Below are 72,089 nucleotides of genomic sequence, written 5' to 3' on the forward strand. Positions count from 1 at the left end.
GAGACAGGAGCGCTGAAGGAAAAAGGGAAGGGAAAAAAAAAAAAATCTTGGAGATCAATAGTGCTCTGGGAAATAAGGTAGAAAAGGTTATTTACTCTGCATTGATCTGTTGCTGCAGGAGTAAAGAGCTAGCCTGTTTTCTCAGACAAATCTTTTGTTAACCTTTTAGCTGAAACATACTCAGAAGGCAACAAGGGAAAGCACTAACAGGTGTAGATTATGGATCGAAGCAGGTCATGGTACCACTGTCGCTGCCTGGTGCCCATGTAACAACAACCTGAAGAAATTCAAACATCAATAGCGATAATAAGGGCAAATTTATCAGGAGTCGGCCTAGTCCTGCTGGAAGCCTGACTCTGTCCAATTGCCCAGATGAGGCTCAATTGATTCGAACATTTCTCCCCCTGCAACATATTATCAATACTGACATTGCAAATTTGTTTGCCTCTCTGCACCACGGTTATTCCACACCACAGCAACTCCAACTTGATTGCTTCCTAGCACAAGCTTTCTTAATGATTGAATGGGTGCAATTATAATAAAAACTGATTAATTAAAGTAATAATATCCCCTCATGTTGCCTTCTAAAAGCTCCGTGGTATTCCAAGTTTGCAAGAAAAGGCTCCATTAATAGCAGGTTCTATTTACAGATGTAGTATGTGACAACAAATATTTCATTAGTTATAATTGCAGCCTAGAAAAACAAGAACATAAAAGGGTAATGAAGAATCAGGGAAAGCAATCTCCAGATGCGATGCTTAAACCTTCTCCTCCTAATCATTTTGGGAAAAGCCAACCGGAATTTTTACTATTGTTCCATTGTTAGGATGTGTAATCCTTTATATCAGTATTTTGCTTTCATAAAGTTCTGAAACAGCTTTGGATTTCAAAATATGTTGTGTAGCCTTGTGGAGATTTTTTTTTCTCCAGAAAAGTTCATTATTCTGCTACAACAGATTATGCATTGAGATGGTTCTTCTCAATAGTGATACATTCGCCCCAAATCAATTTTAGCATCTATTAAGAGAGAAAAACTAGGTAAATATCTTCATTGGATGAATCAGATATTACTGGTTGCCAACACAGTTTCATTGGGCATAGGATAGAAACATAGAAACATAGATAGGTAGAGTTGCTGCCTCACAGCGCCAGAGATCCAGGTTCGATCCTGACTACGGGTGCTGTCAGTACGGAATTTATACGTTCTCCCCGCGACCTGGATGGGTATTCTCCGTGAGCTCCGGTTTCCTCCCGCACTCCAAAGACGTGCAGATTTGTAGGTTAATTGGCTTGGTGTAAATTGTGAATTGTCCCTAGTGTGTGTGGGATAGTGTTAATGTGCGGGGATTGCTGGTCGGTGCGGACTCGGTGGGCCGAAGGGCCTGTTTCCGCGCAGTATCTCTAAACTAAATTAAAGATAGGCACAAAAAGCTGGAGTAACTCAGCGGGTCAGACAGTATCTCTGGAGAACAGGAACGGAAACTAAATGTGAGCGTATTTGTAATCTTGAATAAATATTTTTTTCTGGGGCATTGGTTCGGTTGGAAATTATCCTGCCTGTTCCACTATGATCTGGACATTTGCTTCCAACATGAATGCCACTTTGACTTTTGCGTTGTTCATATCCAGTGACGTGGGGATGTCCACGTTTGCCCATCGCTGTGCTTCCGTTATGTAATCCGTAAGGGGAAGTGTGCTGGGGTTCCACAGAGTGGAGCCAGGATAACTATCATCCTTCAGCCCAGTGTTTTGCCACCAGACCTAGTTTCTATCTGGTAATGTTCCTGAGAAATACATATTTCAATATTGTGAAGAAGTTACATCATAGAGTCATAGAGTGATACAGCGTGGAAACCGGCCCTTTGGCCCAACTTGCCCACAATTGCTTAGTCAGTGTGTCAAACATCTTCTGGATTCTGCCTTCATTTAGGACATGCAAACACATGGAGGCAGTCATGAGTGTTCAGTAACATTGTGCAGTGATTTGCACAGAACCTACATGCATGTTCTCAGTTAACGAACACAGAGAACACTCAGAGAGTCACGGAGTCACACAGCAAGGAAACAGGCACTTCGGTCCTACTCATTCATAAGGTCATAAGTGATAGGAGCAGAATTAGGCCTTTCGGCCCATCAAGTCTACTCCGCCATTCAATCATGGCTGATCTATCTCTCCCTCCTAACCCCATTCACCTGCCTTCTCCCCATAACCCCTGACACCCGTACTAATCAAGAATCTATCCATCTCTGCCTTTAAAAAAACTCCTAGCGTTTGAGGCTCAATGAGGAGGCGCTGTGAACTGTTTTGTATGTGCTGTTATGTTTGCGTGCTACTGTATGTTTCATTTTTTTTTCCTTAGTACCTAATCAGATGTACAGCACTTTGGTCAACGTGGGTTGTTTTTAAATGTGCTATACAAATAAAATTGATTTGACTTGACTTGACTTAAAAATATCCATTGGTACCAGCCAGCCAAGCCATGATTCATGCCAGCTAAGATGCCCCATCTAAGCTAGTCCCATTTGCCCATGTTTGGGCAAATCCCTCTAAACTTTGCCTCTCCATGTACCTGTCTCATACTGAAGCATTCTTAACTGAGTAGTCATGACCGGCCTCAATGTTAGCTAGTCTAGTTTAGTTCATCATTGTCGCACGTACCGAGGTACAGTGAAAAGCTTTTATCCATGCTATCCACTCAGAGAAAAGAAAATATATGTTTACAATCAAGCTGTCCGCAGAGCACAGATAAAGGTTACAACATTTAGTGCAAGATAAAGTCTGATTAAAGATATGTAGGAAAGAACTGCAGATGCTGGTTTAAATCGAAGGTCGACACAAAATGCTGGAGTAACTCAGCAGGACAGGCAGCATCTCTGGAGAGAAGGAATGGGTGACGTTTCGGGTCGAGACCCTTCTTCAGATTAAAGATAGCTCAATGGTCTCCAATCAGGTAGATGAGAAGCCAGGACCGCACTTTAGCTGATGAGAGGACTTTAGACAATAGACAATAGACAATAGGTGCAGGAGTAGGCCATTCAGCCCTTCGAGCCAGCACCGCCATTCAATGCGATCATGGCAGCACGGAAACAGGCCCTTCGCCCACCGAGTCAGCGCCGACCAGCGATCCCCGCACACATGTACAACTCCTTGCATCTGCATCGTAGTTCTCAGCCAGATATTCAAAACCTTTTCTTTAGATAGTCCAAACCCTTCTTTAGACAGTTAGAGCTTGTTTCCCCAGGGTGTGGAAATGTTTAACAATAAGGTCCATCGCTATAAGGTGCGTAGGAGAAAGTTTAATGGAGATGTTTTAATTTAGTTTCGCTTATTATTGTCACATGTAGGTGGCACAGTGGCGGTTGAGTTGCTGCCTTACGGCGCCAGAGACCCGGGTTAGGTTCTGACCTCGGGCGCATTCTATGTGTGGAGTTTGCAAGTTCCTCCCATGACTGCGTGCGCTTACTCCAGGATCTCCGGCTTCCATCCACATCTCAGGATTGTAGGTTAATTGGCCTCTCTGGAATTGCCCCCAATGTGTGGGGAGTGGATGAGAAAGTGGGATAACACAGAACTAGTGTGACCGATGACTTGCACGGACTCGGTGGGCCGAAGGGCCTGTTTCCGTGCTGTATCTCCAAACTAAGCTAAACTAATCTAAAAGTTTCATTGGCCATCATTCGTTTAAAATTATCCACCATCTGCCTATTAAAAGTCCCCCTGTCCTGCCCCCCCCCCCCCCCCCCCCCGCTTTTCGAACTTTCTGACCCCCCCTTTAAAGAAGGTTCCCCACTCAAAATGTCATCTGTCCATGTTCTCCATAGATGCTGCCTGACCTGCTGAGTTACTCCAGCACTTTGTATCTTTATTTGCTTAAAATTGTTGTTTTGAAAAAAAAGAATGGCCTTCAATGAAAATATTTGTTTGTTTAATTGGTCTGGTTGGTCTTGCTCTCCCCTTGAGCTGCGGCCATCCTGACCTGCGTGGTAATATTGGCCCCCGGAAGATGCCTGGCATTTGTTCAGCCAACGTCCGAGGGAGAGACCTTGCATCGATCATCAATGGAGACAGGAAAATGGCACTGACCCGATGCACTGGGTGGGAGCACCTTATCTCTCCATATGCTGGGCCTTGTAAGTGGATAGTTCATGCCAACGCCCTGCCCTGTGCCAACACAAATGTGTTCACACATCCCGCTCACCAAAACGTGTCCTGATGTTTTCATCCGTCAAGTTAAGCGAAGTATTAACTTCCCCCTGCAGACCCCCACCGATTCAACACGACACCAACATATTTTCTGACTGCTTTGGAAAAATATTCGGTATCAGTTCATGACCGGGGGAACAGTGCGCCTGTTGTCCGAGCTGGCGGAGAGAGTGTTGCTTGAAAGGGGCATTATAATCTGCTGAATGTTTAACGGGATAGTGTGGCAGGAGTCGAGCAGAGGTGGGCATGTTGGCAAGATACAATGATCTCATTATGCCTGTTCCTCATGTCTGTCACTGCAGATTCTTAAACTGTGATTCAACCCTCAGTAGAATGATTCATTCTTTGGCAGAGTCCAGACTGCCGTGAGGTAGCCCAGCGGATATATTAATATATGTCTGTGCACTGCCAGCTAAACTTCACCAGTCAAGAATCGGGGCCTGGAGATTCTATCACGCAACACAGGTCTTTTTTAAATGGATACATTTGGAATGTTATCAAGAACTTTATTGCATGTAGTGGTAGCATTTTTCCTTGGGCCCTTATTTGTCACACAAGCACACACGCACACGCATGTTCACTGATATGGATCAGCATGCACAAAGGTCTGAAGAAAGGTCCCGACCCGAAACATCACCTATCCATGTTCTCCAGAGATACTGCCAGACCCGCTGAGTTCCTCCAGCATTTTGTGTCTAACTTTGGTATAAGCCAACATCTGCATTTCATTTTTATTACATTAAGCTGCCTGACCCGCTGAGTTATTCCAGCACTTTTTTGACTTTTTTTTGTATTAACTGGCATCTGCAGTTCTTTGCTTCTACACTAAAGTCAACGAAACTAAAACGATTTAATTTAAGGTAGACACAAAATGCTGGAGTAACTCTGCGGGTCAGGCAGCACCTCGGGAGAGAAGGAATGGGTGGCGTTTCGGGTCGAGAGCCTTCTTCAGACTGATCGCTATTAAATTAAAGATTTAATTATTGGCACGTGTACCGAGATACAGTGAAAATCTTTTGTTTGCATGCTATCCAGGAGAAAAGAGGCGGGTCAGGCGGCATCGCTGGAGAGAAGGAATGGCCGACGTTTTGGGTCGAGACCCTTCTTGGCTATAGTTCATTGGCTATATTTAAGAGGGAGTTAGATGTGGCCCTTGTGGCTAAAGGGATCAGGGGGTATGGAGAGAAGGCAGGTACAGGATACTGAGTTGGATGATCAGCCATGATCATATTGAATGGCGGTGCAGGCTCGAAGGGCCGAATGGCCTACTCCTGCACCTATTTTCTATGTTTCTATGTTTCTATGTATCTCTGAAGAATATGGATAGGTGACAATTTGAATTTCTTCTTCTGAAGAAAGTTCCTGACCTGAAACATCCTCTGTCCATTTTTCTAGAGATATTGCCTGGCCTGCTGAGTTACTCCAGCACTTTGTGTCTTCTTTTGGTAAACCAGCTCCTGCAGTTCCTTGTATCCCAATTGAACTAAGCTGGGCGGCTTATAGTTTTGAAAAGTAAAAAGTATAGAGGCCACTAGCAGGGATGCAAGAGAGGATGTGTGGATGGTGAATCTGTGGAATTCTTTGCCACAGAAGGCTGTGGAGGCCAAGTCAATGGGTATATTTAAGGCAGAGATAGATAGATTCTTGATTAGTGCGGGTGTCAGAGGTTATGGGGAGAAGGCAGGAGAATAGAGTTAGGAGGGAGAGATAGATCATCCATGAATGAATGGTGGAGTAGACTTGATGGGCCAAATGGCTTAATTCTGCTCCAAACACCTCTGACCTTATGAGAGGTCAAACAGTACCTCTCTCATCTCACCAACAAAAAGCAACGTGCCAATATTATCTACCTTTTCACTTTTTGAAGATAGCAGAGAATAATATTCCTCTGTGGAGACAGGAACATTTCCTTTCAATTCACCACCATTAAATCTTTTCCAATGTCCCATTATTTTTTGATTGCTGGGTTTTGTTTAGTGAATTTATCCCAGGCTAGGTATACACTCTTTTTTAATTAATTAGTGGAAGGAGCAAAACTGAGAACCAGCTCCTTACGAACTACCACTAACACTATCCTACACACACCAGGGACAATTAAACAATTTTTACCAAGAAAGTTAATGTGCAAACCTGTACGTCTTTGGAGTGTGGGTGGAAACCGGAGCTCACGGAGAAAACGCACACAGGTCATAGGGAGAACGTACAAACTCCATGCAGACAGCTACCAGAGGAGGTAGTTGAGGCTGGGACTATCCCAACATTCAAGAAACAGTTAGACAGGTACATGGATAGGGCAGGTTTAGAGGGACAAGGGTAAAACGCGGGCAGGTGGGACTAGTGTAGCTGGGACATTGTTTAGTTTAGAGATACAGCGCGGAAATAGGCCCTTCGGCCCACCGAGTCCGCGCCGACCAGCGATCCCCGCACACTAACACTATCCTGCGCACACTAGGGACAATTTACAATCTTTACCAAAACCAATTAACCTACAAACCTGTACTTCTTTGGAGTGCGGGAGGAAACCGGAGCACCCAGAGGAAACCCACACAGGTCACGGGGTGAACGTGCAAACTCCTCACAGGCAGCACCCGTGGTCAGGATCGAACCCGGGTCTAAGGCGCTGTGAGGCAGCAACTCTACCGCTGCACCACCGTGCCACCATGACATTTAACTGGCGAATAAAAAGTTACTGGAATCTCTTGAATTGTTGGAGCACAGACAATCCACAAATGGGGATTGTTGGAGCAAGAAAATTAATAGTTTGCACATCTACCATCCTCCAGTTTAAAGTTTTTTTTAACTGCACAGATTCTTGTAAAATTATATATTTTGAGAAAAATTGTAGTATGGAGACCATAAGTGCAATGATTTATTTTGTGATTGATAATTACCCCTAAGGGCACTTTTCAAGAGAAAGGTTCACTTGATTAATTCAGAGGGACAACGTTCTGAATTTTTTAAACTTTAATTTTTTAACATTATCGCCACTGGAAATTAAGTATTCTGCAATTTTCAACCACAATGAAAGAGAATAATAAATCACGCAGATTATTGCTAACGAATTACAACAGAATGCAGAAGAAATGCACTGGATGTAATAAAACACATCCATAATATTGTTTAATAATTTGAGATTTTCATCTTACTTATATAACGTATTATGTTTCATGCATTTCTAAGATTGTTTTTGGACATAAGCTACATGGCGAACAAGGGGATCTACAACCTTTCTGTATATTTTTAACCCTCCTTTCTGCCACAGTAGTGCCGAACAATGAATTTTCTTCCAAAATCACCAACAAAATTATGTTTTGTTGGGCTGAAAATAGACAATTAGAATATTACACACGTGCTTGTTGTCCTCAACAGATTGGGCTGGTTCGGCCAACCTGCTAACAATGAAAATTAAAGGCAGAACAAACCTCCCCGGAATTCAAGACTGGTCTCCAATATATTTGCACTGTTAATGTTCGCTCAAACTGTGGCAGGTATTGCTTAACAATACCATTTTTGTCTTGTAGAGTGAAAATAAAATTGGGTGACATTGCGAGGCAGAATTTCTCTGGCTGCCGTCTGCCGAAATTCCTGGAGTGAGGAGCGTCGCAAAGCATTTTGTCAGTAGTAAATCATCTGTGATGAGCTGAGAGTATCTCTGAACTCTCCAGTGTGGTGTCAATTTAGTATTAAACGAATCTAGGGTCGTGAGATGGATTACTATAAAAATACTCCAGGGGGCAAGCATCGTGGCCCCTGGAAATGGGTGCAGAGACAATGGGAAACACAATTAATCCTGCATCTGTTGAGCTTAATGCTGCCTGCTCTGTATAATGGTTTCCGTGCGCGGCTAGCATCGCTTCTCCCCAGAGAGGAGAAGCAAGGAACTACAGATGCTGGTTTACAAATCAAGATAAAATGCGCTCGAGTAACTCAGCGGGTCAGGCAACATCTCTGGAGAACGTGGATAGGTGTCTGAAGAAGGGTCTCGACCTGATTCCTTTTCTCCAGTGATGCTCCTTGTCCCGTTGAGTAACTCCAGCATTTTGTGTCTTTCTTCGGTTTAAACCAGCATCTGCAGTTCCTTCCCACACATGAATGAATGAATGAATGAATGAATGAATGAATGAATGAATGAATGAATGAATGAATGAATGAATGAATGAATGAATGCCTCAGAAGGCAGTGGAGGCCAATTCTCTGAATGCATTCAAGAGAGAGCTAGATAGAGCTCTGAAGGATAGCGGAGTCAGGGGGCATGGGGAGAAGGCAGGAACGGGGTACTGATTGAGAATGATCAGCCATGATCACATTGAATGGCGGTGCTGGCTCGAAGGGCCGAATGGCCTCCTGCACCTATTGTCTATTGTCTATTGTTATGGGGAGAAGGCAGGAGAATGGGGTTAGGAGGGAGAGATGGATCAGCCATGATTGAATGGCGGAGGAGAGTTGATGGGCCGAATGGCCTAATTCTGCTCCTGTCTCGTATGAACTTATGAGTGGGAACCATGCACACAGGGGCTAGGTGCGAGGAATGGACAATTAGAGACACCATGATTGCTGCGGGTTTGACACTGGGCACGACCAGACTGTTAAAAATGTGCACTTACAGTTCAGGCTAAGAATTGGAAGCAAGTTGGTAACTGGCTCGAAGGGCTGAATGGCCTTCTCCTGCACCTATTGTCTATAGTCTATTGTCTATGAATGAATGAATGAATGAATGAATGAATGAATGAATGAGTTTATTGGCCAAGTATGTGCATATACAAGGAATGTGCCTTGGTGCTCCGCTCACAAATGACAACACAAACATACAGTTAACAATTAAGAATAAAGCATAACCACATCAAAACAATAAGGATACAACATTACGGTCTAAACATGTGGATGAAAATAAACCAGAGCAAAAAAGAGACTACAAACTTTTGTTATGGTAGTGTGGGTCGGGGATTGCTGGTCGCTGGACTTGGTGGGCCAAAGGAGCTGTTTCTGTGCTGTATCTCTAAAGGCGAAAGTAAAGTTTAAAGTCTAAAGGACTTTAGACACTTCTTCAGACTGAAGAAAAGTCCCAACATGAAACGCCAACTATCCTTGTTCCACAGAGATGTTGCTTCTTCTTACGTAGTCTCAGGGAGTCAAGGACAATTTCCCTTCCTTTCTAATTCCTGATACGGGGATCTGCAAACGCTGCCTCCGGTAGGAGAGGTTGCGTTGGAGGGGATGGGTGTGTGGTATGCTGTAGAAGGATGAGAGCAGATCTTATCGAAACGTATAAGATTATTAAGGGGTTGGACACGTTAGAGGCAGGAAACATGTTCCCAGTGTTGGGGGAGTCCAGAACCAGGGACCACAGTTTAAGAATGAGGGGTAGGCCAATTAGAACTGAGATGAGGAAAAACTTTTTCAGTCAGAGAGTTGTGAATCTGTGGAATTCTCTGCCTCAGAAGGCAGTGGAGGCCAATTCTCTGAATGCATTCAAGAGGGAGCTAGATAGAGCTCTTAAGGATAACGGAGTCAGGGGGTATGGGGAGAAGGCAAGAACGGGGTACTGATTGAGAATGATCAGCCATGATCACGGTGAATGGCGGCGCTGGCTCGAAGGGCCGAATGGCCTCCTCCTGCACCTATTGTCTATTGTCTATTTTCTATAAACTAAGCCGTGTTGTGACACTTCAAGACATTCATACTTTAATATTGCAAGATCTTCATGAAATATTCAGCACATGATGATTTGCGGAGTGGTGCATGTCCTGTATGCTCTGCATAAGTCCATCGAGCATACGAATGTACAGGACTCATGCCAGCAGCGGAATCAGGGGGTATGGGGAGAAGGCAGGAACGGGGTACTGATTGAGAATGATCAGCCATGATCACATTGAATGGCGGTGCTGGCTCGAAGGGCCGAATGGCCTCCTCCTGCACCTATTGTCTATTGTCTATCGCTGTTTGCGGTAGGGTTGCCAACTTCCTCACTCCCACATAAGGGACAAAGGGTGACGTCACCGCCCCGCGCCCCACGTGACCTCACCCAGCCAGCGACCACGTGCTCCCGCTCCACCAATGGCGGCCGCGCTAGGTATCGAAGGAGGGATTCACAGATGTGGCCAGTCCCTCTCTAATGTCTACCCTCAATTTTCCCACTAATCTGCGAAGACTAATACTCTCCGGACTTGTTAACTAGTCCATTCCAAGTGCAGTCTTTCAGCTCCTTTATCACTCTCCATTTTAATTGGCCCGGCATCTCAAACATCTCCCATGGTAATGGCAATTCCAATTCGCCTATTTAGTACCTCTCAACCTCCATGCATAGATTTCTGTCCTACTCCACAATGGTCCCCACCCATCCTTTACCATAATTTACTTTTTTATTCTATTTATATATCTTTATAAACATTTGGCTTTCCTTTTACCCTGGCTTGCAGTCTCCTGTCATTTCGTTCAACATATAGCCTGCTCCTGATGTATTTATATTTCTCACTACCGAGAAGGAAGTCCTCTCGTTCACTGAGTCCATGTTCTATATCAGAGCAAGCCTGTTAATTCCCTAATATTGAAGAGAGACACAAAATGCTGGAGTAACTCAGCAGGACAAGCAGCATCGGGTCGAGACCCTTCTCCAGTCTGATGAAGGGTCTTAACCTCAAACATCACCCATTCCTACTCTCCAGGGATTCTGCCTGTGCTGCTGAGTTACTCCAGCATTTTGTGTCTTTCTTTGGTTTAAACCAGCATCTGCAGTTCCTTCCGACACAATTCCCTGATAATTCTCCATTCCGCTACTTATTCCAGTTAGCCTGGTCTCTTTCACAAGCCCTTCTTTCAGAGCTCCAATTACCGACCCACACCAGGGGCAAGTTACAATGGGCAATTATCTATCAGATTTAGAGAAACAGCGTGAAAACAGGCCCTTCGGCCCACCAATTCCATGCAAAACCAATCACAGTCTGGTTTGGGAACAGCTCTGCCCAGGACAGGAAGGCCCTGCAGAGAGTAGTGCGTTCGGCAGAACGCACCATGGGAACTAATTCTTTTTTGTGCACAATCCGCAGGCATTGCCTCTTTCATTTCACTGCACATCGTGTATGTGTATGTGACAAATAAACGTGATTTGACTTGACTTGACCAACAATCACCCCGTAAACTAGTACTATCCCACACACTAAGGACAATTTTACAATTTACGGAAGCCAATTAACCTACCAACCTGTATGTCATTGGAGTGTGGGAGGAAACCGGAGCACCCGGAGAAAACCCACGCAATGTGGTGCAGCGATAGAGTTGCTGCCTTACAGTGCTCGCAACGACAGAGACCCGGGTTCGATCCTGACCACGGGTGCTTGTCTGTAGGGAGTTTGTACGTTCTCCCCGTGGCCTGCGTGGGTTTTCTCCGAGATCTTCAGTTTCCTCCTACATTCCCAAGTAGTACAGGTTTGTAGGTTAATTGGCTTGGTATAATTGTAAATTGTTCCTAGTGTGTGTAGGATAGTGTGTTAATGTGTGGGGATTGGTGGGCCGAAGGGCCTGTTTCTTCGCTGTATCTCTAAAACAAAAAACAAAACAAAAAACTAAATAAAAACCATTCATGCCAAACTTGATTCTTTGGAATGTGGCTTGAAACCAGAGTACCTGGAGGTAACCCGTGCGGTCACCAGGAGAGCGTACAAACTCCACACAGACAGCTGCCGATGTCGGGATCGAACCCGGTACTCGGGCGCTGCGAGGCAGCAGCTCTACCAGCTCTGGTAGCAGAAAGAAGAGGCTCAGACAAATGTGCTTAACATTCAGATACTCAGCATCCCACAGTGTCATTTTGAAGTCATTATTATTGCTTTAAACCAGGAATCAAAATGTGATTAACACCAGGAGACAGCGTTACTGGAAGTGAAACAGAGCACATTTCTTTGATCATCATCTTGTGCGAACCATTAATGTCACCTCAGCAAAGCAACTGGTTTTATATATATGTGTGTGCGTGTGTGTGTGTGTGTGTGTGTGTGTGTGTGCGTGTGCGTATGCATGTGCGTGTGTGCGGGTGTGCGTGTGCGTGCATGTGTGTGTGTGTTTATAACATATATATACACACACACACACACACATATGTGTGAAAATATATTGTGTACACACACATATATACATCTGATGACCTCCACGCACACTTATATAACATATGTGTGTTATGTATATAAACACACACACACATACGTGTGGGTGTATACACCCACACATATATGATAACATCACACACGCATACTTGTGTATAGATATTGTATACACGTACATGTTTATATATATGTGATAACCTTGTCACAGATGCACACACACATATGTGTGTATATATATATATTGTATACACACACACACACACACACACACACACACACACACACACACACATATATATATATATATAATATATATACATATAGAAATGCACTCCATCAAGAAGTCAAATTCATTTTCAAACTCCACTCTGCTGTGTCAAGTCAAAGTTTTTCAAACTGCTAAACCTCCATTCCTTTCAATGTGTTTTTTTTGCTAAACAGAAATATCATCTCACATTATGCGTGTGATGCACTGGGGAATGTGGCAGGGGCAGAATATTACAGGGATGTTTGTAATGCACAATTGAGTTGGAACCTGTAGAACAAAGCTTCACCAGAGGTTATTAACAGATAACATCTATGGAGAAAGATAACCTCAGTATGAACCCTGCACACTAAAACATTTCACCTCATGCTGAATATGTTTTTTTCATCGTCAATTGTCTATCTACAACGCTGTTAGTCAATAGATAGCGTACAAGACTGGTGACGTTTCACCACTGTTGAAGCAGATAGCATAAACTCAAGACACAAACAATTGTTTGCAGTTATGGATAGGCTCAGATAATGGTAGCAACACTGAATTACCCAATTCTAGGTAACTAACCAACAAACACACATTCTCTCCACTTTCTCCCCCCTATCTTCACTGTGCCTAGGGTTGCCAACTGTCCCGTATTAGCCAGGACATCCCGTATTTTGAACTAAATTGGTTTGTCCCGAACGGGACTGCCCTTGTCCCGTATTAGGCCCGCTGTAGACCTAGACACTGATAAGGCCCGGACAATGTAGGCCCGGGCACTGTAGGCCCGGACACTGTATGCCCGGACACTGTATGCCCGGACAATGTAGGCCCGGACGCTGTAGGCCCGGACGCTGTAGGCCTGGACGCTGTAGGCCTGGACACTGTAGGCCTGGACACTGTAGGCCCGGACACTGTATACCCGGACACTGTATGCCCGGACAATGTAGGCCCGGACGCTGTAGGCCCGGACGCTGTAGACCTGGACGCTGTAGGCCCGGACACTGTAGGCCCGGACAATGTAGGCCCGGACACTGTAGGCCCGGACACTGTAGCCCAGGAGCCGCTGTAGATCTGGACAGTGTAGGCCCGGGCACCACCTAACGGAGGTTGCATAGGAACCCACCTCCCAGTCCGGGTGGCCTCGATCGGTGGAGCGGGAGCACGTGGCCGCTGGCTGGGTGAGGTCATGTGGGGCGCGGGGCGGTGACGTCACCTTGTCCCTTATTTGGGAGTGAGATAGTTGGCAACCCCTAGGTGAACCTGAAGGGCAACCTTTTCACTGGGAGGTTGGTGAATGTGTGGAACAGGCTATCAGTGGAGGTAGTTGAGGCAAGTACCACTGCAACATTTAAAAGACACTTGGACAGGTACTTGGAAAGGAAAAGTTTAGAGCCACAGTGATAGGCCTGAATAGAGTGGATGTGGGAGGATGTTTCCACTAGTGGGAAAGTCTAGGACCAAAGGCCACAGCCTCAGGATAAAAGCACATACCTTTAGAAAGGAAATGAGGAGGAATTTCTTTAATCAGAGGGTGGTGAATCTGTGAAATTCATTGCCACAATTAATTCCACACTGTGGAGGCCAAGCCAGTGGATATTTTTAAAGCAGAGAATGACAGATTCGTAATTAGTAGGCGTGTCAGGGGTTACGGGGAAAAGGCAGGAGAATGGGGTTGTGAGGGAGAGATAGATCAGCCATGATTGAGTTGTGGAGTAGACTTGATGGGCCAAATGGCCTAAATCATCCTGCTCCTATAACTTATGAATTTATGAAAGGCTGGCAAATGGGACTGGCTTAGTCGAGGCATCTTGGTTGACATGGACAAGCCAGTTTCCATGCTGTATGACCTTATGAACCTGGTGGCAGAGGTTCAATATTATGGAACCGTCCAACCAACCAACCAAGCAAAGCAAAAGTAGATGAAACATCACGATGTCCAAATTCTTCCCCGGAGGTGGTAAAAAGCGTAACCCTTATTGATTTAATCCCACATTAACAACACACTATGGACAGACAAGAGTTAAGAGTTCCCTCGCAGAGCAATGACAATTGACATCTTGTACATTTGCAAAGATGTGTTTAAAGTAATTTAGGCTCATGCATTATTTATTGATCCCATTTAAATCTATTATGTTTAAAGAAGCTAAAAGTTTCATTAAATACGAGCTAATGGGGAGCTGCAGTAATGATGGTTGTGCTCTGATCATCCCAGTAAGTGTTTGCAGCCTTCAGAGGCTGGGAGTGGAGATGAACCGGAGGACTCACAGTGTGTTGGGGGCGGGGGGGGGGTGTCACGATCAACATATTTTGACAGTTGCCCGAAGGGTAGGAAGCAACATGCAGTGCGTTTGTGAGACGCACTCCGTATCTGTTAATGGAAAAAAAGAGTTGTTTAACTCGCATTACATCTGCGGCAGACGCAAACACACGCTCTGCGGCTCACATCACTTGTAATTAATTAACGCACACAGCACAGGTTACGCACATTCACCGTGGCGAAATTCCTCGACGGAAAGAAAATGGCAGGGATGCAAGTTTTTATTTTCGCTGCAATTAACAAGACCGCTAATCGAAACGCACTTGCGGAAATCACCCATTTCCACGATGTGCATTTCTGAAATTGATTTACAGATCATTAATTTACAAGGAAGGTATTTATTCACAAAATGCCGGAGTAACTCAGCAGGTCAGGCAGCATCTCAGGAGAGAAGGAATGGGTGACGTTTCGGGTCGAGACCCTTAGAAGGGTCAATTTACAAGGAAGGTATTTATTCACAAAATGCCGGAGTAATTCAGCAGGTCAGGCAGCATCTCAGGAGAGAAGGAATGGGTGACGTTTCGGGTCGAGACCCTTAGAAGGGTCTCGACCCGAAACGTCACCCATTCCTTCTCTCCTGAGATGCTGCCTGACCTGCTGAGTTACTCCAGGGTCTTGACCCGAAACGTCACCCATTCCTTCTCTCCTGAGATGCTGCCTGACCTGCTGAGTTACTCCAGCATTTTGTGAATAAATACCTTCGATTTGTACCAGCATCTGCAGTTATTTTCTTATATTAATTACAAGGAAGTATAGGACTTCTTATTTGTCTCAAAACTGGAATAATTTGGTTTTATGATATTTGAGTCGAAAATCTCCTCCCACTGTTGAACTAGATTTCACCTTGTGTTGGTATGGGCTTATTAATGTCACATGTACCGAGTTAATAGAAGCATAGAAAATAGGTGCAGGTGGAGGCCATTCGCCCCCTCGAGCCAGCACCGCCATTCAATGTGATCACGGCTGGTCATCCAGAATCAGTACCCCGTTCCTGCTTTCTCCCCATATCCCTTGATTCCGTTAGCCACGAGAGCCACATCCAACACTCTCTTGAAAACTTCTTCTGGAATACATGCTTCTGGACAGCGTTGAAACAGTGAAAGGTTTTTGTTTGCGTGCTACCCTGTCAAATCAAATACTCCTGCACATGAGGCCTGGACGTGGCGTGGATGGTTCCACTAGTGGGGCAGTCTAGGACCAGAGGTTGTAGCCTCAGAATTAAGGGACATTCCTTTAGGAAACAGGAAGAATTTCTTTAGTCAGAGGGCGTTGAATCTGTGGAATCCGTTGCCGCAGAAGGCTGTGGAGGCCAAGTCAATGGATAGTTTTATTTGTCAGAGTTGATAGGGAGAAAGCATGAGAATGGGGTTAAGAAAGAAAGATAGATCAGCCCCGATTGAATGGCGGTGTAGACTTGATGGGCTGAATGGCCTAATTCTGCTCCAATACATGAACACGATCAAGCCAAAGGCATGTACAACAGGTAGAGCAAAGAAAAAATATAGAGTGCTGAATATAGTTTTCAGCATTGTAGCGTAACAGAGAAAAAGCCGAATGTTCGCAATGAAGTAGGTTGGAAGATCAGGACTATACTCTAACTTATGGAAGGACCGTTCAGAAGGACTGTTCAGAAGTCTGATAACAAAGGGGAATAAGCTATTCCTGAGTTTTCTGGTAAGTGCTTTCAATCTATTGTATCTTCTGCCTAACAAGAAGGGTCTCAACCCGAAACGTCACCCATTCCATCTTTTTGTGTCCACCAGTTTCAACCAGCATCTGCAGTTTCTTCCTACACAGAGTGGAGAGAAAATGGAATGGCCTGGTTGAAAATGGTCCCTAACTATGTTGGCTGCTTTCCCGAGGCAACGCGAAGTATAGCTGGAGTCGATGGTGGGGTGTGTGGCCTGTGTGATGGACTGGGCTATATCCACAACTCTGCGATCTCTTGTGGTCTTGGGTAGAGTTGTTCCCAAACCAATCTGTGGTGAAGGATTATGAGGAAAGAGATGTTAACTATTTGTAAAAAGGAATTCATACAGGGCTGAGATGCAAGGGTATTGGGAAAACTCTCCAGAACACCTATATACGAAGGATCAAAGATTGCCCCATGTTAGAAACATAGAAAATAGGTGCAGGAGTAGGCCATCCGGCCATTCAATATGAGCATGGCTGATCATCCCAAATCAGTACCCCATTCCTGCTTTCTCCCCATATCCCTTGAATCCGTTAGCCCTAAGAGCTATATCTAACTTCTTGTTTCCTGTTCCAAGTTCTTATTTCTTCTTCCTTTTAAAAAAAAAAATCTATCTATTGAGCGGCACGGTGGCGCAGCAGTAGAGTTGCTGCCTTACAGCGAATGCTGCGCCGGAGACCCGGGTTCGATCCTGACTACGGGTGCTGTCTGTACGGAGTTTGTACTTTCTCCCCGTGACCTGCGTGGATTTTCTCTGAGATCTTCAGTTTCCTCCCACACTCCAAAGACGTGCAGGTTTGTAGGTTAATTGGCTTGGTAAATGTAAATATTGAACCCTAGTGGGTGTAGGATAGTGTTAATGTGCGGGGATCGCTGGGCGGCACGGACCCGGTGAGCCGAAGGGCCTGTTTCCACGCTGTATCTCCAAAACTAAACTAAACTAAACTAAACTAAACTAATCTCGGGGGAACACCTGTGTGTGGATTCTAAGTGAGGACTTACACTGATAATGGTCATTTGGCTTTTGGCGAGAGAAAGCATTGAGTGATTTGGGACTAACCCCTGATAACACCTCCACAGGAGGGAGGTGGGGGTGGCGAGCAGGAGAAAATTGATGGTGAAAAATTGGCACGGGAGAGAAGAGATTAAAAACTGGACCCAATATGCAGTAAATAGCCGGAAAAAAATTGCATGAGTGGACTTCTCGGATCATGTGACCCCACAGGAAATTTCTGAGATGGATTTGTCTCACTTCCTGTCACTGTCTGTCCCCTCAAAGACTGCCAAGGACTCAGACAATCTACTTTTGTAAATAGAACTGTGCTTTATATTTCTCTATTAACTCTAGCTGGCCATATCAATAATGCAGGAAACGCATCTGTCCAGCAAGATGAGATTATTTTTCTGATTTCGGCTGACAGATATGGTAATAGTTTGGCAAACAATCTACTCCTTCTACAATGACCGCAGATTACAGCTGTTTTTAAATCTCTGCAGCTCATGAAAGCCCATGATTGATTAGACTCTCGGAGACAGAAACGTACAGCCTTCACATTTCATGGACACTTAACCCTTTCTGCGTTTTTTTTAGGTTTAGTTTACAGTTTAGTTTATAGAGAGAACAGAGCGCGGAATCAGGCCCTTCGGCCCATCGAGTCCGTGCCGACCCGCGATCGCCCCGCGCACTGACCCCATCTGCACAGACTCGGGACAATTTTTAATTCAAACCTGTGGAGTCTTTGGAGCGCGGGAGGAAACCGGAGAGCATGGTGAAAACCTACGCGGGTCACGGGGAGAACGTGCAAACTCCGTGCAGACAGCACCCGTAGTCGGGATCGAACCGGGGTCTCTGGCGCTGCAAGCGCTGTAAGGCAGCAACTCTACCGCTGCGCCACCGTGATTTTTTCTTTTTGACACCTGTAATTCAGAAACATTTACTTGCTGTGATTTTTTTAATTTTAAATTTAAATTTTTTGTTTATTCCTCAATTTTAATTCTGATTTTTAATTTTCCCAATGAATCATCCTCTTTGGAAGAATTACACGGTGGAGTTAGATGTTAGAGACCAGGACCACCTGGCCAGACATGATCGGCAGAGGGTAAAGTGAGCTCACCGTCCTATTTGTGCCTCCTCCTCTATGGTCATGAGGCAACATTGCAAGGTTTCTACTTAGCGATTGGGGGCGGCACATCGGCGTAGTGGCTCTGTTGCTGTCCTACGGCACCTGAGATCCAGGTTCCATCCTGACAATGGCCGCTGTCTGTACGGAGTTTGTACGTTCTCCCTGTGACCACGTGCTGGAATTTTGAGCAAAAAAAACAAAGTGCCGGAGGAACTCAGCAGGTCAGGCAGCGTCTGTGGAGAGAATGGTCAGGCAACAGTCCGGGTCGAGTTAGAAGAAGAATCTCGACCCGAAACATGGTCCATTTCCTTAAAGAGATGCCACCTGACCTGCTGAGTTCATCCTGCAAAAGGGACTCAAAGCGCTGGAGTAACTCAGCGGGTCAGGCAGCATCTCTGGAGAACATGGATAGGTGACGTTTGGGGTCGGGAGACTTCTACAGACAGATCATTGTTCATAGTTACTCTGGCACTTTGTTTTTTTTCTGGGTGTTTTGCCAGGGGAAAAGATGATTTACCGAAGTGTGAAATATTTGTATCACCACTGTTATGAAAGATACTGAAGGCAAACCCTCTGATGGATGACACTGAAAATAAATCACCGGTACTCTTATCATCTGCTTCCTCCTTAGGTGAGGTCTCGATGTGGAAACTGTCCATTACAGGCAGCTGAAGACATTCTTTACAGTTGCCTCTCGTGGGAAGCGGATCTTGAGTGCCACACGATTATTTATATGCTTTCCAGCCTATCTCAAGTGCTGTGCCTAGAAAACCAGGATGTGATTTAGATTTAGAGATACAGCGCGGAAACAGGCCCTTCAGCCCATCGAGTCCGCACTGATCGGCGATCATTATCCCACGCATACTAGGGACAATTTACAATCTACAATGAACCTACAAACCTGCATGTCTTTGGACTGTGGAAGAAAACTGGAGCACCTGGAGAAAACCCACGCAGGTCACTAGGGAGAACGTACAAACTCCGTACAGACAGCACCCATGGCCAGGATCAAACCCGGGCTTCCAGATGCTTCATTTTTGTGTCCCTATAGCAAGCTGAGACTTGAACGGGACACTGAAAGGACACTATAAATGCAAGCTTCTCCTCACTGTAATTACTCTGTCTAAAATCATGAGAGGAATAGATGTGGGTAGATGCACACAGTCTTTTGCCCAGAGTAGGGGAATCGAGGAGCAGAGGACCTAGGTTCAAGGTGAAGGGGGAAAGATTTAATAGGAATCCGAGGGGTAACTTTTTCACACAAAGGATGGTGGGTGGATGGAACAAGCTGCCAGAGGAGGTAGTTGAGGCTGAGTATCCCAGCGTTTAAGAAACAGTTAGACAGGTACATGGATAGGACAGGTTTGGAGGGATATGGACCATAGGCAGGCAGGTGGGACTGGTGTAGCTGGGGCATTGTTGGGCTGAAGGGCCTATTTCAACACTGTATCACTCGATGACTCTCTGACTCCATAAATAACATAATTATTAGAATGAAATATGATGCCTGCTTTGAACCAAATCCAAACACCAACAAATTTTTTTTTTTTGCTTGTGTACATGAACAGGGATGTAATGTTGAGGCTCATTAAGGCGCTGCTAAAGCCGCATTTGGAATATTGTGTACAATTTTGGGCCCCATATCTGAGGAAGGATGTGCTGGCTCTGGAGAGGGTCCAGAGGAGGTTTACAAGAATGATCCCAGGAATGAGTGGGTTAACCTATGATGAGCGATTGTCGGCACTGGGCCTGTACTCGCTGGAGTCTAGAAGAATGAGGGGGGGACCTCATTGAAACATACAGAATAGTGAAAGGCCTGGATAGAGTGGATGTGGAGCGGATGTTTCCACTAGTGGGAAAGTCCAGGACCAGAGGTCATAGCCTCAGAATTAAAGGATGTTCATTTAGGAAGGAGATGAGGAGAAATTTATTTTGTCAGAGGGTGGTGAATCTGTGGAATTATTTGCCACAGAAGGCTGAGGAGGCCACAAGTCAGTGGATATTTTTAAGGCAGAGATAGATAGATTCTTGATTAGTATGGGTGTCAGAGGTTATGTGGAGAAGGCAGGAGAATGGGGAGAGGAGGTAGAGATAGATCAGCCATGATTGAATGGTGGAGTAGACTTGATGGGCCGAATGGCCTAATTCTACTCCTATTCTTTATGACCTTATGACCTTATGACCAGTTGATTTACTACTGCACTTTGTATTTATCTGTGGTATAAACCAGAATCTCCAGATCTTTGTTTCTACGAGTCAGTTCTTAAGTTGTTTAGTCCCTCATTCTTCACAAGTTCGCATCTCTTCCAAAAAGAAAGTGCACAATTTCATATTGTAGTTTATTAAAAAATCTGTTTTGTTTATCATGTTTGATTGTGAATTCTGTTGTTGCAAAATTGCCACAGATTTAATTTGTTTAGCTCACTAGAAAATAAATGTGTTTGTTTAGCCATCCTAATTAAATAATTAGTCTTTTCTGTTAAATAATCAATTAATTTACTTACAACACACTTGGCATAAAAGCACATGGGACTTGTACATCGGCTGCCCAGGGTTTTCCCCACCATTTACAGTTACTTTGTCATCTGGAGTACAAATATCAATATAGATTAATCTCTTCCAAATACTGTCTAATAAATGATACGGTACTACCTTGTTAATGTGATACATTTTCAGAAGTAAGACTGGCTAGAAATTCATCACTGACTGTTACTGCTAAGTGCGTTAAAAAAAGCAGCTTCAAAAATTCAGTTCCGATTAAGTAAATGGAATGAATCCCTCAAACGAAACATAACTTGCTGAGATGGTAAAATGCGCTCAGTTCTACGGACGTTGGGCTGAGTGTGAGGCACTGTGTGTTTATATGGGGAGTCCGTTCAGTAAGTTCCAGAGAGCTTGACATCTAATGTGACCAAGAGTATTTAAACCATCGAGCCTCCTTTAACGTCGATATCTGAAGCCCTTGCCCAGTGTTATTATCACAGCAGGTTCTGACAGTCTCCAAACATATTGAGCTGCGAAATGGAGTATTAATTTAGGTGCATTTATCCATCCTAATAATCCCTGGTAGCGAGCAGCCATTTGATAAAATTGCGTAGAAATTAAATTCTAAACACAGGCTGGTTTGGCCCAGGGAGCCAATGTCCTTTAACATCACTAATTGTTCTAATTCCATATTCCGTTTCTTTCCACATGCCTTTATCCCCTTTCTCTTTAAAACCATCCATTTAACTGATTCTTTAATGTGGACACTGTGCCACTTCATTCATTTGCTCTGTAAAGCATTCCACCCACAAAGCTCCCTCTGACCTCCCTCAGATGTCATTTTACAATCACTGTCTATCTTCCTTGCATCGCTGTTTCATAATTTCAAACACTTTTCTTTATTGCATTTCAAACGCTGCGATGAAAGCAGCCTCTTTGAACCTGTCTTTGCATCGCACGGTCTATATGTTGTAGCTCTTCTCTCTGTACTTGCAAGAAGCCTCCACTCCAACGAAAGGTCTCGACCCGAAACGTCACCCATTCCTTCTCTCCCGAGATGCTGCCTGAGCCGCTGAGTTACTCCGGCATTGTGTGTCTAGCTAGTATTGTCGAGTTACTCCAGCATTGTGGAGTTACTCCAGCATTATGTGTCTAGCATCTGCAGTATGTGTCTAGCATCTGCATTTTAACCAGCATCTGCAGTTTGTTTTCCTACACATCGGTCACGTTAGTTCCGTGTTATCCAACTTTCACACCCACTCCCTACACCCCCCCCCCCCATCATAGAAAAACCATCCTCTCTTCCATTGGCTCCATCTACACCTCACGCTGCCTCGGCAAGGCCAGCAGCATCATCAAGGACCAGTCGCACCCCGGCCACTCCCTCTTCTCCCCTCTCCCAACAGGCAAATGTATAGAAGTGTGAAAACGCACACCTCCAGATTCAGGGACAGATTCTTCCCAGCTGTTATCAGACAACTGAACCATCCTACCACAACCAGAAAGCAGTCTTGAACTAATATCTACCTTATTGGTGACCCTCGGACTATCCTTGATCGGACTTTGCTGGCTTTACTCCTTTATCATGTATCTGTACACTGTAAATGGCTCGATTGTAATCATGTGCTGTCTTTCCGCTGACTGGGTAGCAGGCAACAAAAGTTTTTCACTGTACCTCGGTACACGTGACAATAAACTAAACTGAACTTCTTCAATTACAGCTTTACTAATTCACAATTGCTGCCACAGCTTAACTTCTACAATCTGTAATCCATTCTACTAAAACACAGTGTTAATTAGCTTTTCTTAATGGCTGTAACCACAAGAGATTCTGTATTTAATGTCTTATCAGCCTGAATCCCCCAAATTTTCTGCCCTTTTGTGCGACCCAACTCCTATCTCAAATGTACGTTGAGTGTTTGGAGTGAAGGACGTCTAAAACCTTTTGATTATTGTGCAGTATTCAGGGTGATTACAGTTCACCCATCGTGGGATGCAGCAGGTTGAAGTTAAAGAACAAGAAACATGCAGCAGCCAACATTTGTGCTATTGCATAAAACTCTGCTCTTCCTTCATATCCGTAGTTACCATTAACCTGAAAATGAAGGGATGAATGAATAAGTCTATTGGCCAAGTATGTGCATATACAAGGAATGTGCCTTGGTGCTCCGCTCACAAATGACAACACAAACATACAGTTAACAATTAAGAATAAAGCATAACCACATAGACAATAGACAATAGACAATAGGTGCAGGAGTAGGCCATTCGGCCCTTCGAGCCAGCACCGCCATTCAATGTGATCATGGCTGATCATTCTCAATCAGTACCCCGTTCCTGCCTTCTCCCGATACCCCCTGACTCCGCTATCCTTAAGAGCTCTATCTAGCTCTCTCTTGAATGCATTCAGAGAATTGGCCTCCACTGCCTTCTGAGGCAGAGAATTCCACAGATTCACAACTCTCTGACTGAAAAAGTTTTTCCTCATCTTCGTTCTAAATGGCCTACCCCTTATTCTTAAACTGTGGCCCCTGGTTCTGGACTCCCCCAACATTGGGAACATGTTTCCTGCCTCTAACGTGTCCAACCCCTTAATAATCTTATATGTTTCGATAAGATCCCCTCTCACCCTTCTAAATTCCAGTGTATACAAGCCTAGTCGCTCCAGTCTTTCAACATACGACAGTCCCGCCATTCCGGGAATTAACCTAGTAAACCTACGCTGCACGCCCTCAATAGCAAGAATATCCTTCCTCAAATTTGGAGACCAAAACTGCACACAGTACTCCAGGTGCGGTCTCACTAGGGCCCTGTACAACTGACTAAACACATGAGGTACATAAGGTCTGATCTCACGCGTGCTGCTATAATGTATAAAATGGGTAATCTACAAAGATTAAAAGATCTATATAGAATTATTCTCCCAATGAAAACACAAAGAGAGGGTGGCGTAGTGGCGTGGCGATAGAGCTGCTACCTTACAGTGCCCGATCCTGACAACTGGTGCTGTCGGGACGGAATTTGTATGTTCTCCCTGTGACCTGCGTGGGGTTTCTCCGAGACCTTCGGCTTCCTCCCACACGCCAAAGATGCACAGGGGTTGTAAGTTAATTGGCTTGGTATAAATGTAAGTTGTCCCTGGTGTGTGTAGATAGTGCGCGGGGATCGCTGGTCGGTGCGGACTCGGTTGGCTGGAGAGCCTGGTTCTGCACTGTATCTCTGAACTGAAATTTTAAAAATGTGTCTTTAAGGACACTTCCAAAGTTAAGCCAAAATTAATGTTCCGGCTTTGTTGAATTTCTCGCCATCGTAAGTACTTTTACAAAAAATTAATCCAAGACTAATATGTAAACAGAGTGAGATTGCATTCTCACACTCTATAGTTAGCATGCGGATAATATAAAGTTAGATATTTTACCCAGACAGGCTGTGCTTATTTTCACAACTAAACATCTCTCCATCTGTTCTCAGGCAACTGAACCATCCGACCATAACCAGAGAGCAGTGTTGAACTGCCATCTACCTCATTGGTGACCCTCGGACTATCCTTGATCGGACTTTGCTGGCTTTACCTTGCACGAAACGTTATTCCCTTATCATGTATACACCGATCAGCCAAATCATTATGACCACTGACAGGTAAAGTGAATAACATTGATTATCTTGTTACAATGGCACCTGTCAAGGGGTGGGATATATTAGGCAGCAAGTGAACAGTCAGTTCTTGATGTTGATGTGTTGGATGCAGGAGAAATGGGCAGGACCTGAGCGACTTTGACAAGGGCCAAATTGTTATGGCCAGACGACTGGGTCAGAGCATCTCTGAAACGGCAAGGCTTGTGGGGTGCTCCCGGTCAGCAGTGGTGAGTACCTACCGACAGTGGTCCGAGGAGGGACAAACCACAAACCGGCGACAGACAGGGTGTTGGGCGCCCAAGGTTCATCGATGCGCGAGGGCAACGAAGACTATCCCGTCTGGTCCAAACCGACAGAAGGTCGACTGTGGCACATTTTAATGGTGGTCACGGGAGGAATGTGTCACAATACACAGTGCATCGCACCCTGCTGCGTATGGGGCTGCACACGGAGGACCAACAGCAGATTAGGCAGGTGGTCATAATGTTTTGGCTCATCGGGTCAAAATGTTTTGGCTGATCGGTGTATCTCTACACTGTAAATGGCTCGATTGTAATCGTGGATTGTCTTTCCGCGGAAAAAGCTTTTCCATTGTACCTCGGTACACGTGACAATAAACTAAACTGAACTTCAAAAAGAATAGTTGCCAAACCAAGGAGTAAACAGTAATCAATGTTTCTCAAACACATTGTGTATGTACCGAAGCAGAGGCTATCAGGTGTGATGGTTTCTCAGCCGAGACTGAGCTCAAAATAAAGAAATGTAGCAATCACTCAAGGTGTTTTGATCAAACATTGACCCCTCTACAACTAAAGTGCAGGATATTTATCAGGTTGTGTGTTCTGTAAAATAAAATTCCCAAGGAATAACAGCATACTGGTTCAAATCCAGCTTTTCTATTTCAGAATCAAAAAGAGATTTTATGCCAGATGAATGAGCTCTCGAGGCAAAGAACTCCCTGCAAAACTAATCTGCTCTGAATTAGGCGACTTCAGTCAGCAAAGGCTTGTGGTGAGCTGTCCGTCTCAGTGCTGTCGAGGCTAAAGTAACACAAAACCAGCCGTGCCCAAAGAATGGGTCGATTGGGCTTATATTCACTGCAATTTAGAAGGAAGAGAGGGGATCTTGTAGAAACATATAAAATTCTTAAGGTATTGGACAGACTAGATGCAGGAAAAATGTTCCCCATGTTGGGGGAGTCCAGATCCAGGGGTCACAGTTTAAGAATAAGGGGTAGGCCTTTTTGGACTGAGATGGGGATAAAGATTTTCACGCAGAGAGTTTTGACTCTGTGGAATTCCCTGCCACAGAAGGCAGTGGAGGCCAATTCGCTGGATGTTTTCAAGAGAGAGTTAGATGTAGCTCTTAGGGCTCACGGAATCAAGGGATATGAGGAGAAAGCAGGAACGGGGTACTGATTTTGGATGATCAGCCATGATCATATTGAATGGTGGTGCTGGCTCAAAGGGCCGAATGGCCTACTCCTGCACCTATTTACTATGTTTCTATGCCTCCTGCTTTTGATCAGTAGACAATGACAGCTGGTGAAATTCAGATGCATCTTGCTTTCAAATCCAGTTGGCTGGTATCAATGGGAGTATGCTGGGCCAAATCAGGTTGGAAAGGTCCATCGGTACAACTCCCAACTGGAAGGACTTCCCCTTTAGTTGGCACATCTAACAGGCTCCACTCTGGTCAATCGTTATGCAGTGAAGACTATTTCTCCAGCTCCCAGCCACCCTTATCCTTAAAGGAGCAAAAATAACGACTTAAAAATGGAATGAAATAAAATATTTTGACTAATAACTGGTTTGAAAAATAATACACAGGGTGCCAAGACCACCACCTCCATCTCTGTGTTCTACTGTGAATGGCAGCTATTGAAGAGATGTGGAAGACAGCAACACAGCACAGAAATGAGCCCTTCGGCCCATCGCATCTGTGCCGAGCTTTGCCCAAATACATTAGGAAACATAGGGAATAGGTGCAGGAGTAGGCCATTCAGCCCTTCGAGCCGGCACCGCCATTCAATATGATCATGGTTGATCATCCAAAATCAGTACCCTGTTCTGGCTTTCTCCCCATATCCCTTGATTCCGTTAGTCCTCAGAGCTAAATCTAACTGTCTTGAAAACATCCAGTGAATCGGCCTCCACTGACTCTGGGTGAAAAAGATTTTTCTCATCTCAGTCCTAAATGACCAACCCCTTATTCTTAAACTGTGATCCCCTGGTTCTGGACTCCCCGAATATGGGGAACATTTTTGCTGCATCTAGCCTGTCCAATTCCTTAAGAATTTTATATGTTTCTATAAGATCCCCTCTCATCCTAATCCCATTTGGAGGCAGAGAGTCGTCCAGCACGGAAACAGGCCCTTCGGCCCAGCTTTCCCATGCTGACCAAGATGCCCCATCCAAGCTAGTCCCACTAGTCCCGCGGTCTAGGCTTAAGCTCAGGGGTGACCGCGCTTTTGCGGTTGCAGCTCCTAGACTGTGGAACAGCATCCCTCTCCCCATCAGAACTGCCCCCTCCATCGACTCCTTTAAGTCCAGGCTCAAAACCTATTTCTACTCCCTAGCGTTTGAGGCTCATTGAGGCGGCGCTGTGAACTGTTTGCGTGCTACTGTATGTTTGTTTTTGTTTTTCCTTAGTACCTAATCAGATGTACAGCACTTTGGTCAACGTGGGTTGTTTTTAAATGTGCTATATAAATAAAATTGACTTGACTTGACTTGTCCGCGTTTGGCTCATATCCCTCTAATCTGTTCTAATCCATAAATACTCAACAATACTTAGGAGATATTTATTTTGACTCACTTGAAGACCAACTGTTCAGGTGTGTTAATAAGCAAGGGCATCTTTTCTGATTGACCAACTTTCTGCAGCTGATATCAAATCTGAAGCAAGTTACCTCTCTCTGGAGATCGCACTTTACCCTTTATATTATGAAGCCGCTGTTCCAGTTAGAGACTGAACCAAACAGGTTGAAACAGGCTGACTTGGGACCGCTGCTAATGCAAAGAAGGACATAAAGTTCTGGAGTAACTCAGCAGGTCAGTCAGCATCTCTGGAGATCATGGATAGGTGCAGGAACACAATAGATAATAGGCAATAGATTATAGACAATAGACAATAGACAATAGACAATAGGTGCAGGAGTAGGCCATTCAGCCCTTCGAGCCAGCACCGCCATTCAATGCGATCATGGCTGATCACTCTCAATCAGTACCCCGTTCCTGCCTTCTCCCCATACCCCCTCACTCCGCTATCCTTAAGAGCACTATCCAGCTCTCTCTTGAAAGCATCCAACGAACTGGCCTCCACTGCCTTCTGAGGCAGAGAATTCCACACCTTCACCACTCTCTGACTGAAAAGGTTCTTCCTCATCTTCGTTCTAAATGGCCTACCCCTTATTCTTAAACTGTGGCCCCTTGTTCTGGACTCCCCCAACATTGGGAACATGTTTCCTGCCTCTAATGTGTCCAATCCCCTAATTATCTTATATGTTTCAATAAGATCCCCCCTCATCCTTCTAAATTCCAGTGTATACAAGCCTAGACAATAGATGCAGGAGCAGGCCATTTGGCCTTTCGAGCCAGCACCTCCATTCAATGTGACTTTTCTCCGTGTTCCCCAGAGATGCTGCCAGGCTTGTTGAATTACTCCGGCACTTCATGTCCTTTTGTGTATCAGCCAGCATCTGCAGTTCCTTGCTTCTGCTAATTTGAACGACATAATTTAAGCACCAAGTAACAAAAGAAAGACATCCTTCATTCCACACAAACCAAATTCAACGATGTTTCAATTTCTGCTTTCCACCCATTTTCCATCCGGTCAGAAGTACAGTGGTGGAGTGGTTTCTTCACAGCGCCAGAGACTCGGGTTCCACCCTGTCCTCGGGTGCTGTCTGTGCGTGGACTTTGCACGTTCTCCCCGTGACCGCGTGGGCTTCCTCCGGGTGCTCCGGTTTCCTCCCACATCCCAAAGGCGTGCAGGCTTGCAGGTTGATTGGCGCCCTGTAAATTGCCCCCAGTGTGCAGGGAGTGGATGAGAAAGTGGGAATAGCATGGAACGGGGTGGCGAGCGGATGGTCGGCGCGGACTTGGCGGGCCGCAGGCCCTGTTTCCATGCTGCATTTTAAAATAACTGAACAAAACTCAAATTAATCTCCACCGCGAAAAAAAGTGACAACATTGATCATGTAAAAGCAAGCTTCAATTTATGGCTAAAGCATTCATCTCTCCTTCTGACACCATTCACTTGAATGCCACAATGTTAACTGATGCACTGCGATCAATAGTGGAGGAGTTTTTTTTTTTTATTAAATCAAAAGCAAGTTTGCAGCTGGTGGGGTTAAGAAGTGAATAGCTGCCATTTAGAAATAATCTGCAATGTTTAGCTTTGATCTGGTCCGATTGAACCATCTAAATTTAAATTAGCTCCAATTTCTGGCCCGGAGTTTCAGACGTCCCTAATGTTCCATGAACCAACCGTAAGTGCTTGACCCCGAAATGAACTTCGTATTAATGTCAACAAACCCATAGCTGCCAACGTTGGCACATTACTTGCAGTGAGATTTTATAAGCACAAAGAAAAGAGATGAATTACAAGTCTACTGGAATATATAAAGATGCCTTTATTTTCAAAAAGTGGAACATGGAGAAGCAGCGAACCTGACTATTAAATTGCGAAACTTGGCAGGTTTGCAAAACTTATCAAGTTTTCAGATACTTTACTTTTCCTCAAGTCTCTTAATATACTCCTCGAGTTTTGTTATAAGGTACTTTCAGCACCTGACTGGACAGAATGTCTCCAAAGTCCATGTGCAAAATATCAGTGCACCATTAAAAATTTAACGGTTGCAGCGAAATAGATCACTTTTGGGTCAAGAGCGCATCGCAGCAATATCAATGAGCATTAGTAGATCTTTTACCATTAAGCTCCTGAGATGTCGAGATGGCTCCAACCGCCCGAAGGCTTATTTGCTGACAGTTCGGTTACTGATGAAGAAAGAAAATCAACAGTATTAGCTCCATAAAACAAAAATCAGAATTTATTACAGGTGAAACGCAGGCAGACGGACATTGCGTTCGGTTAGTATAGTTCAGTCTAGAGATGCCGCGCGGAAACAGGCCCCTCGGCCTACCGAGTCCGCGCCCACCAGCGATCCCCGTACACGAATACTATCCTACACACACTGGTAGGGATGCCAACTTCCTCACTCCCAAATACGGGATAAAGTGACGTCACCGCCCCGCGCCCCACGTGACCTCACCCAGCCAGCGGCCACGTGCTCCCGCTCGACCAATGGCGGCCGCCATTGGTGGAGCGGGAGCACGTGGCGGCTGGCTGGGTGAGGTCACTTGGGGCGCGAGGCGGTGATGTCACCCTTTGTCCCTTATTTGGGAGTGAGGAAGTTGGCGACCCTACTAGTACGTGACAAAGGCGGTCCCGTATGGGACAAACCAATTTAACCCAAAATACGGGATGTCCCGGCTAATACGTGACAGTTGGCAACCTTACACACTAGGGACAGTTTACAATCTTTACCAAAGCCAATCAACCCTACAGGAAATAGACACAAACTGCTGGAGTAACTCAGCGGTACAGGCAGCATCTCTAGATAGAAGGAATGGGTGACGTTTCAGCTCGAGATGGCCTCGACCCAAAACGTCACCCGTTCCTACTATCCAGGGATGCTGCCGGTCCGCTGAGTTACTCCAGCAGTTTGTGTCTATCTTCAATGTAAAGCAGCATCTGCAGTTCCTTCCTAACAACAGGGCGGCACGGTGGCGCAGCGTTAGAGTTGCTGCCTTACAACGAATGCAGCGCCGGAGACTCAGGTTCGATCCTGACCACGGGCGCCGTCTGTACGGAGTTTGTACGTTCTCCCCGAGACCTGCGTGGGTTTTCTCCGAGATCTTCGGTTTCCTCCCACACTCCAAAGACGTACAGGTATGTAGGTTAATTGACTGGGTAAATGTAAAAATTGTCCCTCGTGTGTGTAGGATAGTGTTAGTGTGCGGGGATCCTGTGCGGAGCGGACTCGGTGGGCCGAAGGGCCTGTTTCCACACTGTATCTCTAAATCTAAATCTAAATCTAAAAAATCAACTTACAAACCCGCACGTCTTCGGAGCGTAGGAGGAAACCGGAGCACCTGGAGAAAACCCACGCAGGTCACCGAAGCTCTGCCACCGTGCCATCCCTAAACCACAGCATTTCAGTAGCATCATGCCTTTTCGTTCAAGAGGCTCTCATTTTGTATCCTTATTGTTTTGATGTGGTTATGCTTTATTCTTAATCGTCAACTATATGTTTGTGTTGTCATTTGTGAGCGGAGCACCAAGGCACATTCCTTGTATGTGCACATACTTGGCCAATAAACTTATTCATTCATTCTTTTTTAAAAATTCTACATTCATTTAATAACTTGAATTTAAATTCGCTCGCGGTCATGGTGGGATTTGAACTCGGGTTTCTGCATCTGCAACACAGCACTGCGAATACTAATCCAACAGTTTAAACACTATGCTATTACCATCTTCAAAACTCTAAACACTTGGATCCCTAAAACATCATCGGCTAGGTTATGCATTCATACGCTTAACAACAAATTACCATTCATAAGATCTTAAGTGATAGGAGCAGAATTAGGCCATTCGGCCCTTCAAGTCTACTCCTCCATTCAATCGTGGCTGATCTATCTCTCCCTCCCAACCCCGTTCTCCTGCCTTCTCCCCATAACCTCTGACACCTGTACAACTGACAACTGTGACAAATTACCATTCACCTATAAAAACCGGCATGTTGAAACAAGGAACTGCAGATGCTGGTTTACATAAAAGGACACAAAGTGCTGGAGTAACTCAGCGAGTCAGGCAGTATCTCTGGAGAGCATGAATAGGTGACATTTTGTGTCAGGACCCTTCTTCAGACTCAAGAGTCAGAAGAAGGGTTCTGACCCAAAACGCTACCTATCCATGTTCTCCAGAGTTGCTGCCTGACCTGTTATAGCTAGGATGTTGCCTGGATTAGTTGGAGTTATCTACAAGGAGAGGTTGGACAGACTTGGAAAGAAAGTGCTGGAATAACTCAGCGGGTCAGGCAGCATCTCTGAAGAACATGGATAGGTCATGTTTCAGGTCGGGACTCATTTTCAGACTCTACCTCACCTATCCATGTTCTGCGAGAAAAATGCTGTCTGACTCGCTGAATTACTCCTGCACTTTGTGTCTTTTTTTGTAAATCAGCATCTAGGTTCCTTGTATCTCCATGGATTTTGTTTTTGGAGCGCTGGAGGTCAAGGGAAGACCTGATAGAAGTATATGAAGTTATGAGAGGCATGCATAGGGTAGATAGTCAGAATATTGTTCCTAGGGTGGTGTGCCAAGGAGCATAACTTTAAGGTGAGTGAGGCAGTTTAAAGGAGACTAGACCAAGTGGACCCGTTGGGCTCAAACCTCTCCTGCATTGGTGCAGCACCCTCTCCTCCCCCTCCCCCCTCCCCCCTCCCCTCAAGGGAAAGGTCGAGACCCTTCTTCAGACTGACTCTACTTTGCACTTTTTTAAATCTTAATTTTCACTGTAGCTGTTACATTTTAATATATTTTATTTTCTCTTTTGCACTACCTGGCTAGGAAAGGTTTAGAGGGATTTGGGCCAGATGCGGACAAATGGAACTAATTTAGATGGGGCATCTTGGTGGCCTTGGGTTGAAGGGCCAGTTTCTGTGCCTTATGACCATGACTTTAAGTTTAGTTTGGTTTAGAGATCCAGTGTGGGTCTTTGATGATATTCAAGTCAAGTCAAGTCAAGTCAATTTTATTTGTATAGCACATTTAAAAACAACCCACGTTGACCAAAGTGCTGTACATCTGATTAGGTTCCAATGGGGAAAAAAATGAAACATACAGTAGCACGCAAACAGTTCACAGCGCCTCCTTAATGAGCCTCAAACGCTATTGACTGCCTTCTTGAGGCAGCGTCTCCTATAGATCTCTTCGATGGTCGGGTTGTCAGTACCTGTGATGGACCAGGCAACGTCCACCATTCTCTGGAGTCTTCTTCGTTTCTGAGCTTTTCAGTTTCGTTTAGTTTGGTTTAGAGATACAGCGCGGAAACAGGCCCTTCGGCCCACCGTGTCCACACCGACCCACCGATTAACACTACCCTACACACAGTAGGGACAATTTACATTTGTACCAAGCCAATTAAGCTACAAATCTGTACGTCTTTGGAGAGTGGGAGAAAACCGAAGATCTAGGAGAAAACCCACGCTGGTCACGGGGAGAACGTACAAACTCCGCACAGGCAGCGCCCGTAGTCGGGATTAAACGCGGGTCTCTGGCGCTGTGAGGCGGTAACTCTACCGCTGCGCCACCGTGCCAACGTGCTGTGGAATCCTCACCCAGGCGATATTCCACTAGGCAATAGTTTGAGGACAATGTTGGGGCTATGGGCATTCATGATCACATACGCAGAGGTCAGAGCGGGAGGAAATGTCAGGATTGGAAATGTCAGAAAAGGGGCCAGAGCATCGTCACTGGATAATGAAGCAAAGTCCTTGCAGTGCAGCAGTCACCGAAGGTCAAACCTGATATTGTAACTGAAACGATACAGATGAGTCTATCAGGTCAAGGACTACAACTGTACCTGACTTGAAGAAACTGAATGTTCATTACAGTTCACTGCAGACATGAAAAATGCTTGGAGGTCTTATTTAAATTTTAAATGCGGAGATAATTGAATATCAAATGTATCTCTGCCTGCATGTATTTATACTCAGGACATGTTCTGCAGCTTTGAAAGTGTAAACGACGATGGCAGCACCTCACCATTCCACCCCTCCCTCCAGCCCTCAAACCCCTCAACATTCAGCGGTGCATTTGGGAAAAGCATTTCAACTGGCCCAGGGCTTGAATCCTGGTTTATACCGAAGGAGGTGATCTAAACAAGGGTGTTAATGCATGCGGTGAAATCCATTGGGTTTGGCCAAGGGAAACAGAAAGATGAGCACTTTATCGTGCTGAACCTTGTTGCTGCATTCACTGTCATTTCATTCATTCATACGTTCATAAGTTATAGGAGCGGAATTAGGCCATTCGGCCCATCAGATTTACTCCGCCATCCGATCATGGCTGATCTATCATTCCCCCCCAACCCCAGTCTCCTCCCTTCTCCCCGTAACCCCTGACACCCGGGCAAATCAAGAATCTGTCAACCTCCGACTTAAATATATCCAATGAGGTAACTCCCTCATCCTTCTAAGCTCCAGCGCGTACAGGCCCAGTGTCGTCAAACGCTCATCAAATGTTCACCCACTCATTCCTGGGAACATTCTCGAGGAATGGAAGACCCATTAGACATAGGAGCAGAATTTAGTCCATTTTACCAATTGAGTCTCCGATCTATTTTTCCCTCTCAATCCCATTCCCCTGCCTTCTCCCCATTAACTTTAACACCCTTACTAATTAAGAACCTATCAAAATACCCAATGTCTTAGCCTCCACAGCCGTCTGTGGTAAAGACTTTTACAGATTCACCACCCTCTGGCTGAAGAAATCCCTCCTCATCTGAATTCTAAAGTCACATCCGTTGGACTATTGAAGGACTGGATTCAGCAGCAATTGAAAAGGGAAAGATGGTATTGTGTGCCATTGGTGACATTTCAGACTGCTGTTAGTTAGCAAGGCATCAGTCAATCTTCTTTCTATGGAGCTGTTTTGTTGAAATCTTGCATATTTGGATGTGAGGATGAGATTGCGTGGGGTGGGATAGTTGTAGGGTTGCCAACTTCCTCGCTCCCAAATAAGGGACAAAGGGTGACGTCACCGCCCCGTGCCCCACGTGACCTCACCCAGCCTGCGGCCACGTGCTCCCGTTCCACCAATGGCGGCCTGCAAATTGACCCAATTCTCTGGTCCCACCTTAACCAAGCTGATGAAATGTCATATTTCAGAACTCAGAACATCGAACGCAGTTCAGCGCAAGAATTGGCCCTTCTGCCCACAATGTCCGAGCTGATCCTCATGCGTCTGTCGAAGGTTCTTAATTGCCCCTATCACATCTACCTCCACCACCACCTCGACAGCAGGTCCCAGTCACCCTCTAAACTTTGCCCCTCACACCTTAAAGCCTTGATTTCCAGTCTTTGTGTCGGAAGGAACTGCAGATGCTGGTTTACACCGAAGATAGACACAAAATGCTGGAGTAACTCAGCGGGACAGGCAGCATCTCTGGAGAGAATGCTCCAGAACATTCGGGCTGAGACCTTCCTTCAGAGTCTGAAGACCAGAAAAGTCACCCATTCCTTCTCTCCAGAGATGCTGCCTGTCCTGCTGAGTTACTCCAGGATTTTTGTGTCTATTTTTGACGTCTTGTTAATGTCTTTAACATTTTCACCCTGGGTAAAAGTTTCTGACTCAAAGTAAGACTGCCCATTGTCAATGGTCTCCACTGAATCACAACTTGTTCCTTTTTGATAATGTTACATCTATGACCAAACCATTGTCTCAAAGTGGGGGGGGGGGGGGGGGAGATTTATTTTTGGTGCAGGTTTTCATTTGTTTTCAAAATCAAATGTACTAAACCGATCAAGTCCCCAATGAAGGGAATCTCAAGATAGCGGCCAATCGTTTTGACATTGAAGAGCGAGGCAACACACCACCCTTAATGATGATATTAAAGTGCCCCTGTAATAGTTCTCATTAAAAATTAATTAAAATTAAATAAAACACCAATTAATGTTGAAATTATTTAATTAGAAGATGTTTATAAATAGAAAATAGTGCAGTGAGCAACAAAAACATCTAAATTATAAGCTGTTGTACTGCTCATTGGCAAAATTATGCTATTTTCAAATGCTCCCTGTAGCATTTGTTTTGTTTTCACTGGCACCGCACTATCCCCCCCCCCCCCCCCCCATCCAACCCCCACCCCCAACCCCACCCCAACCCCCACCCCCACCCCCACCCCCACCCCCACCCCACCCAAGTAGACTGCATGGGCAGCATCTAATGTTCACTTCGCATTTTCAATTATCACTCTCTGACTCTAACGCATTCATTTGTATTGAACCATTGTGAGCTTAGAGCAGTCCACTACATTCTGACACGTCCAATTGAGAAGGAATTAGATACCATAAGCCAGAAGGGCATCAAGAGTGTGCAGGAAGGAACTGCAGATGCTGGTTTAATTCGAAGGTAGACACAAAATGCTGGAGTAACTCAGCGGGACAGGCAGCGTCTCCGGAGAGAAGGAATGGGTGACGTTTCGGTCTCGACCCGAAACCTCACCCATTCTTTCTCTCCAGAGATGCTGCCTGACCCGCTGAGTTACTCCAGCATTTTGTGTCTACCAAGAGTGTCTTATTGGCACTTGTCCCAGATGGAGCTCTGAAATTCTTACTTGCAGCAGCACAACAGAATGTGTAAACGTAGTACTCTGTAAACAATATAATAAACGAGAAAAAAAATGAACAGAGGGGTGTGTCATAGAGTCATGGAGTCTTAGAGCGTTAAAAGAGGCCCTTTAGCCCAACTTGCCCACAACATGTCCCATCTACACTCGTCCCAACTGCCTGCATTTGGCCCATATCCCTCTGGAGAGGCTAGATGCGGGAAGATTGTTCCCGATGTTGGGGAAGTCCAGAACTAGGGGTCACAGCTTAAGGATAAGGGGGAAGTCTTTCAGGACCAAGATGAGAAAACATTTCTTCACACAGAGAGTGGTGAGTCTGTGGAATTCTCTTCCACAGAAGGTAGTTGAGGCCAGTTCATTGGCTATATTTAAGAGGGAATTAGATGTGGCCCTTGTGGCTAAAGGGATCAGGGGGTATGGAGAGAAGGCAGGTACAGGTTACTGAGGTGGATGATCAGCCATGATCATATTGAATGGCAGTGCAGGCTCGAAGGGCCGAATGACCTACTCCTGTACCTATTTTTTTATGTTTCTATGTAAACCAATTATTGCTGGAATTATTTAATTAGAAGATATTTAAATAGAAAATAGTGTAGTGAGCAAAAATAAAACATCTAAATTATAAGTCGTGGCACTGCTCATTGGCAAACGTATGTTATTTTCTATTGCCCCCTGCAGCATTTATTCCACTGGAACCACTCTCCTCTCCCCCCACCCCCTCCCCCTCCCCACCCCCCCCACCCCCCCTCCCCCGCCCCATGTAGACATGTAGACTACATGGGCAGCATCTAATGTTCACTTCGCATTTTGAATGGAAGAGAACAGGAAAAGGTTCTGACATTAGAAACTTGCATTTCAGGGAAATTAACTTTTGGAGTGGAAGATTTTGTGTTTTAATAAAACATGGGTATTCGAAGTCACGTCTGGTCTGAGAGGTCTTCAGAAGCACACACATACGACTTGTTAGCCGCTCTGGCCTAATTACTTTCATGAATAAATAAAATGCTGCCTTTTCACATTCCCAGGTCTCTTTTACGACCGGGCCGAATCCCTGCAAATGTCAGCTATAATCTAACAGAATCCATTTCTTCAACAACAAAAAAATCCGCCTTTGATAATACTACAAATAGTTAAAATAATCCCGCCTTATTTTGTGTGTTGATTCCACCCTAATTATCGCACTGCATTGGTGAAAGAGTTGTATTCTACTAATCCCGATATTTCAAATCATAAAACAGATGAGTGGTGTCAGCGTTTAAAATTAAGCAATGTGTAAAACAACAACCAGATTTGGAATTCAGTGCTGGAAAAATCTCAGTCATCAAATAATTTGAATGCAGCAAGTTAGGAATAAGAGACTTCGGCTTTATGTTTCTGCGTTCAAACTATTCAGTCTCTAAGTTATGCATTGAACAAAATGTATAGTCGACGCTGAAGAATTTGGTGCATTCAGTTGGAAATGCAAGCATTCCAAAATCATTAGAAGGATAGAGCAGCAAAATGGTTCTCTGTAAATACGATTGTCAGATAAGCAGAGAAGTGCGAAATTGTAGTCACAAAGCTATTTAGACCAAAGAAAACAGCCTTATTACTCTGCCACGTTTACTGTTTAGTCTGACATTAGAAAGTCAGGGCTGACATACATTTTTTATGGCTTCATAAAGTTGTCCTCTGACCAGGTCACTCTCCTCATAACTAGGGAGCAGTACACTTGAAAGACCCATTAATCACCGTTGAAAGGAGCTCCTTCAATATGCACAGTCTGGCAAGAATTGTTCAGTGCTAAATGCTAAGTTACTTGTTCTCCAATGCCAAATGACCCATTCATTTCTATTAGCATGGCTGCTGTGAAGGGCAATTCTACGTGCCACACATACACTGTCTTGTGAGGAGTATATTGGCACCAAGACAGCACACCACACAGGATCATTCATATTCATTTCCTTTCATGATGAACCAATGTCGGACCTTCAAACTGATGTCAGCCAAGAAGGATTTTTTATTTTTTTTTGTAGTTGTTATTGCTCCTCTCCGTGCCTCGCCGAGAACATTCAGTTTCGTCTGAATGTTGTAGTTTAGTTTAGTTTAGTTTAGAGATACAGCACAGGAGAAGGCCGTTCGGCCCATCGAGTCCCCGCCGACCATCGATCCCCGGTTTTCCAGCACACGCTACACACAAGGGACGTTTTAACGATTTTTATCGAAGCCAATTAACCAACGGACCTGCACGTCTTTGGAGCGTGGGAGGAAACCGGAGCGCCCGGGGGAAAATCCACGCAGGTCACGGGGAGAACGTACAAACTCCGTACAGACAGCACCCGCAGTCGGGATCGAACCCGGGTCACTGGCGCTGTAAGACCGCAACTCTACCGCTGCGCCACCCTGCCTCCCACGAGCTATGCACTTGATCAGTCTGAAATGTTAATAACTAAAAGATTGGTTGACAAGAGGGAAGAAATCTACACTTCTAACGCATGGGAAAATGGATCTGCATCGCCATGGATTTGTCTGCTATTGTTGGATATCATTCCACTGCTTCAAGTGTATGGGCTGCTCGCCTTCATTGGTCGGGGCATCGAGTGTAAGAGCCAGGAAGTCATGATCCGGTGACACATATGACCCGAAACGTCATCCCTTCCTTTTCTCCATCGGGCGGCACAGTGACACAGCATAGAGTTGCTGCCTTACAGCGCCAGGTTCGATCCTCACTGTGGGTGCTGTCTGCACAGAGTTTGTATGTTCCCCCTGTGCATGGAGCTCCAGTTTCCTCCCACACTCCAAAGACGTACCGGTTTGCAGGCTAATTGGCTTGGTATAATTGTAAAATTGTCCCTGGTGCGTGTTGGATAGTGTTAGTGTGTGGGGATCGCTGGTCGGTGCAGACTCAGTGTTTCTGCGGTGTATCTCTAAACTAAACTAAACTACAGATGCTGCATGACCCACTGAGTCACTCCAGCATTTTGTGTCTATCTTCGATGTAAACCAGCATCTGCAGTTCCTCCCTGGACACAATGTGGAACTGGGAGTTATATTGCATCTGTGCCATTGGCTGTGGTGGCAACAACCAGGCAGACATTTAACTAAGGGTGTTAATGAGCAAACAGTGCATTGGCATGTGTATTTACACTGCCGTGGGCTGTTCGATAACGAGTCTCTATTTTTGGAGTCTTAGCATTGTGTTGCGCGGAAACAGGTCCTTCGGCCCAAACTGTCCATGAAATGGAACTCAGTGGGTCAAGCAGCATCTGTGGAGGGAATGGAGGCAACTGATCCATCTGATCACCAAATAGAGATCACCCCTGACCCAACATCTACCTCATTGGAGTGCTAGAACTATCTTTAACTGGACTTTACCTTGCACTAAACGTTATTCCCTTTATTCTATATCTGTACACCACGGGCAGCTTGATTGTAATCATGTATGGTATTTTCGGTAACTGGATAAAACGCGACAAAAAAGCTTTTCATTGTACCTCCGTACACGTGACAATAATAAGCTAAACTAAACTCAATGCTTTTTCTTCAGTCTGAAGAAGGATCCTGACCTGAAATGTTGCCTGCCCATTCCCTCTACAGATGCTGCCTGGCCCGTTGAGTTCCTCCAGCACATTGATTTTTGATCGCATGGAAAATGTTGAGGTTTTTGCAGATACTGAGAAAAAATGTGCACTCAGAAAAATATAAATGGACTGAGTGCAGAAAACATATCATTGCACCAAACAGTAAACGTGGGTCAACTTACATGGGAAAGGACAGGCTGGGACAGCTTGGGCGAGATTAGAAGAATGTTTACAGCGGTGAGTTTTCAAAGCCGCATCCTGACACATTGTTGGAAAGGTCCGTTGGTACGCTTCAAGGCAGCTTGCACTGTCCGGAATAGGGTTCAATGCCTTCATTTGAATTGAACCATTGTAAGCTCAGAGCAGTCCACTACATTCTGGTGCATTGAGTTGAGAAGGAATTAGATAAGCTAGAACAGAAGGGTGTAGAAATATAGAAACATAGAAAATAGGTGCAGGAGTAGGCCATTCAGCCCTTCGAGCCAGCACCGCCATTCAACATGATCACGGCTGATCATCCAAAATCAGTACCCCGTTCCTGCTTTCTCCCCATATCCCTTGATTCCGTTAGTCCCAAGAGCTAAATCTAACTCTCTCTTTAAAACTGCCATCGAGTCATAGATTCTTACACCGTGGAAAGAAGCCCTTTGGCCCAACTTCCCCACAAGATGTCTTATCTACACTAGTCCCAACTGCCTGCACTTGGCCCATATCCTGCTAAATCTGTGTTCTTGTGAAATCAGATCAAAGTGATCTGCACAAACAGTACTTATACCTCAAAATGGCCAATATAGTGTGGCTGTGTTAATTGGTATTGCTATTAATTTATGATTGTCATGAATTGTCCAAATCTTTGTTATGTGTGCTATCCAATCTCATCATACATCATGAACATTGACACAAAGTGCTGGAGTAACTCAGCAGGTCAGGCAGCATCAATGGAGAAAAAGAATGGGTGACGTTTCAGGTTCTCGACTCTCCCATAACTGGGAACATTCTACATCCATTCTATCTACATCTTTTATTGTCCATTAGGTTTCAATGAGATCTCCCCTCATCATAGTGATCATAAAGCATTGTTAAGCAAATGCCATATTTAGAGTCATAGAGCTGTTCAGCACAGAAACAGGCCCTCTGGCCCACCTTGTCCAAGTCAACCAGGAAGGCATACTGGGCTTCTCCCATCTGCCTACATTTGGCCCACAGCCCTATAAACCCTTCCTATCAAGCAACTGTCCAAAAGTCGTAAGTATATCCACTTTTTTAGTTTCTTCAGGCAGCTCATTTCATACAAGAACCACACTCCGAGTGCATAAATATCTCTCGTCTCGTCTTAAACCTATGCCCTCTAGTTTTAGAATCCTCTACCATGAGAAAAAGACTAGACTTTACAGATACAGCACAGAAGCAGGCCCTTCGGCCCACCGAGTCTGTGCCGGCCATCGATCACCCCGTACACTAGCACCATCCTACACACACTAGGGAGAATTTTTTTAACATTTTTTTTACCGAAGCCAATTAACCTACAAAACCTGCACGTCATTGGAGCGTGGGAGGAAACCGAAGAACTCGGAGAAAACCCAGGCAGGTCACGGAGAGTCAAGAGTCAAGAGTCAAGAGTGTTTTATTGTCACATGTCCCAGATAGAACAATAAAATTCTTACTTGCTGCAGCACAACAGAATATGTAAACATAGTGCACTGTAAATTAATAATAATAATAATAATAATAATAATAATAATAATAATAATAATAATAATAATAATAATAATAATAATAATAATAATAATAATAATAATAATAATAATAATAATAATAAAATAATAATAATAATATTATAATAATAATAATAATAATAATAATAATAATAATAATAATAATAATAATAATAATAATAATAATAATAATAATAATAATAATAATAATAATAATAATAATAATAATAATAATAATAATAATAATAATAGTCTATTGTTGTTCAGAGCTTATTTGGAGAGAACATACAAACTCCGTATCGACAGCACCCGTAGTCTGGATCGAACCGTGGTCTCTGGCGCTGTAAGACAGCAATTCTGCCCTTGCACCACTCTGCAAGTGTTCACTTTATCAATGCCCCTCATGATCTTGAACACCTCAATAAGGTCCCCCAATAATTTTCGGCAAGGACATTGTTGGCCTTCGGGCCTGTTCCTATGCAGTAATGGTCTATGTTCAGCCCTCAGTCTCCGAAATTATTGGAGATGACCACCAGAATCTCTTTGCAATTGTTGGCAAGGAGTCAATGGTAACGCGACAGTGCCCCATGTCTTGAGAAAAAGCCTCGATTATATGACGGCATCCTCTTTATTCATAAGTGCGTAAGTGGTAGGAGGAGAATTTGGCCATTTGAACTTATGAACTTATGAAGTGAATCACTGGATTTAGCATTTTACTTCCCAAAGTTGCTACCAGATTTTCTCCGTAGTTACTGTAAGGTCATAAGCGATAGGAGCAGAATTGGGCCATTCGGCCCATCAAGTCTACTCCACCATTCAATCATGGCTAATCTACCCCTCTCAACCCCATTCTCCTGCCTTCTCCCCATAACCCCTGACACCCGTACTAATCAAGAATCTATCTATCTCTGCCTTAAAAATATCCATTGATTTGGCCTCCACAGCCTTCTGTGGTAATGAATTCCACAGATTCACCACACTTTAGTACGGATATCCCCCTCTTTTGATTACTGATGCATTTCCCAAGTCAATAGTCAATAGTCAATTTATTTGTCGCATACACATAAATGCGCAGTGAAATGAAAAATTACCCACAGTCCAACAATAGGACCAATAAAAATAAGCAATAACACACACAATCATAAACCAACACCAAACAAAAAGAAACATCCATCACAGTGAGTCTCCTCCAGTCCCCTCCTCAATGTGATGGAAGGCCAGAATGTCTTTTCTCTTCCCCTGCCGTCTTCTCCTGCGGTCAGGCTGTTGAAGTTGCCATGTCGGGGCGGTCGTGGCTCCCGACATTGAAGCCCCCGTCGGGCGGAGAATATCCCGCGGCCGGTGAAAGGTCCGTGGCGGGCCGACCCAAGCCCCACGATTTGGGGCAGGCGAAGACGCTGCCACTGCCGGAGCCCCCGATGTCGGCCCCCACCCAGGGGCCTGCGAGCTTCCGACGTCCACGCGGCCCGCGGCCGAAGAAGACTCCAAAGGCGAGGGAGAGATAGATCAGCCATGATTGAATGGTGGACATGCATGATGGGCCGAATGGCCAAATTCTGCTCCTATCAATAGTGAATTTATGGACTTATGAAGTGAATCACTGGATTTAGTATTTTACTTCCCAAAGTTACTGCCAGATTTTCTCCATAGTTACTGTAAGGTCATAAGGTCATAAGAGATAGGAGAAGAATTAGGCCATTCGGCCCATCAAGACCACTCCGCCATTCAACCATGGCTGATCCATCTCTCCCTCCTAACCACATTCTCCTGCCTTTTCCCCACAACCCCTGACACCCGCACTAATCAAGAATCTATCTATCTCTGCCTTAAATATACCCATTGACTTGGCCTCCACAGCCTTCTGTGGCAATGAATTCCACACATCCACCACCCTCTGGCTAAAGAAATTCCTCTTCACCACCTTCCTAACGGAACATCCTTTAATTCTGAGGCTACGACCTCTGGTCCTAGATTCTCCCACTGGTGGAAACATCCTCTCCACGTCCACTCTATCCAAGACTTTCACTATGCTGTACATTTCAAAGAGGTCCCCCCTCATCCTTCTAAACTCCAGCGAGTACAGGCCCAGTGCCGTCTAGCGCCCATCATACGTTAACCCACACACATTTGGGATCATTCTTGTAAACCTCCTCTGGACCCTCTCCAGAGCCAGCACATCCTTCCTCAGATATGGGGCCCAGAATTGCTCACAATGCTCCAAATGCGAGCCTGACCACTGGCCTTTTAGATCCTCAGCTTATGAACTTATGAAGTGAATCAATGGATTTAGCGTTTTACTTCCCAAATGTTGCGACCAGATTTTCTCCGTAGTTAACTGTAAAGGTAGTTGCTGCAAATCCCACCACTGTTCCCGCTACAAATTCCCGACCTTTCAGTTTGTGATTTCCAAACAAACTCGCGCCCATCTTCACACCCACGAGCCACACCACGCCGGTACAACATATGTTGCTGCCTCCGAGGCATGCACAAACGAGAAAGGAAACTCTTTCAAAACCGTTTCCACTTCGATTTACATCTTTAAATTGACATGTTATTTCCTTGATCTTAAAGAAAGGGGTGGAGGATTTCCCTAACTGTGTTCAACGATCCTCGGTAGTGGATTCATGCATTTGTACATTTCCCATTAGTTTTAACTTAATTTATTTTCTTATTGAGAGGACATGATGGTAAATGAAACAATATTTATATCCAGTATTTTGCCCTTCTCTTTACTTCAAAGATACAGGGTGGAAACATGCCCTTCGGATCACTGAGTCAACACCAACCGGCAATCACCTCGTATACCATCACGATTCCACACACTAACGACAATTCACAATTTACTGGAGTGTACTCACTCTTATTCTGATTTATTTTAAATCTTTTTTATTCTTTATGTATATATATATATATATATATATTTATATATATATATATTTATATTTTTCTGTGTTGTGTTTACGGGCCTGTTAAGCTGCAGCAAATATGAATTTCATTGTTCTGTTGCCAGTACATTTGAAAATTAGATGCTCTTCGCTCTTTACAGTTGACTAAGGGACAGTTGACCAATTGACCCTGGAATAGTGGGCTGATTCATTCTTGGGAGGAAGGATCATTTTGTCCTGAACAGTGCGTCATGTGGGGTTGCCAACTTCCTCACTCCCAAATAAGGAGCAAAGGGTGACATCACCGCCCCGCGCCCCACGTGACCTCACCCAGCCTGCGGCCACGTGCTCCTGCTCCACCAATGGCGGCCTCCCGGGTCGGGAGGCGGGTTGCTACGCAACCTCCGCTAGGCGGCGCCCGGGCCTACACTGTCCGGGACTGCAGTGTCCGGGCCTACAGTGTCCAGGCCTACAGTGTCCGGGCCTACAGTGTCCGGGCCTACAGTGTCCGGGCCTACAGTGTCCGGGCCAACAGTGTCCGGGCCTACAGTGTCCGGGCCTACAGTGTCCGGGCCTACAAAGTCCGGGCCTACAGTGTCCGGGCCTACAGTGTCCGGGCCTACAGTGTCAGGGCCTTCAGCGACAAGGGCGGTCCCGCATGGGACAAAACAAATTAGCCCAAAATACGGAATGTCCCGGCTAATACGGGACAGTTGGCAATCCCAGCGTCATATAATCATGAGTTATTCAAATACTTGTCACTACGATGAGGGACCTTTTGACCCAGGGTCCGTTAGTTATTTTGACCAAGAGCTCGTTGTTCATGAACCCAGGAGATCCCTGGACAGTCATTAAACTACTTGGTCATGAGTCTATGTAGTATTTGGCCATGGGTTAGGAGGATGTTTATACATTATTGCTGGGTTACTATTCCCATTAAACTCCTGCAATAAGCTCATCAATGCCTCTGATGGGCACAAAATGCTGGAGTAACTCAGCGGGTCAGGCAGTATCTCTGGAGAAAAAGGACATGTGTCCTTTTAGGTCAGAACCCTTCTTCAGACAGAGTATGAGGAAGGATTCTGACCTTTTCTCCAGAGATGCTGCCTGACCCGCTGAGTTACTCCAGCATTTTGTGTCTATCTTCAGTATAAACCAACATCTACAGTTCCTTAGAAGATTGAGAAGATTTGGCATATCAACGAATACTCTATTGAACTTATACTGGTGTACAGTAGGGAGTGTACTAACTGGTTGCATTACGGTCTGGTTCGGCAACTCGAAAGCCCAGGAATGAAGAAGACTACAGAGAATGGTAGACGTTGCCTGGTCCATCACAGGTACTGACCACCCCATCCTCGAAGAGATCTACAGGAGACGCTGCCTCAAAAAGGCAGTCAATATCATCAAAGACCCACACCACCCTGACTTCCCTCTCATTTCTCTCTTACCATTAGGAAGAAGGTACAGGAGCCTAAAATCTGTGACCACCAGGTTCAAGAACAGCTTCTTCCCAGCAACCATCAGCCTATTGAATAGCGCTCAACACTAATCCTCAGCAACTGTGATCTTCGTTGCATTTTCAGATTTTGGTTCACTTTGTAGTTTAGAGATAAAAGCACGGAAATGGGCCCTTCAGATCACCGAGTCCGCACCGACCAGCGATCCCCACACACCAACACTATCCTACACACACTAGGGACAATTCTACATTTATACCAAGCCAATTAACCTACAAACCTGCATGTCTTTGGAGTTTGGCTTTGCACTTTCATGGTTACCTAGTATTACTGATTATTAATTCATTCTATTATTGATCATTAGATATTATCTGTGTGTTATTGCATTAACGGACCTGTTAAGCTGCAGCAAGTGCGAACTTTGTTGTTCTGTTGCCGGTGCAGACGACAATTAAACACTCTTGACTCTTTGACTCTTGATGGCAGTTAAGAGCAGGCCGATAACAATGATTCACCAGTTTAGCAAATTGAGGCCAATTTTAACAGCTTGACTGCAATCCCAGTTGAGATGAACCAGCACAGTATAGATCAGGTTCTAACAGCACATCTCTCATCGAAAAACCCTCATCTGTTCATTTACTCACTAAACAGCTGAGAGTGGAAACACAATTTTTAATGAATAAAACAGCATTTACTAACACAAGCTCTTAATTATTAAACGCTGCATCGTCCGTGACAATTACTATTGCGTAATTGACCTTAATATTAAATTGACCTCTGATGGGGGAAGCGAAGAAGGTTACGCATTTTCTCAAGCAGATACATTAAATCGGGAATCCACAAGAAGTTTGGATTCAATTAAAAATTTATTTTTTGTCAGGCCATCTTGGCTGGCAAATTTATAAATTCCTAAAGTAAGGCAAATTCGCGTGCATTCCCCGCACCGAGAATGAATCTCTGAACTTTACAAGGTCCATGTGCCACCGAGAAACGGCGGTAAATAATTTATTGACAGTGATAGCCACTGAAGAGGAACAAATAGTGTTTCACTAAGAACCGTCAACCCCTGACCTTCCCTTTCGCTGAAATACCTGAAGTGAAAGCCTGATTGCATTAGTGAAATATTTATTTGATGGCATTTTAATATTCTGTCTTGATGACTTCTCAGCAACATTTAGTTTTGGGGGGTCTTATGTGCTTCCTCTTAGGAAATGAAACATGTCAAAACTCATTACAAAAATCAAAATTTAAATGCTTGAGCCACATTAGGTTGATGTGCACAGTCCCAGTAGCGCATAAACACAGTTCACAAGTCCTCATTTGCTCGCTCAACTCTAATGAATGAACTTGCTGAAGCATGTTGGGTCATGAAACATATGCCAGCAATCTAATTTAACCTATTACTTGCTGCCACCTTGTAGATCATAGCTAAATATTCACGGAACAACCGTGGGGAACATCCAGCCTGCACCACAAGCTCGTAGTAACGCACGGCTAGCTGAATCTCGCCCGCCATTTCATTGCCATTCACAATTAATTACAGCGCGGATCAATAAAGTAAATGTTGCTCTTGCAGCCAATGCCTAAAACAAACACACTCGAGCAGGAATATCCTGCCATTAGTCCCTTAAATTCAAAGTCAATTTATTAAGCAAGATCATTTAATTCGGTATAGATCATATATGGATATTAACTCTTCTAATGTGCAGTGATGCAGCACACAAATTGTCAGATCATAAATGTTAAGTGTGGCATGCATATTTTATGTGTGCAAAAGGAAATAGAAAAAACACAGCCCTTGTCCAGCAGACAGTCTCATGTACAAATGTTTCGAAAAGGGTGCAGGAAGGAACTGCAGATGCTGATTAAGACCAAAGACACACACAAAATGCAGGAGTGACCCAGCGGGTCAGGCAGTATCTCTGGAGAGAAGGAGTGGGTGACGTTTCGGGTCTGAAGAAGGGTCTCAACCCCGAAACGTCACCCATTCCTTCTCTGCAGAGATGCTGCCTGACATGCTGAGTTGCTCCAGCATTTTGTGTCTGTTTTGCATTGGGTCTTGTTTAGCTTCAATGCCTGTTAGAACAGGGCAGCACACTCTGATTACTTACATGACCTCTATTATCCATTTAACTTTCTGACAAGCAGCACTGAAGAAGGAACTGCAGATGCCGGTTTAAACCGAAGATGGACACAAAAAGCTGGAGTAACTCAGCGGGACAGGCAGCATCTCTGGAGAGAAGGAATGGGTGACGTTTCAGGTCTGAAGAAGGGTCTCGACCCGAAACGTCACGCATTCCTTCTCTCCACAGATGCTGCCTGTCTCACTGAGTTCCTCCAGCTTTTTGTGCCTAAGCAACGCTGAATATTTTCTTTACTTATTCCCTTTCAAAAATGATGCTACAAAAGACGCAACAATAAATTCTGTATTTTGACCTAAGGAAGTGCAAGGGGAACTTGAAAGAGTGAGATTGAACCTTTTCTTAATCGTCTGCATTCTTTGAATGAACTGAGAGAAGGACATGTTTCACATTCACCCTTCGGTTCATTAAGTCATTTTATGGAAGAGCATTTAATTTCAAAATACATCTCGACATAGAACCCACTGTGCAGCTGTCTTTGATCCCTTATTTTGATGATGCAGCTGGAATTGCAAATCTATTACATCAGATGTTGTTCTCATATTTGCAAAGTCTTGATGGAAATTAAGTTCATGAACAGATGACTATAAAGGTGGCATAGCGGTAGAGTTGCTGCCTTATAGCACCAGAGACCAGGGTTCGATCCTGACTACGGGTGCTGTCTGCGTGGAGTTTATACGTTCTCCCTGTGACCACATGGGTTTTCTCCAGGTGCTCCGGTTTGCTCCCACACTCCAAAGATGTGCAGGTTTGCAGGGCAATTGGCTTCAGTAAGAATGATAAATTGGCCCTAGTGTGTGTGGGATAGTGCTAGTGTACGGGGTGATTGCTGGTCAGCACGGATTCGGTGGGCCGAACGGCCTGTTTCCGCGCTGCATCTTAAAGTCTAAAGTTGGAAGTCTAAAGACTGGGAGACTACATGTTTCAAATGGCTAGTGAACACACCAAATGAAATCTAATCCAAGTGTTCTGGTCTCACCTTCCCTTGAAACAGTGCAAGTCTTCTCCACATCCCAAAACTATGACTTCAGATTTCAGATCTGAGTGACATAAAATATAGATCACAGAAGAGTACAGCACCGGAGCAGGCCCTTCGGCCCACAATGTCCATGCTGATGCCAAGAGAAACTAATCTCATCTGCCTGCACATCATCCATATATCTCCATTCTCTGCATATCCATATTCCCATCTAAAAACTTCTTGAAATACATTGGTTGAAGCGTGTTACGAAGAGCGTCTGATACCTGCAGTTTAATTTAGTTTAGAGTCACAGTGCAGAAACAGCCCTTTTGGCCCACCGAGTCCGCACCGATCAGAGATTCCCGCACATTAACCCTATCATAGTTAAAAACTATAGGGACAATTTACATTGATACCAAGCCAATTAACCTACAAACCTGTACGTCTTTGGAGTGTGGGAGGAAACCAAAGAACTCGCAGAAAACCAGCGTGGTCTCAGAGAGAACGTACCAACACTGTTCAGACAACACCCGTAGTCGGGATTGAACCCGGGTCCCCAGGCAGCAACTCTACCGCTGCGCCATTACTCACGGGAGCACTTGATGGAGTTGAGAAGGATGAGGGGGGACTGATTTTTGGAAAACCAAGAGGTAATGTACTGGCATTAAGTTGTCCCCAGTGTGTAAATGAGATGGTCAACCCAGACATAATGGTCTTAACGGCCTTGTTATGCTGTCTGACTCTCTCGATGACTCTATGACAATGGTAAATTCATGACCAAGGTAAATACCGCAATTGTAAATCGTGAACTAGAATTTCTTTTTTTTTTAGTTAGTTTAGAAATACAGCGCGGAAACAGGCCCTTCGGCCCACCGGGTCCGCGCCGACCAGTGACCCCTGCACATTAACACTACCCCACACCCACATCTGGCCAATTTTTACATTTACCAAGCCAATTAACCTACAAACCTGCACACTTTTGGAGTGTGGGAGGAAACCCCTGAAGATCTCGGAGAGAACCCACGCAGGTCACGGGGAGAAGATACAAACTCCGTACAGACGGCGCCCGTAGTCGGGATCGAACCCGGGTGTCCTTTCGCTGTAAGGCAGCAACTCTACCGCTGCGCCACCGTGACCGCCCTGCCGATGTTGACCTTTTTAAAAAAAGGCGAAAAATACAGCAAGAACCGGCTGCATAACAACATGAATTTATGACTGACTGATTGAGTGTTTCATTGCTTATGACCTAAATGTTGCTGTTAACTTTCATTACATTGCCTGTCACAAAAATAGGTCATCTATCCTCAGAGAGTATTTTCGTTCTCTACATTGAAATTTTTTGCCTAATTATCGGTATGTTTATTCATTCGATATGAAGTAAATTAAAAAAAATAAAAACAGTAAGCAAATGTGGGGAACGGGCGGCAAATTCAATAACGTCTGCTGAGAGGAAACCACGGAGACCAAAGCCGAAGAGTAAGAGGTGTTTTCGTCCACTGACACTGATAATATCTGCATTATATCCAGCCCTTAATTACAGACGAGGAAACCCAAACTTCACCTCTTTGAAACTGATTGATTGAAAGTATGAAAACAGGCCCTTTGGCCCATCGAGTCCATGTTGACCATCGATCACCAATTCGCACACATAACATTCAACCATGTTGGCCCACTTTTGCATCCTCTCCCTACACACCAGGAGCAATAAGACATGGGGCAGACTTAGACCCTTCGACCTATCGAGTCTGCTCCGCCATTTAATCATGGCTGATCTATTTTTCCCTCTCAACCCCATTCTCCTACCTTCGCCCCGTAACCTTGAACACCTATACTAATCAAGAAGCTATCCATCTCAGTTTTTAAAATACCCAATGACTTGGCCTCCACCGCCATCTGTGGCAATGAATTCCACAGATTCCAACCACCCCCGGCTAAAGAAATTCCTCCTCATCTCCTTTCTAAAGGTGCGTCCTTTTATTCTGAGGTTGTGCTCTCTGGTCCTAGATTCTCTCACAAACATCCTCTTCACATCCACTCTATCTCGGCCTTTCATCATTTGCTAGGCTTCAATGATATCCCCACTCATCATTGTAAACAGAGGTCGATTCATCTACAAACCCACACGCCTTTGGGATGTGGGAGATGACCAGAGCACCCGGAAGAACCCACGTGGTCACGGGGAGAGCGTAGCACGCTTGCCACCGAACCATTCGGTTTCAACGGTGCAGATAAGGAACTGGGAGCACCAATCGTTTAGTTTAGTCGAGAGATACAGCGTGGAAACAGGCCCTTCGGCCCACCGAGTCCGCACTGACCAGCCCTCACCCCGTAGATTAACACTACCCTACACACACTGGGGACAGTTTACATTTATACCAAGCCAATTAACCTACAAACCTGCACGTCTTTGGAGTGTGGAAGGAAACCAAAGATCTCAGAGAAAACCCACGCAGGTCACGGAGAGAACGTACAAACTCCACACAGACAGCACCCGTGGTCAGGATCGAACCCGGGTCTCTGGCGCTGGAAGGCAGCAACTCTACCGCTGCGCCACTATCCGAAGCTCAAAATATCCGCTTCCTTTACAGTTTAAAGGCACTGCCACATCCACAAGGTTCTTTTGCATGTTATGCTTTTAGTTAATGTTGACTAATCTGCTGTCTACAACTGACTGCTTTGTAAAAAAATTGGCGAGCCAAGAGGAATCTCCAAGACCAAAACACATACATTACTCATAGCTGAGTGATTTTATATGCTCGACATTGGGTTATTCTTCTGTAACAGGGATTTATGCTAATAGTTCTCTGCATATGCTTAACTCACATACCTATATTAAAGTTAATAGGCTGTTACATTACTTCTTAACCCTGGTTCCATACGCAATTAGCTTTCCTGATTTTTCTAAAACATTAACAACTTGGAAACGTAAAGTGCCGTTTTATGCGCTAACTTTTTTTATTGGCTACTGGAGCCGCAAAAATTATTTGAATATTTAATTAATAGTGAATTATTGTGATAATTCAAGCAGATCTATGTGAGTAATGGTCCCTTTTCACTTTGACATTTAATGCGGAACGTGTGAAGTGTTTTCATGAAATTATGCCGATTTCATTAGACACTTTCGTGGCCTCTGTCACATCTGTAAAGTAAATACCTCGTGCACCTATTTGGAAAACTTATCTCACGGAAGACGTAAGAGCAAAATGACCCAATTTCCTTTAAAAATCTCCCCTTCACACTTTCAAAGTCATTGTTCCCGACCACACACAGCCTGCTTAAAAATCATTATTAATTTGTAATTATTGTAATTTTCCCACTGAGAGCTGCAATCTGAATGCCTCAGTAGACATGGAACATAGAGCAGAGCAGCTTTGGGACAGGCCCTTCAGCCCACAGTGCCCGTGCTGAACATGATGCCAAGAAGAACTAAGTTTGAAGAACTGAGGTCTGAAGAAGGGTCTCGACCGAAACATCACCTATTCCTTTTCCCCAGAGATGCTGCCTGACCCGCTGAGATACTCCAGCATTTTGTGTCTATCTTCAGTTTAAACCAGCATCTGTAGTTCCTTCCTACACATAACCTACATTCAGTTTATCGTATCATGTTTATCGTACATTTAGTATCCTGTGTACCGAGGTACAGTGAAAAGCCTTTGTTGCGTGCTAACTTGTCAGCGGAAAGACTATACATGACTACAATCGAGCCTTGCAGACTTGACCTTGAGTCTCATCCCACAAACTGATGTGCTTATATTTGTACTGTAGATAACCTGACACCAAGGACATCTGAAGGAGGTCTGAAGAAAAGTTCCAACCCGAAATGTCACCTATTCCTTGTCTTCAAAGATGCTGCCTGGCCCGTTGAGTTACTCCAGCATTTTGGGTCTATCTTCGATAAAAAAACCAGCATCTGCAGTTCCTTCCTACACCAAAGATATCTTGATGAATGCTATTATGCTAGTCAAAGTTAAGGTTCAATGAACGCATACCTCTAGATTCAAGGATAGTTTCTTCCCAACTGTTACCAAACAACTGAGCCATCCTCTCACCAACTAGAGACCTGCCTCTAGCATCATTGGAGACCTTCGATCTATCTTTAATTGGACTTTATTAGTCTTTATCTTGCACTAAACATTATATATCTATCCTGAATATGTACACTGTGAAAGGCTTGATAGCAATCATGCATAGTCTTTTCGTTGATGGATAGTGTGTAGATTGTCACCTTGTCGTGGTGGCGAAGCTCGTGTGGTCCTGCGATCCTGAGAGCGATGCCATCTGGAGCCACGCTCCTGGTAGGGTCACCCATGGCGGTAAGGTCGAGAGGGAGGTCCCTGACAAAGAGCGATCCAACCAAGACCTCAACGGTGGAACTGGCGGAGGATGATGGCTGACTTTAGTGGAGCGTCACAACGGCTGGGAAGGCGGATGGATGAAGGCTGCAGCAGAAAAGGGTCCCCGGTCGTCTTGGACTCCACGCCACTGGATCCTGACCCAGATCTGTCAAGGACCGTGTGGTGGCTGTCTGTGCACCAGTCTCCCCACGTTAAACAAAGTCACGCACAGGCGTCCTCACCGAGGACAGTCATACTCGCTTTGAGTGACCTCCGATGATGATAATGGATAGTAAGCAACTAAAAAGCTTTTCACTGTACCTCAGTGCACATGGCAATAATAAGCTGAACTGAGTTCCTACAGCACTTTGATTTTTGGTCACATGGAAAACGTTCGGTCTTTGCAGACGTTGAGAAAAATGTGCACTCAGAAATAATAATAATAATCTAAACTAAAACTTGGGTTACATCTAACGGGTTGGAAGGGGGAGAGGGTCATTCTGAGAGTTTTCCAAAATACATCTGTACCACTCTGGAAGAAAGTAAAATAAAATAGATGCAGAAAACGGGGACATAATTAGATTATCCAATTAATCAATTGTAGTTAATCAAGCTTAAAACAGCTTTTAATTGCCCTGAAACATGATATTAATTCTGCTTCAAAATAATAATAATAATATAATAATAATATTCATTTATTGTCATTGCAACGAGTACAACGAAATTAAAAAACAGCCAATCCTGACGGTGCGTACAAACATATATGCAATAAATGCAAAAACAAATAAATACATAAATACAATTAAATTAAGTACAAGATTTTTTAACGGTGTTGCCTAGTGCACAGGTAGTGTTCAGTTCTCGTATGGCCCTGGGGTAAAAACTGTTCTTAAGTCTGTTTGTTCGGGATTTGATTGACCTGAAACGTCGACCAGAGGGCAGATGAACAAACAGACGGTGGCCGGGGTGGGATGGATCTTTTATTATTTTGCCTGCTCTACTGAGGCAGCGCAGGCTGAACAGGTGCTCCAGGGAGGGCAGTGAGCAGCCGATGATTTTCTGGGCCGTCGTGATGACCCTCTGAAGGGCCTTCCTGTCCTTTTCTGAGCAGCTGGCATACCATGTGGTTATACAGTATGCCAGCACACTCTCGATGGAGCAGCGATAGAAGGACAACATGAGCTTCTCCTGCAGGTTGGTTTTCCTGAGGATCCTCAGGAAGTGGAGTCTCTGCTGTGCCTTCTTTACTGTGGTGATGGTGTTGGTAGACCAGGTGAGATCCTCTGCGATGTGCGTACCCAGGAACCTGAAAGCTGGTACCCTTGTCGATTCACTGTTATAATTAATAATGAGATCTGGCTTATAATTGATTGGCTGTATAATACAGCTCGGGTACAGGCCCTTCGGCCCAGAATGTTCATGCTTGACATGATGCTCATCGAAGAACTATCTCTTGGACACTGATTGTCATTGCAAAACCTGGACCTTGCTCGATAAATCTTAACTATGCATAATGACGAAGATAAAAGTAAAAAAAGTCAATAAAACTCCAAGAAGAATAAACATATTGAAATCAATTAAATAACCAAAAGCAAATGCAAGGGGAGTAAAAGAAGAATTAACACTTTTAAAGTAAGATTATAAGACATAGGAGCAGAATTAGGCCATTCGGCCCATTGAGTCTGCTCTGCCATTCACTCATGGCTGATCTATCTTTCCCGCTCAACTCCATTTTCCTGCCTTCTCCCCATAAACTTTGACACCCTTACTAATCAAGATCCTATCCATCCCCGCTTTAAAAATACCCAATGACTTGGCCTCCACCGCCATCTGTGGCAATGAATTCCATGGATTTACCACCCTCTGGCAAAAGAACATTTTCTTCATCTCCATTCAAAAAGTACATCCATTTATTCTGAGCCTCTGCCCTCTGGTCCCGCTACTGAAAACAGCCTCTCCACATCCATTCTAACTAGATCTTTTGTGGGGTGGGAGCTGCTTTACGTCCTCATCGTCCACCCTGGGCAATTCTACGGAACTGGCAAAACTTGCAGCAAAGCGTCAACTCCGGCACTCTGAAGCACCAATTACCACTTTTGATTGTTGTAGTTGACGTACGAAAGAAAGAAGGCCTTTTGTTATTCGGTGGGTTTCAATGTGATCCCCTCATCCTTCCAAACTCCAGTGAGTACAGTCTATCTCAGAGCTACCAAACACTCCTCATCCGTTAACCCATTCATCCCCGAGATCTCTATCGATCCTTCAATCTGCTGAAAATGAGATTTATACCAGCTCCAAAACAGAACACATTATTCGCACGTTCGTCTTCATCTAGCTCCATCACTTGAGTAAGAATTAGTTTACGAAGTTAGGTTTACATAAGAGGTAAAAGGACACAAAGTGCTGGAGTAACTCAACGGCTCAGGCAGCATCTCTGGAGAACCTGTATAGGTGACCTCTCAGGTCGGGACCCTTCCTTTGACTGATTGCAGTGGGGAGAAGAACGCGAGAAGAGGCGAGAGGCAGAACTAAGTGTGGCAGGTAATAAGTGGACACAGGTAGGGGGGGAGGGGTTGAGGTTTCATAGGCAGATGGTTGGAACAAATGCCAGAGATAAAAGCAGAAGGTTAGTTTAGAGATACAGAACGGAAACAGGCCCTTCGGCCCACCGGGTCCGTGCCGGCCAGCGATCCCCACACACTAACACTATCCTACACACACTAGGGACAATTTTTACATTTACCAATCCAATTTACCTACACACCTGTACGTCTTTGGAGTGTGGGAGGAAACCGAAGATCTCGGAGAAAACTCACGCGTTCTCGGGGAGAACGTACAAACTCCGTACAGACGGCGCCCGTAGTCGGGATCGAGCCTGGATCTCCAGCGCTGTAAGGCAGCAACTCTACCGCTGCGCCGCCGTGCCACCAAAGTGCGAGACAGAATGGGAGAGTGGCGGATTGTGAGCCATGATTGAATGGTGGAGTGGACTCCATGGGCGAAATGGCCTGATTCTGCTCCTATGTTTTATGGACAAGCTGGCAGGTGTGGTCGACATCTCACACCATATCAGTGTTCCATTAACGAGGTGTGAGATGTAGACTATACCTGCCATCTCCTGTTCAATGGGACACCTTTAACCAGGTAAGATTTGGAATTTCTTTAACGCAGAGGGAAGATGGAGAAAAATGAAGGAGAAAGTATTAGTTTGATGGTTTCTGTCATTTGGCCCATTACAAACAAAAAAAAACGCTGAAAATTTGATTTTTTAAAGTATTGTTCTATGTTCTGAGAGAGTCCAAATGCACGATCCATTCTGTTGGAGAAGGGCTTGTACTAATCTATTTCTACTTTGAAAACAAAAATCACTCTTAAGGCACAATGCTCTTTGCTTTTGAACAATAAACCCATCAATAATAGCAATTATGCAGCATTTACATCAGGCCTGTTAGAGTGATTTAGAAATTCCCTCACCAAAAACAAACCGAATAAAAGAAAATGTGAAGGCAGAATCTGTCACTTCAGAACAAAATGAGTCTTTTGCACCCCCCCATTTCTGACCTACAAATTACTCTGTTTTATTGTTAAAGTGCATTTTGCAGAAGTAATTTTTATTTCACTCTTAATGCAGGGACTGGCAGTGTTTTAACAGCCATCAGCTTCCTTCAGACGACCAATCGAAGATAAGTTTTTATTCACAAAATGCTGGAGTAATTCAGTCTGAAGAAGGGTCTCGACCCGAAACGTCACCCATTCCTTCTCCCCTGAGATGCTGCCTGATCTGCTGAGTTACTCCAGCATTTTATGAATAAATACCTTCGATTTGTACCAGCATCTGCAGTTATTTTCTTATACTAATTGAAGATAAGTTTGTCAGTAAAGAAAGAGCATAAGATCATAAGCAACAGGAGAAGAATTAGGCCATTCGGCCCATCTAGTCTCCTCCGCCATTCAATCATGGCTGATCTATCTCTTCCTCCTAACCCCATTCTCCTGCCTTCTCCCTATAACCTCCGACACCGGTACTAATCAAGAGCTTCCTTTCCCATTTGGCTACATGGAAACAAAAAGGCCAGACTCCCCACCATTGACTCCATCTACACTTCACGCTACCTCCAGAAAGCAGCTAACATAATCAAAGGCCTTTCCTACCCCAGTGATTACCTCTTTGCCCCGCTCCTGTCGGGCAAAAGCTGCAGAAGATTGAAAGCGCGCACCATTAGAACAGCTTCTTCCACTCTGTTATACCAAGCCAATAACGTATAAGATTATTAAGGGGTTGGACACGTTAGAGGCAGGAAACATGTTCCAAATGTTGGGGGAGTCCAGAACAAGGGGCCACAGTTTAAGAATAAGGGGTAGGCCATTTAGAACTGAGATGAGGAAAAACGTTTTCAGTCAGAACGTAGTGAATCTGTGGAATTCTCTGCCTCAGAAGGCAGTGGAGGCCAATTCTCTGAATGCATTCAAGAGAGAGCTGGATAGAGCTCTTAAGGATAGCGGAGTCAGGGGGTATGGGGAGAAGGCAGGAACGGGGTACTGATTGAGAATGATCAGCTATGATCACATTGAATGGTGGCGCTGGCTCGAAGGGCCGAATGGCCTCCTCCTGCACCTATTGTCTATTGTCTATTGTCTATTGTTATCAGGTTTCCGAACAGTCCTTCCATAAGCTAGGGTACTGTCCGACTTACCTCTCCCTCATTGCGAACATTGGACTTTGTCTCTGGAATTGTTATGCTACAATGGTGAGAATTATATTGTGCACTCTCTACCTTTCTGTTCACTCCCTGAGCTTGGATCAAATGTATTTATGTACAGCGTTATCTGATTTAATGTGTTAGCATGCAAAACAACATTTTTCACAGTACCTCAGTGCATGTGCCAATAATAGTAAACCTAAACCTAAACCTAAAAAGGGTTAATATTATTCAGAAGTAGTTTAGTTTAGTGATACAGCGACCTTCAGCTCACCGAGTCCGCGCCCACTAGCAATCCCTGCACACTTACACTGTCCTACATACACTAGGGACAATTTACAATCACACCAAGCCAATTAGCCTACAAACCAGTACGTCTTTGGAGTGTGGGAAGAAACCGGAGCGCCCGGAGAAAACCTACGCAGGTCACGGGGAGAACGTACAAACTCCGCACAGACAGCACCCGTAGTCAGGATCGATCCCGGGTCTCTGGCGCTGTGAGGCAGCAGCCGTACCGCTGCGCCACTGTGCCGCCCCGACTGGATGTAAAAGATCTGTTGTGGAGAGGTAGCAAAAACAGATGTAAAACAGTGTGATCACCATTATTTGCATAAAAGTGTAAAAACTAAAAGAATATTGTGAATAACCACTTTGAGAAGACTCCTTGCATTTTGACAGAAAAGAAAACACGATGGAAACAGTAACAGTAGAGCATGATAATAGTGGAAACTAAATGTCCTTAGTTCATTAATGTATTTAGTCCATCACATTCATATAACTTTGATATTATTTAAATAGATCCTCACAGAGCACTGTTGGTGTATCAACTAAATGTAAAATAACAAGAAGCTTCTTTTGTTTCCCCCACTTTAACGCTAAACCTTTATTTTAGTACAGTTTGGGGACTATATTTGTTCTTTGTATGTATCTTCACTGATATCCCAAAGTGTGGATCAGGTGGGAATCAGAGCTTCTGACTGTAGCTTCTACGTTAAAGGGTTTACATTATCATTTCATAAGAGAAAGCATAAGGTGACATCTGCCTACCACGAGACTCAGTCTTCAATGGGACACATTCATCAAAAAAAAAAAACACTGTCCCCTGAGCTTGGAACCATATGCTGCCTGGAAATGTCACCGCTTAAAAACGTATTCATTTGCTTTTTTTTCCAAACTCCATTTGATATTCATGTGTTCCGAGAATTTCAGTGTAGATTTCTGTAACTCTGCGAGATCCAACAGCACACAGGAAACTAGGCAGCTGGAGCTTATCCTTTCAAAAAGAATTCTGAGCTGAAATGATGAAAAAGGAACAGCAACATTATTGGCCGCTGCAGCCATTTCCCTGAGCCAATATGTTTATTACCAATGCCATTAACCAAAACATATGGACTTACATTTGTTACAAGTCACAGAATTCGGGCATCATCTGAAAAGGTTCCATCGCAATTATTAAGGTGCTTTTTTAAAAATAATTACACTTTAGACGTACAGCACGGAAACAGGCCCTTCAGCCCACCAAGTCCATGCCATCCAGTGACCGCCCCGTACAATAAACACTTGGGACAATTTACAATTTTTACCCAAGCCACTTTAACAGACAAACCTGTATGACCTTGGAGTGCGGGAGGAAACCGGAGCACCCAGAGAAAACCCACGCAGGTCATGGGGAGAACGTACCATAGACAATAGACAATAGGTGCAGGAGGAGGCCATTCGGCCCTTCGAGCCAGCACCACCATTCAATGTGATCATGGCTGATCATTCTCAATCAGTACCCCGTTCCTGCCTTCTCCCCATACCCCCTGACTCTGCTATCCTTAAGAGCTCTATCTAGCTCTCTCTTGAATGCATTCAGAGAATTGGCCTCCACTACTGCCTTCTGAGGCAGAGAATTCCACAGATTCACAACTCTCTGACTGAAGAGATGAGTTTTTCCTCATCTCCGTTTTAAATGGCCTACCCCTTATTCTTAAACTGTGGCCCCTTGTTCTGGACTCCCCCAACATTGGGAACATGTTTCCTGCCTCTCACGTGTCCAACCCCTTAATAATGTTATACGTTTCGATAAGATCCCCTCTCATCCTTCTAAATTCCAGTGTATACACACTCCGTACAGACAGGACCCGCGGTCAGAATCAAGCCCGGGTCTGTAAGGCAGCAACTCTGCTGCTACGCCACCGTGCCGCCAAAAGTTGGACAATCTGAGAGTGGATGGAGAATTCAGTTTAATTCAAGATAAGGAGCTGCAAGTGGCTGCCTCATGATTTGCCAACAGTAACCGAGGGGTGAATATGCATTGTTGGCCAGTTAAAACACAGAAATCACTGCAAACTTTCTGTCAGTGATGTTAGTGAGGTTCATAAGTTCATAAGCGATAGGAGCAGAATTAGGCCATTCGGTCCATCAGGTCCACTCCGCCATTCAATCATGGCTGATCTATCTTTCCCTCTCAACCCCATTCCCCTGCCTTCTCCCCATAACCCCTGACACCCTTTAGTCATAGGGGTGAAAACGGTGAATGTCCCAAGGCAGTCAATTAGGGTTTGCCAACTGTCCCGTATTAGCCGGGAGATCCCGTATTTTTGGGCTGAATAAGATTGTCCCGTACGGGACCGCCCTTGTCCCATATTAGTAGGGTTGCCAACTTCCTCACTCCCAAATAAGGGACACAGGGTAACGTCACCGCCCCGCGCCCCACGTGACCTCACCCAGCCAGCGGCCATGTGCTCCCACTCCACCAATGGCGGCCAAGAATCGAACCCAGGTTTCTGGCGCTGTAAGGCAGCAACTCTACCGCTGCGCCACCGTGCCACCCACGCCATTCATTCCTAGTATCACGGTTATCAATTTATTCTGGTATTGATTATTATCTGTGTGTTATGACGCGTACTGGTCTGTGAAGCTGTGGTAAGTAAGAACATCATTGTTCCACTGGAGGTGCACATGTCAAGTTGACAGTCTTGCCTCTTGTAGGCAAGGACTGATTGGTAGATAAACCTCTTTACACATAACAAGTGTTCATGGTCCAGAATTCATCGGCCGAAAAGGTGGAGGACGCAGATTGTATTTACATTTATATTTATTTCTGTAGTTAAAGCCAGAGACAAAGGTTCATGGTTGATTTGTGACTGGTGATTACCTGTAAGGTTTATATTACCTTATATTATATCTACACCTCACGCTGTCTCGGCAAGGCCAGCAGCATAATCAAGGACCAGTCGCACCCCGGCCACTCCCTCTTCTCCCCTCTCCCTTCGAGCAAAAGGTACAGAAGTGTGAATACGCACACCTCCAGATTCAGGGACAGTTTCTTCCCAGCTGTTATCAAGCAACTGAACCATCCCGCCACAACCAGGGAGCAGTGCTGAACTACTATCTATCTCATTGGTGACCCTCTGACTATCTTCATATCATCATATCATATATATACAGCCGGAAACAGGCCTTTTTCGGCCCACCAAGTCCGTGCCGCCCAGCGATCCCCATACATTAACACTATCCTACACCCACTAGGGACAATTTTTACATTTACCCAGCCAATTAACCTACGATCTTTGATCGTACTTTGCTGGCTTTACCCTGCACTAAACGCTATTCCCTTATCATGTATCGATACACTTTAAATGGCTCAATTGTAATCATGTATTATCTTTCCGCTGACTGGTTAGCACGAAGCAAAGGCTTTTCACTGTACCTCGGTATACGTGACAATAAACTCAACTGAACTGAACTGAGATTAATTTGTTGTTGATGGCAGGGAATTGTGTGGATACTTAAGGGAAGAGAATATTACAGGCTGAGGGGACAATGCTGCAAAGGTCACAGGCTGAATGGACTCAATAATTTCTCTCTGTGCTAATACTAACAGAAACAGGGGGCGTTGCAAGCAAATGCATTTTACAGCAAACGATTTTAGCACATTTAGCTTATATTAGAGATACTGCACAGAAATAGGACCTTTGGCCCACCGAGTCCACACCGACCAGCGCACTAGCTCTATCCTACACGCACTAGGGACAATTTACCATTTTACCATAGCCAATTAACCTACAAACCTGAGGTTTTTATTTCACAAAATGCTGGAGTAACTCAGCAGGTCAGGCAGCATCTCAGGACAGAAGGAATGGGTGACGTCACCCATTCCTTCTCTCCTGAGATGCTGCCTGACCTGCTGAGTTATTCCAGCATTTTGTGAAATAAATACCTTCGATTTGTACCAGCATTTGCAGTTATTTTCTTACACAACCTACAAACCTGTACGTCTTTGGAGGGTGGGAGGAAATCGGAGCCCCCTGGAGAAAACCCATGCGGGTCACGGAGATGACGTACAAACTCCATACAGACAGCATCCGTGGTCAGGATGGAACCTGGGTCTCTGGCGCTGTAAGGCAGCAACTCTACTGCTGCGCCACCGTGCCACCCACATCATCAGACAATAAGCTGCACTATTTTTGTTTTGTTTGTTCAATTTTGGGGAATTGGGCGTTTCTGGCATCTCAGGCATTTTTTAAAGTTTCTTTCAGTAGCTCATTGAGATAAGTAACTGTGACTCGGTAGTGAAAATGCTCCAAGCTATTGTACTGATCAACACAGGTTTAAGCTTCCATTCATCTCCAACAGCTGATTCACACAGTTCAGTACATAATGGAATCCCAAGGTTCTGTAGGGGACAACGTCGTCCAGAACCACAGAATTGCATTTTCATTCCTGAACCTTCATCTACGTGACAACCTCACAGGTAATCACTGGCCACAGGTGAGCCATGAACCTTTGTCTAGGAAGGAACTGCATATGCTGGTTTAAAACCGAAGATAGACACAAAAAGCTGGAAACATAGAAAATAGGTGCAGGAGTAGGCCATTCGGCCCTTCGAGCCTGCACCGCCATTCAATATGATCATGGCTGATCATCCATCTCAGTATCCCGTACCTGCCTTCTCTCCATACCCCCTGATCCCTTTAGCCCCAAGGCCACATCTAACTCCCCCTTAAATATAACCAATGAACTGGCCTCAACTACCTTCTGTGGCAGAGAATTCCACAGATTCACCACTCTCTGTGTGAAAAAAAACGTTCTCATCTCGGTCCTAAAAGGCTTCCCCCTTATCCTTAAACTGTGACCCCTTGTTCTGGACTTCCCCAACATCGGGAACAATCTTCCTGCATCTAGCCTGTCCAACCCCTTAAGAATTTTGTAAGTTTCTATAAGATCCCCCCTCAATCTTCTAAATTCCGGATCTACACTGTCCAGGCCTACACTGTCCGGACCTACACTGTCCAGGCCTACACTTTCCGGGCCTACACTTTCCGGGCCTACACTGCCCGGACCTACACTGTCCAGACCCGGACCTACACTGTCCGGATCTACACTGTCCAGGCCTACACTTTCCGGGCCTACACTGTCCGGGCCTACACTGTCCAGGCCTACACTGTCCGGGTCTACACTGTCCCGACCTACACTCTCTGGGCCTACACTCTCTGGGCCTACACTGTCCAGACCTACACTGTCCAGGCTACACTGTCTGGGCCTACACTGTCCAGGCCTACACTGTCCAGGCCTACACTGTCCAGGCTACACTGTCCGGACCTACACCGTCTGGACCTACACTGTCCGGACCTACACTGTCCGGACCTACACTGTCCGGGCCTACACTCTCCGGACCTACACTGTCCGGGCCTACACTCTCCGGACCTACACTGTCTGGACCTACAGCATCCAGGCCTACAGCGCCCCCCCCCCCCCCCCCCCCCGGGCCTAATACGGGACAAGGGCATTTAGCCCAAAATACGGGATGTCCCGGCTAATACGGGACAGTTGGCAACCCTAGCCACCACTCTGTAAAACGCACGCACTGCACATCTCCTTAACCACTGCTCCTCTCAGTAAAGCTGTGCCCTCTGGATTTTCCTATTTCCATCCTGTGAAAAAGATTCTGACAGCTCTGAAGAAAGGTCTTAACCCGAAACGTCACCTATTCCTTCTCCCCAGAGATGCTGCCTGTCCCGCTGAGTTACTCCAGCATTTTGCATCTATCTTCGGTTTAAACCAGCATCTGCAGTTCCTTCCTACACAGCTGGCTTCATATACCTGTCACACTTTGCGTTAAAAGTTGCTCCTCAGGTTCCTATTAAATCCTTCCCACCTCACCTTAAACCTATGTCCTCTGGTCCTATGCCTCTCATCATTTTATATATTCAGAGTCTGAAAAGGGGTCTCGTCCCAAAAAGCCACCTATTCCTTTTCTCCAGAGATGCCGTCTGACCTGCTGAGTTGCTCCAGCGATTTGTGTCTAGCTTCATCTATTACTTGCCTAGCTCTGTCCTGCCCCCACCTCTTTTCCAGCTTTCTACCCCCTGCTACAATCAGTCTGAAGAAGGGTCCTGACCTGAAACATCGCCTGCCCGATTTCTCCAGGGATGCCTCCTGGCCCATTGAGTTACTCCAGCACTTTGTGCCTTGTCTTCTTTCAAATGTGCAAATCCTGAGAGTAAAACTCCATTCCTTTCCCCAAAGCGGTTCCATTATTTATTTCCAACAAAGGGAGCTCTTCGCGAGTAACTTTATTGAACGATAAAAAGACCACCTGCTCTGGGAAAGATCGTCGACGTTGACTGGGACAATTTAATCTTGTTCATGAATCTTTCGCTGCGGCATTAACACCCAGCGATTAGTTATATGAAACTATCCCTTCCAGCCCGATATTGGACATGCAACATAACATTTAAACCACCAACTGCTACATGGAACACAATCCACTTAAAACAAGAGAACTCATTGTTTTCAACATGAACAAACAAGGCAAGCAGATATCACTAAGTCTTTGGTACAGCTGGAAGATTTTATCACCCAGCGATTAGCTGTCATTTGAGACTATTATCAACATTATTCACAATTCCCATCTCCTCACTGTTTTGAGAAGTCTTTCCAGTCCCCATTCTATCAATCGCTGAAGGTACTTCACAGTAAAGTGATTTTTTACGCCAAAATGTTACGAAAACACTTTCTCCAATTTAATTCCTATGTGGGCTAATAATGTTTGGCTAATAAGTTCAGTTCAGTGCAGCTTATTGTCACGTGTACCGAGGGTACAGTGAAAGAGTTTTTGTTGCGCACTATCCAGTCAGCGGAGAGACTGTATGTGATTACAATCGAGCCGTTCGCAGTGTGCAGATACGTGATAAAGGAATTACGTTCAGCGCAAGGTAAAGCCAGTAAGGTCTGATCAAAGGTAGTCCGAGGGTCACCAATGAGGTAGATAGTAGCTCAGGACTAAGTGGTACCAGTAGGGTTGCCGACTGTCCCGTATTAGCCGGGACATCCTGTATATTGGGCTAAATTGGTTTGTCCCATACGGGACCGCCCTTGTCCCGTATTAGGCCCGGGCAGCGCTGTAGGCCCGGACACTGTAGGCCTGGACACTGTAGGCAAGGACAATGTAGGCCTGGACACTGTAGGCCCGGATAATGTAGGCTCGGCGGCCGCTGTAGGCCCGGACATGGCAGGCCCAGACACTGTAGGCCCGGGGGCCGCTGTAGGCCCGAACACTGTAGGCCCAGGGGTCGCTGTAGGCCCGGACACTGTTGGCCAGACACTGTAGGCCCAGACACTGTAGGCCCGGACACTGTAGGCCCGGAGGCCCGGGCACCGCCTGACGGAGGTTGCGTAGTAACCTGCCTCCCAGCCCGGGCGGCCGCCATTGGTGGAGCGGGAGCACGTGGCCCGTGGCTGGGTGAGGTCACGTGGGGCGCGGGGCGGTGACGTCACCTTTTGCCCCTTATTTGGGAGTGAGAAAGTTGGTAACGCTCGGTACCAGCAGGTAAGAATTTAGATAAAACAAAAATCTCTTAGGCTGAGTTACACGGGGTTATTAGGCCTGGAGTAAATCTGTGCTGATTCACATGTTTGTTTGACGATATTCGAATAGTCTGCTATCATAGTAGAAATTACCCCAGATCACAGAATAGTTTTGTCCATAATTCTGCTGCTTATCATGAGATGCAGTGAATCACAGGCATGAACTTAATCTGAAGAAGGGTCCCAACCCGAAATGCCAGTTCTCTATCTTCTCCAGAGATGCTGCGTTACTCCAGTACTTTTTTTTTTTTTGGTAAACCAGCATCTGCAGATCCTTATGCCTCCGTTAATTTTGTGCTTTATTTTCTAAAATGGCGGCATGCCTAGTATGAGAAATTCTAAAGTTCTCTGTTTAACAACTGTATTTGCTAATAGAATCATAACACGCAAATAGGCCCTTCGGCCCATCTTGCCCCTGCTGACCAAGGTGCCCCATCTAAGCTGGTCCCATTTACCTGCATTTGGCCTATATCCATCTAAACCTTCCCTATCCATGTACCTGCATTTGGAATATCAAGCAGTAGATATCACTGACTTGGGTTTATCTTTATGGTGCAAAGCTAATAAACTATAGTCAACATGGTTTTATAAGAGGGAAGTCTGATCAGACTTATCTTGGCTTATTTTGAGAAGATTATGAACAAATACACTTGATCTGTGTGTGATATAGGCATGAGGATGCCATGCCAACCTTACTTTACGCTGGAAAATGATGGTGGGGTTTCTTGATTAAGAGTGGCTTTAGAAATAGTTCAGTATTAAAACCAAAATGGAGTTTGAACGTTCTCCCTGTGACTGCATGGGTTTCTCCGGGTGCTCCGGTTTCCATCCACATCCACAACCCAAAGACTTGCAGGTTTGTAGGCTAATTGACCCTCGTGTGCAGGATATAACTAGTGTAAGGGGTGATCGTGGACGACATGGGCCTGGTGGGCCGAAGAGCCTGTTTCCACGCTCTATCTCTAAACTAAACTATACTAAGCCGATAGAATGAAGAGAAAAAAATAGATGGTATCCTTTCATTTTGTAAGGTGTTACTGTTAATGAAATACACACATTTCATGGTTGAACAATGAAGGGATTAGCATTTGTAAAGTAGATGAATGGAGTTCCCCAGAGAAAAGCCCGTGGAGTTCTATTTTCCCATATCTACATGAGCAATCTAGGTTAGGGAATGGTACTGAATTTCTAAATTTACAGAAAACAATAGATCGTAAAGGGTGTGCAGAATGACCTCATGTTCTTCAAAGTTGGCTGCAGCCGTGGTGTGTTAGACTTCAGACTTTAGAGATACAGCATGGAAACAAGCCCTTTGGCCCACCGAGTCTGTGCCGACCAGCGATCACCCCGTACACCAACACTATCCTACACACTAGGGACAATTGACAACTTCCAGAAGTCAATTAATCTACATGTGTAGGAACAAACTGCACATGCTGGTTTAAACCGAAGGTCAGCACAAAATGCTGGAGTGTCTCAGCGGGACAGGCAGCATCTCTGGAGAGAAGGAATGGGTGATCCTTCTTCAGTCTGAAGAAGGATCTCGACCCAAAATGTCGCCCATTGCTTCTCTCCAGAGATGCTGCCTGTCCCGCTGAGTAACTCCAGCATTTTGTATCTAACTTCAATTAATCTACAGGTCTGCGTGTCTTTGGAGGGCGGGAGGAAACCAGAGAACCTGGAGAAAGCCCAGAAGGTCCCAAGGAGAACGCACAAACTCCGTGCAGGCAGCACCCGTGGACAGGATGGAACGCAGGTCTCTGGCTCTGCAAGGCAGCGACTCTACCGCTGCGCCACTGCTGCGCCCAAGGTGTGAAGGGGACCAGATATTTAATGCAGCTCATCGAAGTTTTATGCATAAGGAGGTAAGCACAAACTTTATTGCAGGATAGGGCCAGACAATAATGAAGGTGGGAGAGTGGGAGGATTTATAAACGGCTTGCTGCTGAAGTGGGAGATGGCAATTAAAGGCAAACAGAGACTCGACAAGGTGTGTTGTCACAAGTGTGGTCTGTCAGTCAGAGGCAACAGCGTTAAACCTGTAAAGTATATTGGTGGCAGAGTATTCAAAGTAGGTCACGAAGACTTCAAATGGAGCAGCTTTAGTAAAAAAATAATTATCTGTTGTGTGTTCAAAACTAACACCTGACTAAGTTTAGGATGTCCGGTCTGGTTTAAGGGGGAATAGTAAAAGAATGGCCAATAACTTCTAATTAAAATTTGCAAAATGGTTGAAATGATTACTAGTAATGTGCATTCGACAACTAAAGCAGAGAAAGCAGAGAGCAGTGACCTTCCAGATGCATGACCCGAGGGGTAAATTAAACCAAGCCTCTCAGAGGGATCCATAGTCCTTCTGGTGAATCACCTCATTACCTGTGCCCGCTATCTGGTTTCATCCTTTCTCTGAGAACCGCAACACCTCAGGTCAAGCGCAGTATCAGACTCGTTTTCCCTCCCCTCTTGTTCGCTTTCATTCCGTTCTTTTTATCCCCTCTCTCTCTCTCTCTCTCGAGCGCCTTTTTTTCCCATGCTCCGCATCTCCCGCCCAGACAAAGGCTGCACAAAAAGAGCGGAAGGGAAAAACCAAAGAACTGTGCCAGAGGTCCATCGGGTGGTCAGGTGGAGCTGAGGGTGCGGGAACGCGAGACTCTGCTATCTGCCAAAGCGCGCGCGTTCGTTCCCATCCACAATGCACCTGATGCCTCGAAATTCTGGCTCATTTCTCCTTTCGGCTCAATGACTTCATTGTTCAATCTGATTTTCTGAAGGCATTTTGTTGTTGTTGTTGTTGTTGTTGTCGTTCGCTTATTCTACAATTTGGAAAAATAATAATAATCCAGAACCGTTCTTTTTTGCTTTTGTGTGTGGGGGGGGGGAGGTTTAAAAAGGTTAAAGGACCGTGAAAAAACTTCTCAGAAACTTTTTACTTCTCTGTAAAAAAGGGAAGAAAACACATTAGAAATAAATGACTCAAACAAATGAAAGAATCTTCAAAGATGATCCTCACAGTGGTGAGGATACTGTGAGATTTTGACAGCCAGGTATTAATTGAAGCAGTGGGCTTAGCCATGAAAAAACAGAACTGAAGCAGATTCTGATTAATTTCCTTTTCCAACACCCGAAAAAAAATCTCTCCGATTTTCTAACAAGCCCGATAAAGGTCAAGAAGAACATTGTGCAAGATTATATTTAATAAGCTGAAAATCTTGCATAAGTAAGCTGAAAAAGAAAGAGGCACAAATTTCTTTTGGGAAAAGTCGATGGATGTTTATCATAAAACTTTTCTCAAACAATAACATATTCTTTCCTATTACAGGGCGTGAGTGAAAAATAAATTCCAGATGATCCAGCAACTGTAACACTGGGCAAACTCTTCCAGCCCCTCATTCATTCAAATCACTGACAGGTTTCGTAAAAAAAAATGACACCAGACAAAAGTGAAGCAGCTTTCAAATTGCACTGGTGTTTATTTGTCTTGGAGATCTGCTGACAGAAAGGCTCAGGATGTGTTGGATCGCATGTTTTTCCTCTCTTTAACAATAGGCACAGAGACAGAGGCCTGTTCCCTTCTCCTCACAAATCCATTTCCTTAGCGTTGAATCTGACATCCCCCTTTTGTTTTCCCAACGCTGTCGGGACACGTGCCGGGTAATGGCCCACCGACAAATATTTTTCGCCACGGCCGCTGTATAGACAGTTTCCTGAGGACGCAAGGTCACTACTTTTACTGCTGGCCATATACAGGAAGAGATAGGGAGGCTGGGACTGTGTGCACAGCACCTATGAACAGCCCGCCAGCATACCGCCCGGGCGCTGTGCTCAAAAGAAGTGTTTTAATGGACTGGTAATATAGGCTTCCTGTCAGCAGTCTCGAGTCCCTCTGCAATATTCAATCAATGACAAAGAAACTCCCACACACACACACACACACAACACACACCCAAGGGAAGTGCTGCGATGAAAGATAAAGACTGGGCTTTCTTGTGGAGGCTGCAGCATAACTTTATAATTCCGAATTTTGATGGAAAGTCTTTTTCCATTGAAAGCTAGTAGACTCGCCGGCAATTTATTTTTTCCTCTCGCACACACAGTACAGCTTGAAAAGTATTGAACGCAAAACATATCGAACTTGAAGCACGTCGTATGCATTCAGAGAATGGATGTAGTAAAACGGTGTTTGAAAATAAAAAGGAAACTGCTTTCAAAAGTGAGACTTCAATTTTCCGGACGCAGTCAGCTTTTACTCCCGATTTAGCTGAAGACACCTGTTAACCTGGGGTGAGATTACAGCAGGCGTTATCCAACAGAATTATTAATAATGTTGAACATTTAATCAGAATCTTTTCTCGCTTTCACTGAGACAGCCAAACAAAGGGTGTGTCGCAAGAAAGACCTTCGAGGTATTGAGTCAAACTGCTCCACAATTCACGATTGACCACATGAGGCATTATATCATGTTAGTCACGTGTTGTCTTACCACTGACTGGATGGCATGCAACAAAAGGGTGGCATCGGTAGAGTTGCTGCCTCACAGCGCCAGAGACCCGGGTTCGACCCCGACTACGGGTGCTGTCTGTACGGAGTTTGTACGTTCTCCCCATGACCCGTGTGGGTTTTCTCTGAGATCTCCGGTTTCCTCCCACACTCCAACTACGTGCGGGTTTGTAGGTTACCTGCGGTTCAGAGGTAGACTTGGAGTAGTACACATCCACTGTGCTCTCCTACATCAACTGCTGTGTGGAGAATGTCACAGTGGACAAGGAAACAAAGATGTTCCCAAACCGGAAACCATGGATGAACAAGGAGGTACAGAATCTGCTGAGGGCACGCAACAATGCCTTTAAATCTGGTGACACTTCAGCAGATAGTGTTGCCAGGTCAAACCTGAACAAAGGTATAAAAAGGGCCCAGAGGCAACGGGTGGAAGACCACTTCAATACCACGAACACCAGAAGCATGTGGCAGGGTGTCAGGGACATCACTGACTACAAGAGCAGCCCTGCCTGCCCCCACAGCGATGTCACTCTAACCAACGAGCTAAACACCTTCTTTGCCCACTTCGAAACTGGCAACACCACCTTGAGTGGAAGAACCCCAGCCGAGGCGGAGGGACAGGTCTTAACATTGAGCACACAGGAAGTACAACGCACTCTGCGAAGGGTCAACCCACGCAAGGCTGCAGGCCCGGATGGAGTTCAAGGAAGGGTACTGAAGGACTGTGCTGAACAGCTGGCTGAGGTATTCACCAGGATCTTTAACCTGTCGTTAACTCTGGCTAAGGTCCCCAAGTGCCTGAAGTCGGCTACCATAGTGCCTGTGCCGAAAAAAGCAAAGATCACCAACCTGAACGTCTACCGTCCGGTTGCCCTAACGCCGATAGTCATGAAGTGCTTTGAAAGGCTGGTCCTCTCACACATCAAATCCAGCATCCCTGACTCACTGGACCCACATCAATTTGCATAGAGGGCAAATAGATCCACAGAGGACGCCATCTCTCTGGCTCTTCAAACTGTCCTGACTCACCTAGAGAGACAGGGCACGTACGTGAGGATGCTATTCATAGACTATAACTCTCCCTTCAACACGGTCATCCCCACCAAGCTCATCACCAAACTCCACCAGCTAGGCCTCAGCTCGTCATTATGCGACTGGATCCTGGACTTCCTGCTGGAACGACCGCAGGCAGTGAGAATGGGCCCGCACCTGTCCTCCACTATCACCCTGAGTACCGGCACACCACAGGGCTGTGTTTTGAGCCCCATGCTCTACTCCCTCTTCACACACGACTGTGTTCCTGCATTCGACACCAACACCATTGTCAAGTTTGCAGACGACACAACGGTGATCGGGCTGATCACCAACAGTGATGAAACAAACTATAGAGCGGAGGTGCAGAATCTGGCGGACTGGTGCTCGGATAACAACCTGTCCCTAAATACCACCAAGACAAAGGAGCTGATCATCAACTTCCGAAGGTCACATATTGGGGAATATGCCCCGATCTTTATCAACGGGAACAGTGTGGAGAGAGTGTCCAGCTTCAAGTTTCTGGGCACTCACATTTCGGAGGACCTAACATGGTCCAATAACACTGCTGCGCTGGTCAAGAAGGCACAGCAACGACTGTTCTACCTAAAAACACTGAAAAAGTCTGGTCTACCCCAACAGCTGCTGACGACCTTCTACCGCTGCACCATAGAGAGCATCCTAACGCATGGCATCCCTGTGTGGTACCTCAGCTGCATGGAGGCAGAGAG

This window comes from Rhinoraja longicauda, chromosome 33 (genome assembly GCF_053455715.1).
Source record: "Rhinoraja longicauda isolate Sanriku21f chromosome 33, sRhiLon1.1, whole genome shotgun sequence".
Lineage (NCBI taxonomy): Eukaryota > Metazoa > Chordata > Chondrichthyes > Rajiformes > Arhynchobatidae > Rhinoraja > Rhinoraja longicauda.